The sequence below is a fragment of the Leptosomus discolor genome, chromosome 1, assembly GCF_034619465.1.
Source record: "Leptosomus discolor isolate bLepDis1 chromosome 1, bLepDis1.hap2, whole genome shotgun sequence".
NCBI lineage: Eukaryota > Metazoa > Chordata > Aves > Leptosomiformes > Leptosomidae > Leptosomus > Leptosomus discolor.
Window position 1 is genome coordinate 116,056,363 of NC_141391.1, and position 72,089 is coordinate 116,128,451.

General features: G+C 41.1%; 1 protein-coding gene across 1 annotated transcript; it reads right to left on the bottom strand.

The window, feature by feature from the left end:
• Positions 1–14,940: 14,940 nt before the first annotated feature.
• On the bottom strand, positions 14,941–37,092 carry VGLL3 (vestigial like family member 3). Its single transcript, XM_086462928.1, has 4 exons — positions 36,991–37,092; positions 27,448–27,703; positions 21,519–22,019; positions 14,941–14,984 (listed from the first exon to the last, which is right to left on the bottom strand). The coding sequence occupies exons 1-4, from the start codon at positions 37,090–37,092 to the stop codon at positions 14,941–14,943; spliced, it is 903 nt and encodes a 300-aa protein (XP_086319054.1).
• Positions 37,093–72,089: the final 34,997 nt, after the last annotated feature.

Below are 72,089 nucleotides of genomic sequence, written 5' to 3' on the forward strand. Positions count from 1 at the left end.
GTCACAGACTACTTTCCCCTAGTAAGTCAGCTTGTAAGCAGAGGGGAAAAACCATAATCTGAAAACTGTTTTCTTCTTTCAGAGACCATGGCTAGGGTAGTAGTGTGGAGGTAAACATATATTGCTAAGGAGCAGAGCTGCACCACTGACAGAACTGCACACCTCTACATCTGGCTGTTTGCAGGGCTGTCTGTTTCATGAGAGGCAGAGGCTGAGCACTGTTTGTAGCAGCTACGAGTTGCATTGTATCCCACAATGCCTTCTCTACTAGGTGCTTTTGAATGGCCGCGGGTTTTTCCTTTCCTTAAGATGTCCATTCAGAGCTCAGTAAGTTAGCATCTCTTACACCACGTTCTTAATTTATTTCAGGTTGTCTTGTTATTTGAGCCTGTTGTTCTTCTTCTCTCAAGGAGGGACAGGGATTGCTAAAGATGCACCTGCTCAGAGATCACAGTGAGGCACTTGCAACTGGATCTGCCATACGGGAATTAATGTCATAAACTTACAGACAGCAGAAAACCACATGAAAATGGATGGCTCTGAGACCAGGACAGCCTCAGCTCCTTGAGTGCATTTTCTATCCTTTCTCTTTTCCATTTACAAAGATAACAATGTGCAGCAAAGGAATAAACCTTCAAAGAAAACAACGTAGGAAACAGATCTCCTGCATCGGTACGGCTGCCGGGAGAGCAGAGGTGGGTGGTTGGACGCGGCTCTTTCGCCTTGCTCTCACACTGCTCGCCGTGGGAGGTGGCAGAGATCCGACCGGCAGTAAAGGCGCAGCTTGTCCTGAGGAATCTGGTTGAGCCAGGGACAGCAAGATGTTGGGGATCTTTTTCCGCTGTTCGGCCACTTCTATGCTCCTTGACATCAGCGTTAAGTGGGTGTGAATGAGTGTAACCACTGCTGAGGGGGAACATTTCACACCCACTTCGTACAGGTGTAAATAACTATGCAAAATACATAGTCAGGAACATGGCCACTTACATCATCCTGCTAAGGCTGTAAACTGTGTGTGCCCAAGCACTGTATACCAAGCACAGAGGCAGGAGAAAATATTCCCTTTGTGAAAGTCAGTTTTGATGCACTTAATGCTAAATCCTGTTACTCTTTCCAACAGGTTTATACTCGCTGGATTAATGAGAGTGGCATGAATAGGATTTGGTCTCTAGTTTGTGTGATCTACCTTTTCTGGGCTCCCTGTGATGATATTACCAATAGATCTCCAATTTCTTGGTGAAATAAAAGAACTAAAACATCTTCAGGGCTTTCTCTTCCTGCAGCAGCTTTCCCAACTGCAGCAGCACGGTCCCAAATTACCTTGATCCAAGATCAGTGTGAAGCTGGGTCTTCTGAGCTATTTCAAAAGACCAGCTATCTGATTAATTTTTTCCAAAATTTCTTTCAGTTTGAGCTGTTGTACAACACATTCAGTAACCACAGAACAAAAAGAATGCCGTTCAAAACTAGTGCACTGCAAGGGTTCAGATGATTTAATGATAGATAATAACCCACAGTTCATGAATGTCTTATTCTCTCAGTTTTAGCTTAGCTCAAGCACATTCTGATTACAGATGTATACCAACAAATTATTTGGGGGAAAAAAACCCAACATGAATAAATGCCAACACAACAGTGTCAGCCCTGGGAGATGGAAATGATACATAGTTGTCACTTCAGAGCAGAAAAATACACCTCCCAATGACTTCATAGGATTATCACTCTCAAAACTTATGATGAAAAGGACAAAAATGTTAGTGTTAGCTGTCTTAGCCCACATTGCTGGCGTTAATATGAAGTAGTTAAATGAAACCTCAAAACACATAAAGCCACAGCAGAAGTCTGCCATTAAATAGAAAAAAAAAATTATATCAGGAAGGCCTTGCAATTATAAACTTCACATTGCCAATGAAAAATCACACATCTACAGGCAAAGCCACCTACAAGTGCATAGGAAGATTTGTGTTTTAGTCCATTTTGGAAAATCATTTACGTTCCTTGAAGATGCCTAGCTTGGTACAAGTAGAAGGAACAGTTACTCTTACAAACTCTAACAAGAACACTCTCTGCAGGATGCACGAGCTCCCAGTGGTGGATCTGGCTTTCACACAGACTAAGCTCCTGCAGAAAGGCCTGCTTTGAAAAGGAGTAGCGTTGGTATCACCAAGGAGCCACTAGTGTTTGGACATGAAGCAGTGAGGTAATCTTCTAGTCCACTCTGGGAGTGTTTGGGTCATAGCAACCAGTGTCCCTCCTCGAAAGCTCTACTTTAAGCCCTTTCTTATTGGCTGCAGTTGTTAATGGCAGGGCTATAAAGTAGCCTGAATTATAAAAGCCATACATTGTGACAGGTACTGGAAGTGACCACTGCAGCCTCTGCCGTGTAGTAGGACAGTCACGAAGCAGTGGTCTATATGATATATTGTGACTAGCACTCAAAGAGTCACTCCCCTTGTGCTGAAACCTACAGGTCTGACTGAGGCCCAGGAAAAGCAGTACATAATTCAGCGAAGAATTCTCTTGGAAAAGCCCTTGTGTATGGCTAAGTAATGATCTTGTTTACCTCATTTAGCCCCAAGTTCTCCGAGTAGGAGCTGGCCATGATGAGTTCTTATGCTGTCTGATATCCAGCCGGGACAACGTGTCCTGTCTTTGTTTTCAGCCATCAGGCTTGTGTCAAACACACCCTGACAGCTGCAAAACTTTTTGGTGAAAACAATAATTCCACTTTTCCTTTCCATCTGCCTGCAGATGGTTTAAATCTGACCCATCAAAAGGAGAAGTAAAAAAAAAAAAAAAAAAAAAAAGGAAAAATAATATTCCAGCCGAGATGAAACTATAACGATTGCTGATTTCACATGAAGAAAATAACAGGTTTGAGATTTGCAGAAGAGTCCTTGCAATGATGAATTAAACTGTGCGTGGGAGAACTGGAGGTTTTACCAGTTGATCTGGATTCTCTATACTTCCTCTCAGACCTCTTCAAATCAGAAAACAGATTATGAAAAGACTATGAAAAATAGTCATGCAATGTCTGTCATAGATGGCAGCTACTTTTTCTCCTTTACTAAGGAGAACCTTTATTAAGAATCACTGAAATACAGTCCAAAGTATTAGAAGGCAATAATTTCTGAAAGGGCAGATATGAAGCTTGAGGATCCTTCTTAGTTTCAGTGTTCCTCTAAGCTTCTCTATGTTTCAAATCCAAATAAAAAAAGTGATGTCATTCCCTGTTTCTTACCAACCCCCTGCATTGCAAATGCTGCTTTCAAGTGCACATTTTGGATGATGAGTTTCTTCAAGGAGAACGTCAGCTATTGCAAGTAAATCACTAGCCAACTGGCTTTGGTGCTTTCTGTTGAGACCAGCACTTGCTGCAAAGTATCATAAATACAAAGCAACAAAAATAAGTTGCTTTCTGCCTAGGCATCTCTTGTTGTGCTGGTCTCTTCAGGACAGCATGCAGAGATTGCAGTGAGGGGGAAAGTGAGAAGTTCAGTGTCCCATTCTTGAGTTTTTTCTGCCTCTGAGTCTCAGCTTGGCTTACCCGTGTCTGGGGCTCTGCACAAGTAGGGTGTTCTGGTGTTTTGATATCTACTTTTATACAACAAGCAACTATTTCTCCATCACAGAAAACAACAGAAAATTAACCAGGCCATATATGAGCCAGAAAACAGTAAATTTTTTTGAAGTCATGGGCTTTAACAGTGGCCTCGAAGACTTTATTGCATCATCCAGGCTGGTAGAAATTTCCAGTCACTGCAAGGGGAAACTGGTGGTAGAACATATGCCATCACTGGAGCATGTCATGTGGGACAAGAGCTGAGGAAACAAGAGTTAAGGAACCTGTCGCTTTAAACCAGGAGAACATAGCATTAAGGCATTCTAAAATGCTATAGATTGCCCGTGTCCTGTCCCCATGGTGGTGCTTTTTGCATTAGGACACAGGTAAGGTGGGGATGAGGTTCCTAACAGTACTAGATCTCATAAAGACCCCCTCAAGCCTATTCACACAGAAATGTCATTGACAGCACAGCAAAAAGACCAACTAGGCTCACGAGGAGCAAGGAGAATAAGCAGCAGCAGGTCTCTGTAGGATGCACTTAAGTTATTTCCCTTGCCAGAGTAAATGCGGATTTTTCTGAGAGAGACAGAATGTCTCCTGGGATCCTGCTGAATGATGCTCCACTTCCCCTTTGCCCTTTACCCAGGGCTGTTTTCCCTGCCAAGCACTTCCACTTGTTGTGACTGAAACCACTGAACAAACAAATAGAGCTTGTATTTATATTGCACCTTCTGACATCCACGAGACCAAGCATCACAACTTATGGACAGGTCAAACTCACTGTGCACACAGATGCTATCTGTGTGACATGGAGTCGCTGTGCCATGTCCCCAGACATCCGCATTGCCAGATAGCCAGAAGTTTGGAAGACTGCCCTTAAAGCAGTGGAACTGGAAAACGAGAGCAAGGATAAGGGTGGAAAAAAACATTAAAAACAACAGGTGGCTGTCACACAAAATGTCCTGTAGAATTCAGAAGCAGTGCAGAGGCTTATTGTGCATAAAGGTTGAATTACCCTCTCTGAAAGGATGTCTACAAAGCAGCACACTGTTTAACGAAAAAAAAAAAAAAAAGTGAGGAGCTTAGCAGTACTATGGACTGAGCTTGTTCTGGGTGACTTTCTTTTCTTCTTACTGCAGTTCTCCCAAAGTCTTCAGTAGGATCACATGTGTATGTAGACTTCTGCTCTCTCTGTCTAAATACACAACTTGAGGCTGCAAAACTGTCACCCTTTCCTAAGCAACAGATTCAATTTGGGAAATTAAGACTCACACACCAGTGACTAATGCTTTTGTCAGGCTAGTTACGAAGCACCCCAGGATGGCCCCGAACACTGCGTGCTACGTGTTGTGTCTTGCATTATCATTCTTGAAAGGCCAAGTTCAGTCAGATCCGGGCACCATCCCACTCTAATGAAAAGTGGTGGCTGTGTGCTGCCCTCAGTGCGTGTGCTCCTGCGCTCTGTGGAAAGCAGGTTTCACCATACAGTAAGAGGTTCTTCACAGAAGTTCAGGCAGACTTTAGGGCATCGCATAAGTCCATCCAGCCTCCTCCTTCTTTGTCCAGTTGGAATCACAGAGAAGTGATTATCTTGGAACAGACACAGCTGCTTAAAAAAGAAAGGGGATGATGGAAAAAAAAAATTACACAAGCCTCCTCACGTGAGCAATGAGTACACCCTACAGCTGTTAGCTTTGTTTTGCATATTTTACATATTTACATACAGAAAATATTTCCAAACATCCCTGTGTTTATTTAAAACTCCATCAGTAACGCGGCTGGCAGAACAGATCCAGTGCAAATATATTCACTGGATGACACTTCCCTGCATTGATTTTAAAATGCATCAGGGGTCCAAGGCTGTTTCTACTGAAGTCAACAAAAAAAATCCCAAGTTTCCAAAGGAGGAAATGCTAACTCTATAATCCTGAAGTATCCACCTTACAGCAAACATCTTCAGCCAAACAGTCTGAAAATGAATGAGGCAACACTTCTGAAACAAGGACAACTGGTACATTACAGAAAGGGATTATCTTGCTCACACATCACAGATACCAGTTGCTTACAGGTGGGTGGTGGGGGTGGGTTGGAATAAATCCTTCGAAGGAAAGTCTGAATAGCTTTCCTCAGATGGTGTAGAGAAGTCAAAGGAATTGCTCAAGATCAGAAAGAGGTAGAGGGGTGGGGGGTGTTGCCTTCTCCTAGAAGTATATTCCAGCTTAAAAACAGACAGAGTGACACCCATGTACATGCTCATCTTCAAGAGGCATTAGCTCCAATTCAGGAAAGGTCAAATGATTACCTGAGGAAGCATTTGGCCATGAACATTCCTGGTTTTTATTTGTAAGACACACCTTCTTTTCCAGCCCAACCAGCCAGGCAGGGAACTGGGCAGCCCCACCGTCCCTGGTCACTCTCTGTGGGCACCACACAACTTAAAAGTCTGTCCATGGGAAAGAGCATAGGGCTGGCCTCCCGCATACTCCATGAGAAAGCCAAGGAAGAAGGGGGCATAGGGTGATGCTGCTGCTCCATGCTGCCTCATCAAGCTTACCTGCTGGGTGGAGCAGTGGTCTGTGCCTCAGAGTCAGTAACTTCTCCGCAAAAGCAAACCAGAAAGAAAAGGGTGAAGAAAAAGCGGGGGTAGTTGTGCAACTCATGGAGTTCCTGGTCAACATTGGCTCTGTTGCTCAGAAGACAGTCAAAGCAGGGCAGAAAAAGCACACCAGTGAGTGGGGAAGATTTATCCAGACTGCAACCCCAAAAGTGCTTTCCTGATGAGGGTCTACAGAATTCTCCCCGTCAGCTTCTACACAGATGCCAAAAAACAAGTTCATACCTTTTACACTGGGCATTCAAGAGAGATGAGGGAGTTTCCCACTGAGAAACTGGCTTCCTTAAAGTTGAATTTTCCCTTTATCTATCTCCATCAGAAAAGAATAGAGTGTTATTCTTAAAAGGGAACAGATTTTTTGGTTTTGGCCAGATATAGAAATCTTTGTTGCTATATTTGGCTTCCAATGTAGGACTCGCTGCTTGCTGGTGGGAGGAGGAAATTAGAGCTGGTGTTATTTGTAACTAAATGGGCACGAAAAACAAACCACCTCCCTTTGAACCTAGGTGCTACTATGGGCATTCACGTAACAAATCATTTTCAAAGCCTGTGATACCTCTGTACATGCAACAACCAACATCAAAACTTTATTACCCACTCATTTTCCCATAGTGATAAACAGTTGCAGATGTATAATTATTGTCAAGGCAAAGACATTGGTGTAGTCCTGGTGTTGGTTTGCTGTTTTGTTTTGTTTAAATGCCATTTCTCACTTGTCTTCAAAGAAAGCAAAAGTGATATTCTGAAGGAGAGACAATTACTGGAAGGCTGCGGCATCCACCCCCCTCCTCCTCCCAACAACCCCAAAAAAGAAATCAGCTAAATTAATTGGCATCCCAGCCCAACGCACAGCTCAGCCATGAGGAATTCTCACCAGATGTCTTGGTCCCCACCCGGCCTCCCAAATCATGCAGGCAGCATAACCCCTCAGAGTTCAAGGTCCTTCCAGGATGACTGGCCTCACCACGCCTGGGGTCTCCATGGATGGCTGGTGGCACCCTTGTCCCACCAGGGCCAGCCATTCCCAGCCCCAGCATCTGGTCCCTGGCCATGCTTGCCTCCCTGGCCAGCATGGAGGTTGCGAGCCCTGCTCCTCACATTTTCCATGGCATTTTCCCCACGCCAGATGTGCTGAGCACCTCTGAGGTCACCTGGCTGAATCCTGGCTCTGAAGGAAGCACCTCCCCCAGGCACCAGGCTGGGACCCAGTTTCCAGCTGATAACACCTGAAATAAGATTTATCCAGATGTAACCAATGAGATTCTTGGTGGGCATTAAGGTCCCTAAAGCCAACCAAGGGACGCTGATTTATATTAATGGAGGATGTGGATTGTCACGAATAAAATCAGACACAAAATAAAGATTACTCTTGAGCATCACTTCCCCTGTTCTCATTTCTTGATGCAATGAGAGCACATAGAAATAACCCCTGTGAGCACCTTGAAACCTAGGTGTGGGGCAACACAGCTGGAGCCCTACTCTGGTGACAGCAGTAGAAGTTACAGGGAGAATAAAAAGCCCTTCAGCTAGGTCATCCCCTAGCTTAACGCACTCCTGCTTCCTAAAGTACATTTGCTTCACTGGGGATAATTATGATTGTCTTAAAGCAACAGGGCTCCCACGTCTTTTCTCAGAGACTAAACTGCAGTGTACATAGCTCGCTTCAAAGAAAGAAATTCCCTGCAATGTTTATCCTAGATTTTCCTTGACACATAGTTTATACCAAATTTTGAAGTAATCACACTATTCTAGTATTTTTTGATGGCTGTCACATCCCATTTTACATCTTTCATGTATTAGCCAAGCAATTGTTAGGCATTATTTGCTTGTATTTCAGCAGTCTGTATCCCATCCTCATCCCCACTGTCCACAGAGACTGTTTCTCTCCCAGTAGCACCCAACCCCATTTTCTCCTAGAGGAAACTTTTGAACCCAGTCTCCTCCTTTCCTGGCCTTCCTCTCCTTGAGTTTCTGTCTGGCAGCTCTCTCCAACTCTTCCTCACAGCCTAAGAAAGAAGTTGGTGATTTTGCACAGAGAAAGAGGGCCCTGCTTGCTGTCTGTTCCTGGAAACAGGGCCTGGAGCAGAACGTGTGGGGAAAATCCTGCTCATCTCCTGATGCTCTGAAACAGAGTACATCCCATATGGTCAGGATCTTCAGAGGATTTTGCAACTAAACTCTTAACAGCTCCCTGCTGATTGCGTGCAAGTGGCAATTTTTCAAAAGCTGAGTGCTTGGCCAAAGTTTGGAGGTTTTTTTGTTTTTTTCCCCTCTGTTGGAACAGTAAATGATGTATCTGTGACCAAAACACCAAACCTTCAGCCCTTGAGCCAGACTATTGACATGCAAACATTTCTTAATTAAATAGTTGTAAAATCATTTCAGCAAGGGCAAAGCCACCTCTTTAGTGGGAATCTCTGAACTTTGCCAAAAAAGTCAATTTGAGATAAATAACTTGCATTAAAAGTCTCTACTTGATGACAGTCAAAACTGCCAGAAAATGATAAAATTAAAAAAAGGTCTTACACTAAGAAGAGCAGGGTTGTGAATCTACTAGATCTGATTGTAAAATACTCTCTAGTGTTAACACTTTAAAAAAAAAAATAAAATAAGAGAAGCAATTGACAGTATCTGAAATGGAAAGCTAGTGCCTTCACGAGCCCTGTTTGAAATCCCTTTGATGCTAGGCTTTCACTCCATCCAACTGTAGCAGAGAACCAGTTCTGAACACTCACTTTACAAAGGATTCAACAGAAGACAAACCCTTGGCTCTAAAAATTAATCTTATGAAAAAAAATGAAAACTCAGGATGCTGTAATTTACAAAGAGATTTATGAGTTCTTCAGCTGCATAAGAACAAAAAGAAAGCATTAGCTAATTGTTGAGAAATACAGCCAAAACGAACAATGCTACATAAAAAATATAACAATAAAATTCACATTAAATTATTTATTCAGTAATGAAAACAGTGAGACTTTTCTTTCTACAAAGCCCCCCATCAGTTTTGATGAGAGGGGCAAAAAAGTTCAATAGAGTTTTGAGGGAAGCAGGGTTGGAAAACAGGTGGGGGGAGGAGAGGGACCCTGATTTTACTGACGGTTTTAAACAACAGCTACAAACAGCTAGCAGGGAAAGTGCAGCATAGTTCTGCAGATACTTTACTAGATTACTGTAAACCTCAATTGCTATAAATATCAGTTGTCTATATGTACTAGTTACCTGAGCCCAAGCTCACTGGAATCAATGCTGATTCCAGTTGATGTTCACCAATGTTGGACCAGACCCCAGGCCATTATGCAGCACCAGCCAACACTGGACTGCAATTTAGGCATTAGAGGCTAGCCCAAATGATCTCAAGGTCACTGAGGATTTCCAAAGACACTGCAGAGAAGAAGCAGTATTTGGGCTCTTGTACGCAAACGGCCATCATCAATGATGCACAGCTGATCCATCTTGAAAGTCTGAGCCTTTGAGCAGGAGCAAGAGATAACTGCAATATTTTAATTACCCACCATCCCTAAACTATCTTTACTGGGAGCTAAAAACATCCTGCATTTCACAGGGAATTCCAGCCCAGTTTTCACAGGTCCTACCATGGTGCCATGGGTAGACTGGAGAGCAAGAACAGGCAGAGGGTTGTGGACACTGTGCAGACCAAGGGCAGCTAAAACACAAGTTTCCAGGGACAGCTCTAATTGCCCTTGGCAATCAGTTCACCCCATAAGATAAGGCAAGGATAAACCTGCCGACATAGTCTAATTTTAATTTTTAATTTTTAATTTTAATGTGCTGAGCACTGGCTGCCCAACCATCTGCATATAATGCTGGAGAGGATCATCTCTGCTCACAGCTCTACCAGATCAACCTTTGCAAGACTGCTCCTGCCTCTCCTGTCACAGGGACTGGATTTTGATCTTCCTTAGGCAAGAGTCCCTCAGTCTTTAAAGGGACGCCTTCCTGCATCACAACTGTCAGATTGTGCCCATAGGGCTAATATGTAAAAGCAGTATTTACTTTTATATATCTGTCTGCTTTACATGATATTTCAGTTCCAAACAACATGCATCAACTTTTTTAAAAAATCCACATACAAACAATATTTATCTTCCAAATACCCTTTAAAAGCTCAAAGGCTGACATACTAAAGCCAAGAAATCAACTTTTAAAATATATATATTTCTAAATCATTTATAAGAAATAGATGTTGCTGGTCCATTAATACAGAGAAAAAGCTCGTACCTGAAATTAATTAAAAGAATCATATTCAAAATTATATGCTTGTCTGCTGAAAGGCAATATATTGCACCTCTCTACATAACTTTGCTGACCCCACGGTCATCCTTATAGATACAATAAATTAGGCATTTCAAAAGGTGAGGGTTTTTTTGTTGTTGGGTTTTTGTTGTTTGGTTTTGTATTTTACAAGCATGGAAAAATTCCATTCACTCCTGAGTTAACAGAGAATGCAATAAAATGCCTACATTTTCTCATTCTCATGAGATTTAGTGACATCATTCACTTCATTTCCAAAGGACGTGCATTAGAAGCATGAGGCTGGAATGGAGGAAACTGGGTATAGCTACACATGTATGTGTACATATATGTACATACAGATATGGAATTGTGGAAGGAGGAGCACAAGCCATACACAGTAGCCTGGAAGCAGGAAGGCCGGGTACAGGCAAGTCAATCCTAAGTGCAGGTGGGGGGAAATGGGACACTCCCCTCCCGCGACCTCTGCGCGCTCTGAAAGCCGTGATGAGAGATTCATCCTTGAAAGTGTCTTTTGAGGCAGAGGTAGATGGAAGGAAGGTAGAGAGGAAATTGCCATTCACTGAAGATCTTCACACTATGAAAGAGGTACCAGGTAAACTGATGGCTGAATTTGTGTGTCTGGTGAGGAGAGGAATCGGAACAAAGTGCATTTTACTATTGCCAAGTGTAGCTTATTCAGCTCTCCAGAAATCAAATCTGCTGGGCAGTCAGTAGCTGCACTGTTCCATCATCTTGTTGGGATGGAAACTTCCAGTTGAAACAAACTGGTATCTGCTTTTCAAAAACTGGTGGACAGCTTGAACCTTCCCAGTCTTCAAATGAAGACACAAAAATTGACAGCAGATTTCACAACATTAATAGGAATAAAATCATATCCTTGACAACTTTAAGGAGTTTAGTATGCAGATTTTCTTGAAATAAAACAATAATTTCCCTATGTTCTCCCAGAAATAGTGACAGAGTACAGCACGTTTTATAAGTCCTCACAAAATGAATCACCCACGTTCTTGGGACAACATCAGAACTCGCCACACATGTAAAGAATGAAACAATTCCTTTAGTAATGCGTTAAGACACATAACTTCTCTGTGACCTGATTTTAAGAGCCTTTTTTTCCTATCTGTGGAAACACGAGCAGTTCTAACATGTCTCCTTCTTTCTCACTGCCATCAATTCTCCATAACTGCAACATTGCGAGCAAGCACTCGCCTCCTCTTTCAAGAACAAAACCATCACAGCATCTGCTTCTCATAAGCACATTTGTGCGTGTGTATGTGTGCATGTACGAGAGAGAGAGAAGTAAATCTGCTGAATTTAACTTGAAAGTTTGTCACAGGGAAGGATTTTTTCTTTCCCATCCTTCAAATTGTAGAACATAGAAGTAGGGCTACTGCTATGCACTTGTGCTTTTACATTCAACTCACTTGTTAGTACAGGGGATGGTTAGTGACTGACAAAAAAAAAATTTATTTGACTTTCAAAATCGATTTATGGTGCATGAATGGCTATAGGCGATAGCAGGTTTTTCTTGGCACTTGTCTCTCAGAGCCTGCAGAGCAACAGAAGTTCCTTCAGCACACTCACAGGTTCAGCAGTGGAAACTGGGCACGTAACAGTAGTCCTTGAGGTGGAAAAGGCAATGGCTTCACCACATATTCATCCCCACTACCCATCAACTCAATAAAACAATCCAGAAAGAGATTCCAGTGCAAATTGTGGGCCTGTTTTTCCTGTCCCATTCTTCTTTGACATCTGTAGGGAACAGGAGGAGGTCCCTCATCATCTAAACTTGCAAAGAAAAACAGCAAGGAACTGACTGCTGTTGCTAGACTTTAAACTATTTCAGGAAGTCACACACATTACACCTCAAAATGAATGTTGCCTTTTCTCTTGCTTCCCCCCACCCAACTCTCCAGCCCTGAAGTTCAAAGAGGATACATTGCCTCTTTGCCTTCCAGCTTTGCCAAGTCCAGAAAAAAATTGAAAAAAAAATTTAAAAAGCGTACATTTTTTTCCCTCCCAGTATTTGTAATACTGTCAGAATTTCTAAGACAGAACTCTTGAGATATTTCCTGAACTATACTGTCCTGATAAGAAAGTGAACAGTGGCAGCTATTACTGTGTTCCCTCCCATGCAGTTTTCCTATTGCATTACAAATTCATTGACAAATTGAGGAGCTAGCTCCACAAGAGCAGCAATAATACATAGAACTGTCACAAGAGTGAAATTTATTAAGAGAAAGAAATGCTGCTGGACTATAAAGATGAGGAAAAAAACCCATCACATTTAATTCAGCATCCCAGCACAGAAACTACAACCCTACTATTTTAAAGCAATATGTAAGCACAGTCCATTCAGCACTTTTACGGTGTCTCAAACTTCAAATCAGCAAGGTACACACTTAAAGGTCTTGCCAAATTGTGACATAATCCTAATGTCTCCAGTGCCAGCATGTTAAGCCCTCTCACATGGCAAGGAAGAACACTCAACACCTCAGGATCAAGTTCAAAAAGTCTGGAGAGAAGCAGCAGCGCAGGGAGGGAGGCCTGAACTTCAGAGTGGCATGCACATCCCAGCACTCCCCCTCCCCTTTCACACGCAGATCCATGTGGTCTCCACCTGACAAACCTACATTTACAATGGTCGTTGCCTGAAAATTAAACTGTTTCTTAGTCATGTGTTTATGTCTTTGTTTCCATTTAGCTGGTTTGTCTTTCAGACAGGGATGTCTGAAAACAGGGGTAACAGAAATAGGTTATAAGAGCCTTAGGAAATATTACAGAGGGATTCTGGGTGCACAGAGCAGAAAGGCAACATCTCCAGGCAACATCTCCAAGCAATAGCTGGGATCTGGCAACCCAGGCCCCAATCCTGCACTCAGTCCCACCTAAGTACGTACTGACGCTCGCTGGAGTCACCAAAGGCTGGGCATGGGGCCTGACCCAGCTCTAGCCCATCGCAGGACTGAGGCTGTCAAGGGTAATCTTGCAGCCCTTATTCAGGATTGGATCGTGCTCACCTTTGCTTCAACTAAAGTCCTTATTATGCAAGTCAGACCCAAGCCCCAGGCCAGAAATGGGGTTTCCCAAACACCTTGCAGAGCGCTACGGCTAGACACGTCCATGTCATTTCCGAGTTCAGATTCTTACCCAGGGAGCAGCCAAGCCTGAATTCGCGCATGCTGAGCACGTGCAACTTCTTACAGAATTCAAGAGCTGCAGCTGGAGTCTGGTAATGCCCACAGCAAATCTTAGGTTAGACAAACAGATTTTGATGTCAACAGGAGTTGAAAATTTTAGCGCTTTCCTTTAGGTGCTCAGCAGACAGATCAGGCCAGGTGAGAACATTTTGTTTCCACGAGTCACACATTTTTATGAAACTGACATTTCTTTCCTGAATGTTGATGCTATAAGTTACCACCCTTGAAAGGGCTTAGCTGAAAGTCCTGTCTCATGAGTTAAAATAAAAGTATACTCATATTTATGAGCACTATGAGGGCCTGAAACACAACCCATAGGGGGCTGTGTTCAATAGCTTCAATGGATCACAGATGAGGCCCAAACTCATGTCTGATTTAAATCCGTAAAGAGTATTCGGTCCATTTTGAAAGAATGGATGGGTTGGACGTGCAATTCCTGTAACCCCAAGCTTTGCTCCATGCTAAAGGTGTTTGCAAGTTTCTGACAACCAGCACAGCACAAAGTCAACTTTAGAAGCAAGGAAATGAAAACACCCCTACTACAATCTAACACCAGGAAAAATATTTGGCTGAAACTTTAGGTGTGAATTATACTTACTTAAGCTAGAACAGAAGGCCAAAAACATCAAAATCTAGTAATGTGAAAACAATGAAGGTTTAGCTCTTTAAAAAGAAAGGAAAGATAGACACTTGAGGTAACAAACAAAAAACCCAAAATGCACAAACACATCACAGACATCTAAAAATAGCATTTTATACATTTTTTTTGCCAGTGCTTCTCTGAGAGCAAGTTCTTTAAACAGAACTTAACAATTTTACAATTTTTTTTTAAAAAAATATGTCATCCTAAAATAGCCCATCAATCCTTACCCAAACTTTCTGTATTTCTACAAAAATAGATGCACAAAGAGCTACAAAATACTGTATTCCTGAAAGGAGGCGCACTGTAGTCAAGGGAGAGTCTTTTTCCTGACACTTGAGACTGTTCATAAAAATATCAAGCTGAACAAAACAAAACACTGTTAAAGAAGCAGAAAGGAGTTAGGTTGCCCAGCTGCAGCAGGCTCAGATGAGGAAAGAAAGAAAAGTTAGGGTTTTGGTTTTTTTCCAACACTGTGGGACCCATAAACAGCCTTACAAACAAAAGGCTCAATAGCAAATCCAGAATGGCTGGCTCTTCATCTTCATGTGTGTCCTTTGCCCCATGTAGAAGGAGCCAACAACTGTTATATCGCCTGCCCAGCTGCGCAGACTCCAGCTCTAGTTGGTTTTAACGTATCCGAACTTCAGAACCAAGAAGTTTCCTTGCTCTTGTCCTGATGCTGCAGACCTACATTTCAGAAAAGAAAAAAACAATTTAAAATTTGATACAGCTTTTTCCTCCCCCTCCTCAAGCAACTAAAGTAAGGATAAAGAGTTTTCAACTAAAAAAAAAAAAAAAAAAAAAAAAAGAAGAAAAAACCCAACAACTTGCCAGCCTAGTGGACTTGTTAGTAACATTGCTATTACTCCCAATTTTTTAGTTTATGTGGGATAACCTTAAGCCACGCTTAAGTTTTAGATTGGTTCAAGCAGTTCAGGAATGCTGATAGAATCCTGTGTGCACTTCCTTGTTTTGACCTCATTTGGAGCATGGCATGGTGTGATAAAATCCTCCAGCAAGGTCTGCATAGATATTCAGTACAGAACAAAATCATTTTTCCTGATAGGGGCCAGCCACAGACCCCTACCTCTTTTAGAAAGGGCCTGTGACACTTTAGGATCTCACAGGTTCTGGCATTTCACCTTACAGAGGAGAGAGAGAAAATGTTCCCGCAGCATGTAAAAAACCCAAATAATTTCACCTACAAAGTGTCAGATTTTTAGCCAAGTATGGCTAGTACTTCCACATGGGAAAAATCAATGATTTTCAGCTTGCATTTGTTATGAGTTCCTTTAACATTTTCCTTTATAAAAAGCGAGGACTGTCTAATAAATGTGGTGCTATGTTGTGTGGCTTTAGCATTATAGACTTGGAACCTGTGTTATAATCTGGGATTTCTCTGCTCCAGAGGGATTCAATCTTTGATAAGACAATAGAGGGAGAGGTGTGGATGAAACTTCCAGAAGAAGATACATTCTTGCTTATTTATAGGGAAAGTAAAAAGGAGAGAAGTGCAGGCACACATTTTCAGAGGTAGTGCAGCACTTGGAACTTACTGATTAAAACCTGCCCCTTGATGTTTTGAGCCAAGTAAATCACGTTTTGTGAAATGAAGGTGCACTTCCCACTGTAAATCACCATTGCTATATAGACAGGAATGTTCCACTCTGTTTCATACTATATACTGCCCTGCTATACACTGAACCAAGACCAATGGATCAACTACTTGATCTGCTAAGAATTTAGAGCCAATTTCACTACTAATGTAAGTAGATGCAACTCCAGACTTCAATGATGTTGCAACCATTGAAGCTGCATGTTCATTTGATCTTTAATCTATGAAAACTGACAGGTCCATGTGCTAAGCATGGATCTCCCATTTCCATATCCAATCACATAGGAAACACAATGGAAGACCTGTAAGTTTTCAGAAAGCCTAATAGGCATGATGGGTTCAGATCTGATCACTATCTCCTTGTTTTAAGAGTACAGTTAAATATTTAATGATGATCAACATAATTTCAGAGTTGAGCTACAATGCAATTAACAGCCACATAAAAGATGACAGCATATGGCTCTACCCATATGAGGATTCCTAAGCAGTGATCAAACACTTTTGTGTCCATCAGTAACAGGGGAAGCAGAGCACACAGGTATAGCATGACAAACCCATGGCTTTCTCCTCCATTTCATAGGCATTTGCACCTATTTCTTTAGATTGGAAAAACCGGGACATCACTCAGCTAAAGCATGCCTATAAAAACATGTTCAGAGGCTCTTTACCCAATTAAGATGTTTCCTTGTTTCTTAAGAGTTACTTATTTTCCTGGTAGCATCATTCACAGGCACAGCAATCATAAAGCATTTCCTTCAAAGCTCTCTCAAAGTTAGTGATGACAATTTTGTGTTATTTTTCCCCTGCTGATTACAATTTTTTTTAAAATGAAGATGACAAAAAGGGAAAAAAAAAAAAAAAAGAGGGAGTCAAACAGCAGAAACTTTTCAGATTGTAAGGAAGTCATTTAAGTTCAGTGGAGCACTACAGGCCATCAGAGGCAATGGAAGCCTATGAGAAAAGAAACAGGTTATATGGCTCCTAGCATCTTAAAAAAAATGCACACCTGTTTAAGAGGATGTCCACCTGATAGTAGCAACTATTAGAAGTAGAATAACCAGCTGAACAGACACCTTCCTAGTTAGGTGTCTTTGCAAAAAATAGAAATAACTGTAACAAGAAGATTTAAGGTATAGCTATTAAGTCTAAACAGCCAGAGAAAACAATCCAAAAAAACAAAGTTGTCTTAGTACAGAACTGAATGTGGAACACTTCCCATGCCTTTTCCTCATTACGTTCCCATCTCCATCATGGCAAGGCTATCTGCAGTCATAATATGACATCCAAGTACAACCCTGCTACTAATCAAGAGCTTTCACGCGCAGCCTGCTGCAAGAACATTTTTCTCTTAGCAAGGACATCCTACCTCACTTGTGTTGCATGAGGCAGTATTGTCACACCAGCACAACTCCCAACCTATGGGATACCGACATTATAGCTAATTGCCACACAAGCAGAATGCAGGTTCTGTGGGAACATCTAAGCAAACTTAATGAATTGTGACAAACTCGTGGGGAGTTTGTGAACAGAGACAACTCTACAGAAGGCAGCAGACTGACTGCTCAAATTCTGTATTCAACGTGACAAGCTGACATACAGGTATTTCCAAAAGTGGACTTTCCATAGTTAGCCAGGAGTAGAGGATGCTGATTAATTCACCTAAATTTGCATGATAAATGATGTGCAGCTCAATTTTAAGGTAGACGTACAGTCCTCAGATATGCCAAAAGCCTGCCCTGGTTTTAGTGTGCTGGGGCTGCAGGAAGCCTCCTCTAGCACATCTGTCCAACAGCAGGACAGGATATTCTCCTGGGCTCTGCAGTAGCAGGGCAAGTTGCTCTGCTCTCCTCCCCACGGGGCTGCCCACAGACCTGGCAACTGGTAGTGCAGCCAGATCCGACTTATCACCTGAAATGCCCAGTGTTCAGGGCAGCCTCCCACCCTGCTCCTGAGGAAAACATGATGGCCATAACCATCAGCTCCACTGCAAGACAGCAATTTCCCTCCCCACCCCACTCAACTTGGCTTGTGCACCCTTAAGGTAAATACAAGGACTTAGCCCTGACACTGTGGGATTATGGCTGCAGCAACACTTTCTGTACACATGCTGTGAACCACAGTCAATGCTGTTAGAAGCTGAACTTGCTTTGCTTGACATCAGTGGGGCAGGGAATTGCAACCTAAAGCACAAACATGCTGTGCTTATATCAATGTGTTTATATTAATGCTTGATATAAAACATAATTTTATATTAAGCATTATAGTTTAGGCACTTCAGCTTTGGAAAGACACTGCATACCAGCAGCCACAAACAAAAAAGGTTTTAATAGGTTTTGATGTAGACAAGCATTTTCTTTAATCCCACTTGTACCAATAAAGCAGCTTCTAAAAGGGTTAATTTGCAGCACACAGTATGAGGATTAAGCCACATTTAATGGGAATCAGGTAGCTAAATCCCTCTTCATCCTCTAAAACAGGACCATGTAAGTTCAAACAGATGTGCAAGACAGATCAATACTTTGTTAGGTCTATGAACAGTGATACATTGATGTCCCATACAATCTGTTCTGAAACATAAATTCCCAAACTATACTGTGCATGCAAGGGGAACCCCCTCTTAAGCTTTGAAATGATTCAGCATCATCCATTCATGAGATTGAATATTTGGCTTAGTATGGCAGAGATGCAACAATGTAGCTGGAAGAGGGTAAGATTACAGCCAGCCTGTCCTGATCCTAACACTATCATTCCATATAATTCAGCGTGAGGAATTTTGCAAATGTTTCTATAATCTCATCTGACAGTAGCACAAGAAATGTGACCCAGAGCAAGACGGGGGTGGGGGGGTGGGGGGGAGGGTAAGGAATCATTTTCGTATCTGAAGGGCTCTGAAAAATAATGTCTAGATATATACCAAATGAGCTTTTTTATATAAATCATCCGAAGATCATGGAATCTGATATATTGACAGCTCAATAGGTTGATGTCTTTTATTCTCCAGGGACATAAGAGCAAAGACTTCCAAAACTGAAATTTTCTTGCCATCATGTCCTTAACCTACTCTGGAGAAACCACTTCTACACCGCAGAAAGCCAGTACACTCTACCAGGCCCTTCAGTTTTTTAGCCTCTCTGTTGAGATTGCTGTCTCACATTAGAGTTAAATGTAATGAAATTCCGTCTGATGTGGAGACTTATCCAGTGTAATCCTCCCCTGGAGCAGACATGGAGCAAGAAAACCTTCACCTGTGCTGGTGAGTGCTGGATGCAACTCAGTGAGGTGTTTCAGGAGCTCCCTCCTTCCTCTCCCCATGCATTTGACATGCACGCAAAACACCACAGAATTAAACTCCCTCTTTTCACCACAGTTACACCTTGAATGCCTGTCACCAAAGCATCTGTCTCAAATGCACAAACTGCAGGCAAGGCTGGAAAGGGAGCTCAGACCCTTCCTGCCCTTCCCTACAAGCCTCTGCTTGGAGACTACAGGAGAGATGAGTGTGCAGGGTAAGGGAGCAAGCAATTGTAATGTTGCATGCTACCACTACTTGCTGTGTTTTGTTGCTTGCTCCCTTGTTTCCAAAGCTTTACGTGTCAAACTGGGGCTGCCTGATAAGGTTTTGCTGTTGCATTTCAGTACATAGTCATTTGAATAGTCACAAACAAGTGAGACATTAGCCTGCTGAGATCTTCTGTTCCTGCAAACCAGTCACACTTTTCCCCTCTTTCTCTTTCCCCACAGGAACTCATGGACTAAAACCCACACATAGGGCATACGCCAGAAACTAACAGTTCAGGCCTTTTCCGCTGCCTCCCACGCTGAGTAGACAGCTATGTGACATGGAAGCCACTGTTAAGCACTGCCAAATCAGGATCCTGACAAAATTAGCATCCTGACAAAATTAGCATCCAACTGTACCCCTTAACAGAGTTTTTCACAAGGAGGAGGCAGTACCAAACAAAGCCTGTATTAGTCCTGTAAGGCAGTGCTAGGACCCATAGTCCTTTTTGAGGTACTGTGCTCTTACAGGAAAGAGAAAAAGCACCTGGTTTATTAGGCATGCTACTGCCAACAAAGTAGCAAACCAACTTGCCCAGCACTGAAACAACTCACAGCCTAGGCTGGACTTATACCTAAGCCAGGTAGTGGTTTCTCCTAACAATCCCTTACGCAGTTCTTGGCTTCATCCCCAAAAAGGTAAGTGAAATACCAGAGCTCTGGAGTTGGACTGCTGAGGCTACTGTCAGACCAGGGTGCTCGGCCTCTTTACTGGTGGCAGTGACAATTTGCTCATGCTTCAGAGAAGAAAGCTCACTCTCGTTAAGGAATTTGTCAGAGGGTCAAAATTTGAGACCCCAGCCTTGCCAGATTGTAATTTTATACTCAAAATCATAAAATTTAATTCCTCTTGTATTACTGGCATGGCGGGAAATGTTATTAATAGACATAAAATTGTCCACTGTTAAGAATCCTATTATGCTTTTTCTTAATTTCTTGAGGCAGCAAGTGGCACGGTATTTAGAAGAGATTATTTGTTCCCAGTGGCTATTAAGGGAAGAGAGAGAGATTTGTATTAGGTTAGCTCAGTTATATTGGGTTTTGGGTTCACAATATTTCATCTTTAAGAAACAGTGAGGTTTTCTCCACCAATTCTTTGTTCCTCTGCGCATTAATCAAAACAAGGAAGTGCTTCTCACACACTGAACCAGTTAGCTAGACTTATCAAAAAGAGAGGCAAAGAGACACTTTAAGGAAAAGGGACCAGAGATGCAAACCTAGTATTTCCTTAACAAATCCTTAACGAAGCGTCCAAGAAGTACTAATCTGCAAGGATCGCTGCTGGTGAGATAAATACCAAGCCAAAACCAGGAGACTTCAATAGTACATATGCATTCCAGGGTGGATGCACTGGAAACTGCCAGCCACCCATCACCTGACTGCAAGCAACTATGAACACTGAGGGCTGCTAGACTGCTCCTAATACAGAGATGAGAGCCTGCCAATCAAAGCTCGCAGATGCAGATGCAATTCATGGAGGCTGGTTTATAGCTACAGACACTGCAGTAAAATTAATTTAATTCACAGACACTACAGAAAGAAGTTTAGTTTGATGGCAAGCAGAGCCCAACCAGCATCTCTGCTCTCTATGTGACACCTGGATACTACACAGGAAGGAAATGTTTATCTGTTCCAATTTAGAAGAGTAAGATGCAATCCTCATGTACTGACAAGTTATTAGTTCAGTCCTCATTGGAGCTGTATTTTGGTGAATGCACACAAGAACTTGCTGAACAAGCTGGAAGCTTCCACATGGAAGTTTAATTAACAATTTCCCACAAGATTTAAACCAAAAAAATGCATATCATGTCACAACTCATTTGGCTTAAATGAGACCAAGGCAGACAAAGGTCTCTCAGCAAAAGGCAGTGCGAGCTGGATGTGTCACAGCTCATCTGCCCTGACAGCAATTTCAGGAGGGATTCCCACCTGGAAATATATTTGGAGAAGGCTCTGAGAACAAGCTCTGCTTCAGCTGAAGGGAGTCCACTTCTTTGCTCAAATTCTTCCTGCTAAAACAAGTCACAGCCACAATCAAACTTTCTTACCTGTGTCAAACCCAAAACTTGGCACAATGTCCACGGTTCCGTGAAAGGCTCCAGCCCAAGCTGAGGTAGCGCTGGTGACAGCAGCAGGATCTGTCTTTGTCACGTCACACTGGGGAGCAGGAATCCTGGCTGCACGGACTGAAGGCATCAGCAGGGACCCATACCGGGGGTCGCGGTGCGAGCTGGGATGGTGATGGTGCATGTGTGGATGAGGGTGATGGCGATGCATGTACATGTCATGCATGTGTGCATACGAAGGGCTCACCTGAGATGCTAAAGGATAATGCCAAGATTCAGATGCAGCAGGGGGAGGAGGTGGGGCAGTCTGATGAAGGCCATGTCCTGGCCAGCTGCTGGGATCTGGTGTTGGGAAGGTGCCTGGTGCAGTAACAGGAAAATCGGGGTGTACTCCACTTAAGCATGGTGGAGGGGGAGGCTGATAAGAGCTGGTCCAAAATGAAGTTGGGAAACTGCTCCTTTGGCTTGAAATTGTTGAGCTTTCTGGCAGAGAGGAGAAAAATTAAGTATGACTGAAGCTGAACAACAAATTTAGTGACAAAAACCCTGCAGTGTTTTTCTGCTCTCTGAAATTTGTAACACTGAACTCAAGCTTCCTCAGTAATTACAGAATCACAGGACAGCTGAGGTAGGAGGGGACCTCTTTGTGATCATCTAGTCCAACCCCCCTGCTAGAGAGGGGTCACCGGAGCAGGCTGTCCAGGACCACGTCCATTCAGATTTTGCCTGAGATCAGAACTCCACAACCTCTCTGGACAATCTGTTCCAGTGCTTATCCACCCTCAACAACTTAAAAAAAAAAAGACAAGAAAGAAGAAAAAGAAATGTTTTCTTGTGTTCAGATGGAATTTTCTGTTTTCTAATTCATGCTTATTGCCTCTTGTCCTGTCAGCAGGCATTGCTGAGGAAAGCCTAGCTCCCCCATCTTCATTCCCTCCCATCAAGTATTTACACACATTGGTAAGATCCTCCCCAAGATGACTTTTCTTCGGGCTGAAGAGTTGCAGCTCTCTCAGGATCTTGATACAGGAATTATGAGGAGAGGCTAATTCCTGACTGAACCAGAACACATCATCTAGAAAGGCAGCTGTTGTGGTTGTAAATGCTTCCGAGGAGAGAGAACCAGGTCACACTGCAGAACAGGAGACATTTGGCTAAAGGAAGAATACCAGATCTTCTCAAACTAATTGCACACTTTGATGGGATAAAGATCGTAGCTAATGCATCTTATGTTACCCCCTTATAGAATATATCATATTGCTCTGTACACAATAGGATCAGATGAGGAGAAACATCCATGTAACAGAAAGAAGTTTCTGTCAGAAATAAAATTGCTTGTTACAGCTAGGGCTCAACTTATATTTAAGGATTCCAATATCTCCACATTATGAAATCACATTCTAAAAATTCCTCTTTTGAAGGAGCGGTTAGTGGTTTTTGATGTGTTGGAAAGTATTGGCATCTCCATTCTCACAATCCTCTTGCCAGATCATGTTTGAAAGTACTGCTTCATGCAATACATCTCAGTTAAAATAGGTGGTTTTTTTGGTCAAATATCGAAACATAAAAATACAGGACTTCACCTCTGATGAAAGAACAGTCATAAAAAGCCTACAGAGAAACAAAGCCAGTGAAGTTTAATATTTGACAAGGCGAAGAATCCTCTGTTCCTCACATAGCATTAAAAAAATTTTTATTTTTTTTTTTTTAAATGACCTTTTGTTACGCTTTGTTTAATAAGCAACTGGAACAATACTTGGGTGAAGACACCATTGAGAATGAACAGATTGTTTAAACGCTCCTGCCTCTAAACTTTGCTTACACAAAAATATTTTGGAAACAAAAACTGTGAAAGTGATTTCTGACTGCATCACTAGGACACTCATGTACCTGTTTTAAAATCCACTAAAATCACAGATATTTTTCCACATATCAGCTGGCTTTGGTTTAAGCAGTTTGTTGAGCCTGATTAACTTCCGATATTGGAAATAAACTTTGCAAACGCACTATGGGCAAAGACAGAGAATTCTCTTTGTGCCAAACTGCTTCAGAGGCTGCAAGCTTATCTAGCAAACTGTACTCCAACATGGCTTTCTTCAAAAGGTTGCTTTTCTTTTTAGCAATGTATTTCTATTGTAATTCATGCTAGAAGACTGGAGAGAAGCTTCAGCACCCCTCTGAAATTAGTATTGTTCCTTGTTTGTAAATTGTTCCTTGTTACAAGCGATTAGTCTGAGATGGAGACTACACATGGCTTACAATGTTGTCAGCAGAGCTGACAAAAAAAAAAAAGCAAAACCAAGCTTCTTCATGTCCAGTCTGTTGTTTTCCTCACTGCTTAACAGAGAGGTACATCTTGACAATGCATCGCTAGTATTCTGGAAAATTAACCACTGTAATTGAGAGGTTTTGGAAACTATCTGGTTGTTATCTGCACAGAAAAGCCCTAAATCCATACCATCTCACTTCAAAAAAAGCGCAGAAACCCACAAAGTATCTGCAGGACAACTTTAATACCAGGAGAGAGCACTGGATTTGCTATGAATTCATCCCAGATTGCATACTACCTTGGCTTCACCAATCATGCAGAAGGTCTAGGCCACGGAAAACACGTTTGCTCATCTCCATTTTTCAAACCTGTGCACATTTCCCAAAGCCATTACCACTGTCAGAAACTGTCATGGGCCAGCCCCTACTGAGACACCATGGAGTATAACTGCAGAGGCCAACCTCACTGGTCAAGGTCAAGTGATGTCACTGGAGATACAGGGTCCATCCAGGTTATATGAACATGCAAGAAAATGTCATCCACCCTGAGTTCTCACAGAGGATGCTACTAAGTATTAAGTGTGCAGCAAGCACATTAACAAGAACCATGTCAGTGCTGAACCACAACCCCTGACCACCACACATTTTCAGGGTTTTTGAAGACTGTCCTTTCTTTCCCACCTTTAAAACAGTGAGCACAACCAATCATCTTTGCAGATGCCATCATGTCAGATACCTGGCCTCTGTGGGACATGGCAATGGAGAAATAGCCATTTCAGCACTGTATTTGAGAAAGAAAAATTAATAATCTGAGTAGCTTCCATGGGCTTTCAGGAGGAGGGAAGGAGGTATTTAACAAAAATTGTCTGCCAAGAAAGATACTACAGTTACCACAATTTCCTACTCTAAGTACAGGGAGGCAGGGAGATGGCAACATCTCAGATACCACAAAGTGGTGACTAATGCAAATGTTCATGGTGGCTGGCCGACACGCACTGAAAACATGCCAAAGTGCACATGCTGTAAAGAAGACAATGTATGGAATTTTCTATAGTACAACATTACTTCTCAGTTGTAGTACAACATTACTTCTCAGTTAAGGCAGGAGGAAAAAAAAAAAAAAAAAGAAAAAAAACCCCAACACTCTCAGTTAGGAACACACGCTGATAAAAATACCATTAAGGTAACATTACTTTCAAGGTATCATTAGTTTCACTACTAGCCCCTGCAAAAGATTTCAGGTAGCTACACCTACAATTGAATATTCAAAGTCCATGTTACCAGAGCCTGTTGTAGGGAAATATGTTTTATAAAAAGTCAGTCTTGAAGTTAATTTTAGCCTAAATGGATCAGTATTTTCAACATACAAAAGACAAAAACCTGCTCTTTTCAGGAAAACAGGTTCTATTTTAGATACATAAGCAAAATCCCTCCTCAAAACAAAACAAAAAAAAAAGCCACAGTATCACTTAATGATGAAATTACAGTTTGCTCTTCGATCAGGATACTGAAAAAAACCCACAACAAGATATTAAAAAAAAAAAAAAAGCAGCAAACATTACTGATTCCCTATTTCAGGTAAAGGAGAAATAACACAGTGAGCTGAGCAGCTAGTTCACGCTCACACTTTCCGTTTAAATCTGTGCCTTGAAAACCAGGGTTTTTTTTAATTTCTCTTTGAGTAATTTATTGACAGAAATTCCAACTACCCATGAAGGTTGTTTCTAAAATATCTTCAACATTTTAACTTCTTTAGGTAATGGGACATAAATTCACATCCATTTGCTGTAACTGAGCATCTTCAACACCTGTACAAGAACCAGAAGACCAAGGTGTTAGCATCATTCCTTCCCCACTTTTTTCAAGTAGGTGTGTTTCAGAAACTCATTTGGGCCTAATAAAATCCTTGTCGGCTTCTCTTCTCTGGAGAAGTAAATACCCTCAGCTTTCTTAGCATCCACAGCACAGAACCAAGACACCCTGCCCAGCAGCCTCCCCAGGGATTTTCATACCACTTCAGCAGGTGCAGTGACAGCAGAGGGCATATCCCCTTACTCTATTCCAGGAAGACTTTCAGGACACACAGTCCTCTGTTCCCCGTGGACGGCAGAGGGCATGCAGGGTCAGGAGGCGGCATGGCTGAAGAACCCTTACGTCAGACCGCCCTGTCCCCTGCAGAGACCTCTGGGGAGGGTTGTGCAACCACGGGGGGGGATCCAGGGAAAAACAGCAGGGTATGCCTGAGGCCAAAGAGAAGACACACAACCCCACCCATGGTATGTCTCCAAGCTCAGTGAAGAGGGCTTGCTGCAGGCATAGGGTCTCTGGGGACTACCTTGATCCCATCTCAAACTTTTCTAGCCTGTCTGGGCCATTTATAAATGCTCTAGTCTCCTTTTTAACAAGCACAGATTCAATCCTGCTCTCAGTCGAGTCAACGGAAAATTTCCCATTAACATTAACGGTCCCGGCTCAAGCCATAAATTCCTCTAGCTCCCTAGCCACTTGTGTTGACCTTTGCTTAAACTTCCTTGGATTTGTCATCATCTTTCTGGAAAGCAAGTCATTCCGTGCTATTTTTCTCTTCACGGTGATTTCCAAAAATCCCATCTCTCCGTATTAACTGTGACTTTCATCAATACACTCTCACCTCAACATCACTGATTATGAACACCACCACTCCTACAAGGATACTCACAGTATCTCTCCCACTCAACCCAATGCAAGGCCATTGCTCACAATACTTAGTTCATGTCCCTTTGCCAGTCCACATAAGGACACGATCAGAAACAATGCAGCTGTGGATCTGAAAAACTACCCAGACTGCCACATTCAACAAAATAGAAATAGCATCTTACTGGCACACTTTCTCTCTTGAACTCTTATCTGCGAGGTCTACCTAGGATATCTGGCAAGATCTACTCTTTGTTATGTTGCTCATGCTTATATGCATAATAAGACATAAGTGTTATGGCAGTATGCAAATACCTCACACTACTTACTATGTTTCTACTCCCTGCTTGGAAGCAGAATAACGTCATTCCCATTTTATCCATGGGAAGTCAGTAATGATGGCCGTATCTCTCCAGTAAGCTCTGCCTTTGGGCAGGCTACAATGCACCACACGGCTGCAGCCACGAGGGCCAGGGCTTGCACCCAAGCCTGTTCCAACCTGTGCTGGCTCCTCCCTACCTGGAAAGCAGCCATAGACGAATCTTAATTCCCTGGCAAAGTCACGCAAGAAGGCTGCAAGGGTCTCCTCACATCCAAGGCAGGATCCTAAACAGCTTTGCTCTTGCCTCACAGGCCAAGTTTCACACTTGGAGCTTAAAAATAAGCCTCCAACCTTGCAGCAGACGTCTGTGAAGCCACGTGAACTCGGCCCTGTTCCTTTCAGGTCTCGGCAGACCTGCGGGCTATGGCAAGAGAGGGAGACACCTGCTTCTTCTACGCCTTCAGTGTCTCTTTCCCCCTTTAACACTTCAGATGACTCAATCTCAAGAAGTTCCCCTGTTCTTTCAAATTTGAGAGGGATTTTTCCACCTCCACAGAGGAGCAAAATTTCAGCTGCAATGAAATACGCGTAACTGTGACACAGACCGAGTAAGCCACACCACAGAGAGCAAGTTACTACTCTTCTTACCTCTCCACAGAGGACTTAGCCCCGCCTTACTCTTGGTAAGGGCAGTTTCTGGATTGAAGCTACTGGCTTGGCTCAAAGCTCTTGAGAAGTGTTCATCCACTACTGAACCAATGTCTCCCTGGAAGTAAGTGAAAAGGACGCAGCGAGAGTTAAGGTACTCCATCTCAGCAGGCTGGTCTTTCTCATCCTCCTCTTGCTTGCTGGGAGGGGTCACTTCCAGAGACTCCTGCATCTTGTTGTATACAGCTAACTTCTTCTGGGATTAAAAACAAAACAAACAAGAAATGTATCACTGATGGCATTCAGCGCAAGCTCAACATCTGGTTTTCTTAAAGAAAAATAACTGAATACACTGAATATTCATTTCATAAATACAGTTGGAATACAGGGATATTTCGCACCGACATTTCACAAAGAAGAGATTACCAGCGCCACTTAGAGTTTTTATTCCTCACACACAGATGGACCTGCTTCTCAGGCATGTTTCACAACCACAATTTATCGGTAACAGCTTTCACTCAATACCTTCAAAAGAAAACAGAGAGGCTCTAACAATGCACTCCTGACTTCCACCTGGAAAGGATATTCCCATCAGTAAAGGCTACAGAGGTTGAGTCCAGCCCTGCGGAAAGGTGGCCAGATATGCAACGCCTGCATTTCACCCATCTAGCTGAACATGCACCGAGTTTCACCGGCCACACTCCCCCAGTTGAGAGCACATGGCCTTCTGGACTCCCCACATCTACTCATTGCTGAAGGCGTAAAGATTGGAGAATTTGGTGCTTTGTGAAAAATTTTCCACTGTATTATCAAACTCAACAAAATACATACATTCTCACTCACTGCCAAGAAAATTTTTTTATCATAGGAAGCTAAGGAAGCTATACCTTAGGGTGGTGATTGCAGGTGGGAGGGGGGTGGGTTTGATGGTTGGTTTGTTTGAGGTGTTTTTTGGTTATTGTTTTGGGGTTGGAGTGGGGGGGGGGGTCGTTCCCCCCCCCCCCCTTTTTTTTTCTTTTTCAAATTTCAGCTTCTGGAAAAAAGGCCAAAAAATTCAAGTCATAAAAAATTAAACATGTCGTCTGGGGGAAAAACGGGGATTGACAAGTCTGCAAACACATGCAAAAAAATCCACCCCAAACCAAAAACACAGAGAAGCATATAAAAAAAATAAAACCCACACAAGACATCTGTGAATGGCTATTTCAGAATCTTCTCTCTCTCTCTCTCTCTCAAATCAAATGTAAATGTCAAAATAAATGTGTGTGAAGATCCATTTTGCATGGAACATATTTTTCAGATGTTCCACTTTACAACTGTTTTCTCAGAAAAAAAATCTCCCTGCAACAGTCAAGCTGCAGGAATCATAGCTTTTAGCTAGCTAGCCATTTCCACAGCTGACTTTACACACAAGCAGCTTCAGGAACCCAAAAACAACTACAGCACATATGTAGAAGTATTTCATAGCTTTTCTATAGAATTAGAGTTTGACTTATCTTTTATGGTTTGCTTGGCAACACTTGAGTGCCATCAGAATCTCTTTAAGTTTATGGCTTTTTTCCCTTTTTCCAAAGTTGTTCTAAAGAAAAAGTTAAACAGCTACACAGTCTATAAAGTTCCATTTATACAATAAATAGGCTTGTCTGATTTAGAAATAATTGAAAGTCGTTTCTCGATCTTGTATCCTATCAATATATTTACATTTGGTGCTTTTTAAAATCAATATAAACCAATACAAATTCTCTCACTGTGATACAAAAGAAATACTCTGGGGCTAATTCTTAATTATGAATGGCTATGAAAAAATTAATTGTAAGAAAGAGCTATTGACAAGTGGAACTGAAACCTATAATACTAAAAGCTCATTGAAATTAAGCAATATATCTGGCATTCCAGTAGGTTAACTGATAAATGTAACAGCTCAGTAATATCTTTAATTGTGATGCTGTTGCACAAACTGCAATGAGGGATGCAAGTAATTTTATTTTACAGTTTGGGATATCTAAACAATAGTCTAGAATTCAAGTAAATCTGTGCTTCACAAACTGTGCTGCTTAGCCCAATATTACTTATTTAGACATATATTTTTACCCCCAAATCCCGTGATATATAACAAAAAACTGTAGAATTCACTTTAAAAAATGAAAGAACCGAAGATGGAAACAGCAAATTAAAACAGTTTTACTAGAAACTAATCGCTAAAAGGAAACGTACTCTCAGGCTCTGAAACTAATTTTTGCAAATGCAGAATTTGGGGCGACCTATACTTTTTTGTAATGCTTTGTGCCCTCTGTAAACAAATAAAGTCTCCTAATATCTGTTCCTGAAGTGCTTACTAAGATATCACTCATACTGAGCTTCATGGTTTTGCCTAAGTAATCACAGAACGATGAGACGTTAGTGAGACAAAAATGGTTATAACAATACTGCGTATATAGGAGATGCATGCATTAGAAATCTGTAACACATCTACCTCAGTGACCTGATCATTCTTAAAGGTGCGCCATAACCCAGATCCTCTTAAAAATGCAAGACAAGTGGTTGGGGAGAGTGTTTTTATCATTTTTGTCTTTGGTTGGTTTGGTTTTTACATAAAGACAAAATATGAAAGAGATCCTTTATAGAAGTCTAAACAGATATTGATACATTACGATATCTCAGGCACAGCATATGTGCCAGACCCTGGATACATGCAACAAATTGAAAAGTTGACTTGTATCATTGTAGATACACTATTTGTATTTATACGGTGATACATATACAAGCATGCAATTATATACAGAAACACTTTGTTTAATATAGCCTCTGGCTTGACTTGGTTATCAGGAAGGAAGTCTTTCAGTGTTCCTATATAGAGACTGGATCTCAGGAAATTAAAACTTATCTCCAGAGTTGCTTCTTTGTGCAGGAATGTTCCCCCTTCCACAGCCTAAGAATCTAAGTCATTTTCCATTTCAACTCTTCCCTCCCCTCCAGTCCATGGGCAGTAATTACAAGATATTCTGAGCAGTTCGTTTTGAAAACACCAAATCTGAGTACTTCTTTACTTTCCATGTAAGAAAAAAGATGGTAGTACTGACGGACAAATACAAGGCCTCATGTATGGACTGAAGTTATTTACAGTGAAAAGTTGTGGTTTGTGGTGAGGTTTTTTGTAAAGGATAAGTGTTCTAAATTAAAAGATTTTTCAAAACTGCATCAAGCCTGTGATCAGATACAGATCTACTATCAGCCTGTAATTATAGGACTCTCTAAGTAAGTGACTACAGTGAGATAAATGACTTGAGAAGGGTTCCTTGTATGCATCATATATACATCCTTTCCATTGTATTCTTTAATAAGGTTTTTTCTCTCCCTAACTCCCTTATAATACCCTGCCTGCACTCAAATTCTGTCTTACTTCAAAAGTAATCTTTTCATAGCATTTCTGACTGCACTTGTGTGAGTGGAAAAGCATGCAAGATCATCAACTGCTAAATTAATTTATCCCACCAACATGGGGTGGGGGTGGGGGAATAAAGCAAAACAAAACAAAAAAAACAAACAGGTTAGGTTTCTGATAACTAATCCGGGCTAGCCCAGTTTCACTTGTGCTTTTTTCATATGAACAGTTCTGGCATATATTTAAGCAGCCAACAGTATCTGTAAGATCTTTACAAAGAGTATTTTCCGACCAAACACAATGTTATTTCTTCCCTATGTTCAGATCTCCAGTACTTTCATATATTCATGAATTCCACCGCTCTCTTACTTAAAAACTAGGGACTGAGATTAAGCAGCTTCTGAAAAACAAAACAAAACAAACACACAAAATCTCATCTTGGCCAAGACCCAGAATACAGAATTAAAAGTCAGTTTAGCCTACTGGGAAATAGGGAAATCCAATGTCTATATCACCTGATGCCAGCTTAGATAACAGACCCAAGTCCGTGGCTGAAGGATGAATGCTACAACCTCTGGGTAAATTATGCTGTACACCATGGGCTGAATTCACCTTAAACCGACATTATTTTGTTATTTCATATATTCACAAACAGAGTCTTCCAAAGAGAATTTAAACTCTTGCTTCAAGCTGTCTAAGAAAAGGAAACTAAAGATCAATAGCAAATCACCACTAATATGGCAATATTAAAGAGAAGGTTTATGCTGGATAAGCATCGTCCTGTCTTCTGGACGAAGAATGACCACTTTTAGACTAAGAAAGCATGTGGTCCAAAATTTCACAAAAAAAATCCACCCATCTTGAAGATGCCTGTTATTTTCTGACATAACCTATCCAGAACCAAGCAAAGCAGTTCTCATGCAGTGAAATTCTGGCCACATTAAAGCCAATGGCAAAAGTCGAACTGACTTCAAGGGTCCCGGATCTCACCCAGCGTGTCTGGTAAAAATGTCAGAACATTCCTCTTCGCAAATTGAAAAAAATCCACTTCCAGCTGAAACCAGCTAGTAGGCAGCAAAACAGACAAACAACCAAGCACGGCTGAGAATGGAGAGTTTTAGTTTAGCCAAGTTTGAATTGAAAATTCAGGCCAGCTCTTGTTTTACATATAAGCCGGTCGCCTGTTCCTACAACTTATTATCTCCATACATGCCGTCATATGGCATATGGTCCTTTATGTTCCCAAGCATGAAAGTCTGGTGTGCCTGTGGCCACCTGTTACAGATTTTCCATTATGAGAGAAAGAACAGGAACCAAAAATAAAGAATAGCTATACTGAGGAAACAGTATATGACCCTATCCTGAGAAAAAGGCTGTCATTTGACATAAGCTTCTGAGAAGGAATTTCAGCAACAAACTCGAGGCAAATAACGGACAGTCCTCCGTTTGTGGAGCGGTCTGCCAAGCAGGCTCCTATTGATAACACAGAAAGTATTCAAGGAAGAAGACAATTTCAAGCAATCAGAGGATGGAATGCTGGGCCTAAAAGCAGTATTTACAGCATGCTCTGAAAACATGAAATGCTATCTTCTACCCTTGCAAATGAGCAAGGCAAGAGCAAAGTCACACACTTGCTTTCAGGTGAGCCACTGGATTTGCAGCAGTAGAGCCTGGAGCTCCTGCTATGCTCTGCTGATGGAGGGAAGCTGCGGTAAAAGAATTCATTTATACCTCTTTTACTGTACATCTAAACAGAGGTATACCATTAAAATCTAAAGCTCTATTTTTATGTAGATAGAGGAAGGTCATATAGAATTTGGTCCCTATCAGAACGACAAAGTAAAGCAGTGTCTGATGGGATTAAATAAGACAAAACAAACTAACAAAAGCCCACACACAGGGCAAGACTTAATCCAGGTTTTATACCCTGTAATTCTGAGAGCGGCCTTTAAGAGTGAGTTACATAGGTCCCATCCAGTTTCCAGCGAAGTCAGGAGCAGGGCAACAACCAGGCTTCAGAATAAGCCTTGAGAAAGCAGCTGAACAACAAAAAATTAACTGTGAAGCTATCTTCTGCTGTTATCTGCTGTGTTAGATACTGCAGACTGCCACACAGTATAAGCAGTATAACAAGCCCATCCTCAAAGTTGTGAGCATGTGATACAAAGAGCTTTACAGAAAAACTAAGTTACAGCACAGGAATTAGGGTTTAGCTACAGCCATCTGACACAACATTAAATGAGACTTGTCCTTGTCTGCAATGTTGTTAGTTTGGAAGGAAGAGTTGAGTTAGTGACCTAATTTGCTAATGGAGACAAGCCCTTATCTGGAAAAAAGTCTGTTTACAGCACTGCCAGCAGCAAGTCTGACTTGAGCATATCACAACTCTTTATGCAAGACTTGATTTAGCAAGGATGGTGTTGGCTTAGCTCACTACATCTACATACCATGGAGAAATTCCAAAACTACCATTTACTGTAACTTCCCATTTCAAAGGTCTTAAGCTCAGCTGTTAGTCAGCCAGGGTGAATCCTACCTTAGCCTCAGCTCTGCAGCTTGCTATACCTAGATTGACAGGGCATGGCAAGGCATCACGGCATTTCTTATGCGCCAAGAATACAATGGGATTCTTCACCGATTATGTGTTTCCAGAGACTCTTTGAACGAGCAGCTCTGTTACACCCATTCCTCACTCAACCCATAGGAAAGCCAAAACTTACTAATACAGCTGCACAGCCCCTCAGGAAAGCCTACAATGAGGAGAGTTTTAATTTTGTCATTCTGCAGGGCTTTACACTTGCACAGTCATGGCTCCTCACCATGCACAGGAACACCTTCTTACTGTAACACTGGCACACGCTCGCTCTGCCTTTTGGCAAAGGAATATGGAAACCCTGATTTATCTGTAGAATTAGGGCCACACCCCACTTTCATCAGTTCTGTCTGGCACCATGTGAGTGTGTACATATCCATACTCCACTTACTTCAGCAAACATCCTGGACTTCAGCAATCTGAAAGATCTAAGGTGCTAAGCCTCCACTGCCATTAACATTCAGTAGGAATTCAGGCTTCAGTCCACTAAGCACTTTTTTAAAAAAAAATCCTATCTAAATTAATTTGCCAGCACGTCCTGTCTTGGCTACAGATTGGTGAAAGCTAAGCTTCCAGAAATTCTGCATTGCTGTGCAAGGCAAAAATCAGTTTTGTGCTTATTTTAAGGGAGTGAAAACTACAGATACAGAAATGTGGGAATAACCTTAGAGTGGGGTAACTTTAAAAAGGCATGGTGGCCCATCTCTTACAAAAAAAAAAAAAAAAAAAAAAAAAAATTCACTTCTGCACAACATGGGTGCATCATTTAAAAGCAATCCAAGATCTATTTAAAAAAAAAAAAAAAAAAAAAAAAAGGAGAGACATCCATTCAAACCCCTTTCAGTGCAGGGCAGTGACACGATGCCAGCTTGTTTCTGGAGTGGAGACACTTCTCCTGACCCACATATGCAGCACATGACCTATAGAAACGGGATGGTTACCTCTCTGGAGAGACACTGTGGCCCAGAATTTATGCCTGTAGATCTGCAACAGCAGCTCCACACCGAAGGCGCTTGCTTTGCTTTTTAAGGGATACAAAACTGATACTGCAAGCTGGCATAACCGATTACATGTTTGTGACAGATTTATTACAAATACCTGCAAAGATGCACAAGCTTAGTTAGAATAACACACCTACATCTCCTCACACTGAGGAAGAAAGGGAAGCCAACAGGAGCACAGCAAGAGGAGCTTTCTCTCTCAGGAAACAAATTGTTTTACTGGGTACCGAAAGACAACATAGTACAACAACACTGAAAAATGCTTCAATGGAGTCCTCGGATATTTTAAGAGTGAGCTCCACTTTATCAGCTCCAATGCAGAGCTTTATTTTTAAGATATCCCACTAATTCATCTTCCCTCGCTGTTATTTTTAAGCCACAGTTTTAAGTCCAGCAAAGAACATTCTTTAAAACGGTCATCATCCTCACGAAGAGTGCAGAAGCATTTTACATGTTGAACACATGTGCAAGAAACAAAAACCTGGTAACAGATTCTTCATCATTCTTTCTTCTGCTTTTTACCAGTTGATTAAATGTCCCTGACAGGACAATTCTGAAGAAAGAGAGATTTGCAAAATGTCATACGTTACCTGAACAATAAATCTTTCCACTATGGCTACGGATGCATAAGGAGTCCATTCTATGCTTACTTTTTTTTTTTTTTTTTTGTATTTAAAAAGCATTGGATCAGAGAAAATACATAAAATGCTCTAAAGTTCACAGCTACTAGAATTAGAGGGTGCCACATTCTTAGTTCAGCAACAACAGCTTGATTTTCCAGCCTAACATTCGACTAGTTTGTGAAGACCCTCCAACTCCAAATATCTCAGGAAAATTGGCACAAGCAGCATTAACTAAAACAAATTGTCAATAACATGTAGGAAAGCAAGGTTTAGAAAGTTTTTTGGTGGTAATGGGATACATTGTGCTGGCCACAACTCATAAGCTGTATTGGCTCAACAGAGCTATCTGTTTCTTGCCTTGTATATCTACCTCCACTTTTCTTAAGTAGCATAACCCACAAGAACTTAGTTGGTTTAAAATGAAATTTCAAGAAACTTTGGCATTCATCAGGGTGCCTCTGGGACATTTCATACACGGTGCTCCTTCCAGCTGACAGAGAAACTTCATGATTCTGTTTAAAAATAAGAAACAACTGCGCTTGAGCGTGACACAGCTGCTAATGATCGTTTAATAGATTTTCATGTACTACGTATTCTACACTCCAGATATGGAAGAGAAATACTGCTGATCACCTACAGAGTTAAATGCCAAAAAGTTCACCAAAGTTTCAATTGCAGTTTTCTACTTCTAGGTCTCTTAGTCAAAGAGTCAAGTTATTTGAGATTATTTATTTATTTTCCCTCCAGATCACAGAGGCTAACAACTGGAACTCCAGATATTCAAATACAAAGTTCATAACTAGAATTACTGAATAGATGGAAGGTTTCGAAAGCTGTGACCTAGATTAGAGAAGAAATAATAGCGAAGGCACACTGCAACAGACAAAATTCACAAGTTTTCCAGGGCCTGCATTTACGGTGAATAATGTGAGCAACCTGGAAAAGTTTGCTGGAGTATCATTTCTGCAAACGCGCTCACTCTCCCAACAGTAAAAAAAAAAACCAACCAGTAACACACGATAGGAATTTTAATGTTTTAGCCCATATTCGTGTCTCCCAGGCAAGTTGATATTAGGGGTCACTTCCCATGTACGGAGAAAACAATCTTCATGGATAATAATGATAAAACCTTATGGAATGCAGCAACAACCAAAAAATGTATTCTCAGATGACTACATTAGGGCCAAGTCAATATTAGTCCCACTTCACCCACGCACTGCATAGTCTAAAAATGCTGTCAGCCTGATAAGAATTTCCTGATTCACTTTTTTTTTTCCCTAAATAAAAAAAAAAAAAAAAAAAAAAAAACACCCATCTGATCACCAAATTCAGCTGGAAACTCGCCGGAGCCCATCCTCCAGGACAGCCGGGCTGAGCGCCGCGGCGCGCCCTGTCCGCGGGGAGCAGCACGGGTCCCCTCCCGCCGGCGGGCGGAGGTTCCGCCCGTGTGCGCGCCCGCGGATCGCACCGCACCGCACGGCCGAACGGCAAAGGCGCAACTCTGCTCCGGTAAAGCGTGCGAGCGGGGAGGCTCGTCAAGTAAGGAGCGACGGCGGAGAGTAAAGGAGGGAAAAAGACAAGAAACCACTTTCTCCCCCTTCCCCGCTCCAGCCGAGCAAGCCAACACCCACCCCCGCCAAAGACAAGAATTTGGGGGGAAATTCGTCTTCTTTTAAAAAGAAAGATCTTACCAGGCTCCGCTGCTCTGGGGCACCCTCACCAGCTTCCCGCATCGCCAAATCAAGCCGGGGGCTGCAGAGCGCATCGCTGGCTGGCCGGGGCGGAGACCTCCGCCCCGGCCAGCCAGCGATGCGCTCTGCAGCCCGCTAACGGGGGGGGGGGAGGCCTCCCCCAAACCCACCCCCCCCCAGTTCGCCCCACTGCCACGACTTGCGCGGTACCCCGCTCACCCTTTCCCACCTCACCACCTCCTCCCCGGCTCACCTGCGGGCAGCCCCCCGCAGGCGCGGCGCCGGGCAGATAACGGGGTGCCCCGCACGCCGCCGGGGCGGGCTGATGCATGGCCACCACGTCCGAGCAGCTCATGGCCGCGGCCGCCCCGAGCCGCCGCCGCCGCCGCCACGGCCGCCACCGCCACCGCCGCCTCCCGCTTCTTCCTCCTTCTCCTCCGCGCAAGGCGGCCGCGGCGGGGCGCCGCGCAGCCCCGGCCGCCAGCGCATCTTCGGCGGCCGCCGCGCCCCGCGCCCGCACTTATAGCGCGGCGGCGGCAGCGCGGGGCGCCCCGGCGGCGGCAGCGGCTGCGGCGGGGCCGCGGGGGCGGGGACCGCGCCCCGCCCGCCCTCACCCCACATCTCCCCACCCCCCCCCTAACCCGCACCTCCCCCCCCATCCACCGCGCCAGCACCTGCCCTCATGCTGTCCGGCGGAACGGCCGTGGCGGGGTCCCGCGGCTGCCCTTCGCTGTGGGGCGGGTTTGGTCCCCACGGGTGTTTAGTTGTTCGCCGTCGGTGCGAGTCCCCGTCGCTGCTGGCTGGTAGAGGGAAGCGCCCCGGTGCCGTGGTTCGGGCCGTGAGAAGCTCGGCCAAGCAGCGAGCGGTCCCCATAGTCCGGTGTCACCTGCATCAGCCACGCTTCACCTGCCGAGGGCTACATCCTGGAAATTCATCTGGAAATAAGGAGGAACCCATTTGTCCCATGGGAGGTGGCAGGTTGGATGCGTTTTCCACTAGCCTGGCAATTCTCTCGTCCCTCCCCACTTTTGGTCCACAATATTTAAACAAAAAAAATAAATAAATCAAGTGTACTGCTCTACTTGAAAAATATGTGGAAAACCAGGATCTGGTTGTGATGGCTCCAGTCCTATTCAAATATATTCATGGCCTACCTCTGTATGCACATTTTTGCCTGCAAGCTGCCCTACTGCAGTCCCGCGCCTGCAGGCTTTCGATGCCATTCCTGACATGGAAAGGACTACACGTATGGCTTGTTAGCATTATCCCAGCCTACGAGCCTGGGAACGACTACTCGTTTGCTCTTGTTCTCTTCTCATTTGGCCTAAAATGAGTAATTTCAAGCTTCTTTTTCACAAAGTTTGTTTTGAAGTTTACCTACATTTAATAGTGGCCAAAAATTGAAGGCTTCAATCAAAAATTCTAAATTTATACTCCTTTTCTGTCTGTATGTATATATATATACACACACACATATCTGCTTGTCCAGAACAGTTAGATGAATACACAAGGTTAAAATAGCTCTGTCTGACCCCAGTAGGAGTCCCTGTTTATAGAAAGCATTTCTCCAAAACATTCAACTGCAATACTTTGAAAAAAGTTCCAAGTTGCCGCAGGCATGTTTAATTTTTTTTTTCTAAAATTTTTTTTTAAAGTTTCAGGCATACAGATTTTAAGGTAGCTATACACTTTTTTAATAGCACTCCGGTAATTTGTTCCTGTTACATTCTGTATATCTACCTAAACAGATTCAATCTTAAGCATTAACCTTTGCAGCCACTTGGAAGTTTCTGCAAGGGTACAATACACATAGAGCATACACTTCACTGTACCAAATATATGGGCTTCTGAATGGTTTCTTTGGGGAAACAGACAATCCAAGTGCTGACTGCTATCTACAAATCTCTGGTCTATCTGGGCTCTATTAATTTCAGAAATCTCTTTCCCCTTGTTTCCTACTGCAACAACAAGCCCAAGGCAGAACATTATCCCCACAGCAACGTTTGCAGGAGCCGGAGGCCGTCAATCAGCAATAACAAGTACCACCTTCTGAAGTTAGCTATTCCTGGACAAGTGCCTGATCCTGACCTGGAGGTTCTTAGCACGAGTGTACAGCCGGGCTGCCTTCAGGCATTCCTCCGGCCGGCCTGTTTCCTGGCACTCGGCCTCCTCGCATTTGGATGACTGGCTGCTATCCACCCTCACAGATCCTCTCAGGGAAGCTCTGCCGCTTGCCACAGAAGATTGTGAAACACGTTTCCTGTTTCAGGGAAGATGTTATTTAGCACCATTCCGTCTGAGGTAAAATGCTTTCAGATGCAATGGCAATAAGGTCCAATGCTAGTTTATCAAAAAAAATAAACCAACAAAAACAAACCAACCCCAAACCACCACCCTCCTATGCTTAACAACAGTAACAAGTCTGTAAAATCCTGAAAAGGAACTTAAAACAGAACCAGACCAAAATAGAAAATTATTTATTGTCTATTATGCTAATGCAGTACATTGAGGTGGGAGTGCATTAGTGATAATTTTGCACCCAAGTACACGACACACTCACAAGAGATCTATAGATATACCAACATAGATATCACTGTTTCCACAGGATGCCAAAACGTTCCAATATTCATTTAGTACACATTCCTTATTATCAGATCCTGACACAATTCCTATCAGATGCCTTCGGGCACAATACAGTGGCATGACACATCACGTCAAAAAAGCAGAACGGGACCATTATCAGACAGATGTTTAACATGATGCATCATGTCAGTCAGCCAGTGGCACACAGCCATTGCTGAAAAGGATTTTAAAATGATACAGTGTGCCAATGCTGTAGCACAAAACTAGCATATTCCTAAAATAGGGACAAATTCACCTCTGGCATAAGCAGAAGTTAACTGCAGTGACTTCATTAGATTTGCATCTGCTTATGTCAACAGTGAGTTTGGACCGTAATCTGGAATTTATATAAAAGAGTGGTAAGTGGCTGCATTTTCAGATATTTGTTATATTGCTTTCTACTCCCAGCATTCAAGCATCGTGAGACAGTTGGGGTAAACCCACTGCCCTTCTCAACTCTTTCCTCTCCATCCCACAAGAAGCAGCATCAAATTTCCATTTTTAGCAGCGTAACAATACCTTGGGGTACATAGAGGGTCACTCTTTTCAGAAGCATGGGAAGTTGTGAATTTGGGGATTTCATAAGGAATAGGAATTCACAAAAAGGAAGCAAGATGATCTCCGTTTTCTGCCTCCATACACTTCACAACAGTAGCTTCAAGCACTAGGTGCCCAAGAACAGCAGCAAACTGTAAATTTTCAGTGGCAATTAGAGTAATAGTAAAAGAATGGCATGAAAGAGCAGCCAGGATGAAATGTGAGATCTGATAAGATTTGGAGATTTCTTAAAAGGCATTGTAATTTATTGTTGCCCCCTTTCATCACTTTAGAATGAAAAGCACAGCTTGCTAATGCAGAGGCATCACACTGACAAAAGGAGAGAAGGGGAACAGGCTAAGGCATGACTGGTGCAAGATTTTCTTTACAGAAGAGAAACATCCTAGCTTTCTACCACAGTCTGTTTCTTTAATGAGGAAAAGAACCAACCAGTTGTATTTTAAGTAAAGTTCATTCGTCTTTGCTGTGTATCCTAGCTTTTTTAATCCATCAGGCAACACCGCTTCTAGGACTAGCTGAACCTCAGCGATGCTAAGGGCAACCATAGACCAGAAAATCCTCACGGAGCACTAGGTGAGCACCACAGCCAAATGTGACCTGGTACAGCAGCTGTGTGGGTTGTAACATCAAGGGAACATGACTTCTCTGGTACACTGTACTTCTGGAGGTGAGAGGAAGAGCATAACAACATGGTGGAAACAGTTTGCACAGGCTCTTCAAGAATTAATCTGTTGGTCTGTTTCAAGATGAGCTTTACCTGCTGGAGTTGGGAGTGCTTGCTTTTTCCATGGATCAGAAAGTTTACACAGAGGTCTGAATAAAAGCTGGAAAACAGTTGCAAGCCTTTCAAACCTTTTGAACAACAACAACAACTAGTAAGAGTCCTCCCGCTCTCTCCTCACCACTATGCAATTATTTCCAACTATTTCTTTGAGGAGACAGCTCTGCACAGTTAGCAGTTCCACAGAGACTAAAACAAACAAGTCCTCTCTTTTATCCACACCCCCCACCCTTGTTTCACCCTCTGCTGGCATTTTCTATAAGTATTTAAATCATTGGACACCACACCCTAGCTAGCTGTGGCTAACATTTACAGGCAAAGCCCCTTGGCTTTGCTGTTACAGTCCACTTAACAGCCAAAACTGTAACACATTATTTTTTCCTAAACAAGGAGACCAAACCTGAAGATACACACGGCATCCCAAGGAAATAAACACAAGGCATTACCTATGCCTTGTATGCAAAGAAATAGGAAGGGTAAAACCAATGTTTGTTCACAACTGGCTGGGAATTCTCTGATGAGAGGGACAAAAAATATTTTTTTTAAAAAATTCAAGTTTGATGAAACAGCATTTTTGTGGAGACAACCCAAGTTTGACAAACACCCTCTAAAGCAAGTTAGGTTTCTTGTGGAATTTGCCACACAAATTTCTAAAGGTTTCACACCAACTTACATGACACTGGGTAGGCCAGCTAGGGAGTTTAGCTTGACCTAGGGACTCAAGGGTTGCTAGGCACGTCCTGTAAAGCTGCAGTGCCGTCACGACCACGACCTAACACTTTCAGCTGATACAGTGCAAGTCCCAGAAGTGCAGGAGGCAACAGAGAGCTCAAAATTTCCTGTCTGGTTTGAGCTCAGGCTCTCCTCATTCCCCAGAGAAGATGTGCAAGACGGAGGCAGCCAGGCACTGCCTTTCATTCCTGAAGAAAGGGAATGGAAACACACCTAAACTGCCCCAAACATTTGAGGGAGAGAAGGATGAGAGTTATTTCCTTTCCAGAGGACAAAGTTTCTCTCTATGCATACTTGTATTGCTCTAGTTTGAAACAACATGAAAACTGAAGGGCTGGGTGTTCGGGGAGAAAAGAAGAATGACATTGTCATTCATACAGCACCTTGGGAGTACAGGAAACAGGCTTAACATTTCCCTTATATGTATTGCAAACTCACCACTGAATTTTTGACCTCTCTGGAATGGGAGGCAGCAGCTCCTGTGTCGCAAGTACATTACCCTGAAATTTTAGTATCTCTTGATTCAAAAGGCAATGAAATACAGCAAACCACTGGCCAAAGTTATGATGATGAGATGCACAGCAATCTCTCCATACAATGTGAGGATGTGAACATCTCTCTAGTCATCTCCTTCATATTTTGTAACACAAGCAAAGCTGCAGTGCCGATTACAGCAAATATCTTTCTTCAAGCCACTAACAGCTTTCACATCTCCTGCCTGTAATCTTCAGCAAATAGATCAAGGACTGTTATTCATTTTAATGCCTAAAGGCATTATATTTATTCTTGTTATAATATTTTCTGTTACCACAGAAAATGTTTGGCTCCCAAAGAAAAAGAGGGAATTGTGTCAAAAGTCCAAATTCTTCCTTGAAATGCAAACATTTTTAACAGCTTTAATGGAAGATATGCACTGGAATCCCAGGGCACAATCTGGCACTAAAATCCTCCATCTATAGTGGATTTTTTCACTATGTCTTTTTCATAATAGATTATTAAACATGTTTCCATCTCAGCAGTTAAATTTTGGGGCCCTGTTGCATCTGTGAGGGAAGTGCAAAGCAGCTGGGTAGTAACTGTAAAGGAGAAGCAGAAAACTGGTCAAAACCTTCAGATGCTGGAGGATGCCTTTCTCTTCCATCCTCCTCCTCATAGAAGAAAAAAAAAAAAAGCAACAAACCATGTTGAGGTGCTCCTTCAAACTTCGAGCTGGTACAGCAGCAGCAGCTGGCCCTATGCAGTGTAGCTTCAGTGCTGTTCCCAGTTACCCTGAAAGTTTCTTTGGTCCCTAACTGGCCACAGATTGAGCATAGACACACTCCCCGTTCCCCCTGTGAAAATCTGGGGCTGCGGCAAAAGCAGTGAATAAGGAGCAATCGAGGACGAAGCCCAGCAACTCCTGGCAACTGAAAAGCCTGGGAGAATGTGGTGGGGACTGGGGACCAGTGACCGGTTCATGAGCACTGACTGACACTTTGCTCTGAAATCAGTCCTGTTGTCATCAGCACAGATGCTCACAGAATATTACAGTGGTCCTCCAGTCTTTGATACACCACCTGTAACTGCTGAACGGCATGCATACAAACAATTTTTTTGATGAATTAGCCAGAATATGATATAGAATGTCTGCCAGTTTTATGCAGCTGGGGGCAAGCTGACAATGCCTGGTCTGGCAGGAAGCTCGTAGCAAAACATTAGCCCAGCAGCACATTTAGAAGAAATCTGAACCAGCAACGTGAGTTTGTAGCAGAGCATGTTCGCATCAGCTAACTACAAAGGGTTTGATCCAGTCCAACAGGCCCTAAGGTAAGGCTGAGGCTTTTGATGACACTTAAGCCATAATTGCTATTTAAAAAAAAAATTTAAAAAACCCTGTCTCCTTGCTTACTTTTGCTTCCCCTCGTGTCCGTGCAGATATGTGTGTCTATAAGGTTAATAGGACAGAGAAACCAGTCCAAGCTAGGGCTAACTCAGTAAAACAATCATCAGATTTATCTTGCATTAATTCTTAGTTTGAAAGAACACCAAATTTTACAATCTGACTTCCCCACACCCAAATGTTGCCTAGACTTTCTACAGCCATCCCTGCTGGCACAGCTAACACTCTTCCCCTGCCAGTCTTGCATTCAGATATTGCAATCTGCAGGAAAACAGGAATGGTCTTACACTCCTGCTTCACCCTCAGACCTCTATCAGAATCGTAGAGTTTTGTCACCAAACATGGCAAGTCCATCCTTCCCAAGCAGGCTACTTCAGATAACTTCTCATGAAGCTCAGTAGTGGCGGTACTGCATCCAGTTGAGGTGCACTCATTTTACTTCCTCCTCCTTTCCCTCTGCTTGCCATGAGTGGTTTCTATATTAATTCAGCTAGTAACACTCCTTATGTTTTATTGGGTGTGATTAGTGACTATAGGAGCATTTGATAAACGCTCCCGTTTGCAAAATGGGGCAATGCAAATCCTTTCTTTGGCTTAAATGACAGAAAGCATCTACTACAAGAAACACTGCCGTGTTTTTAATATCACATACCACTCCCCAACTCTAAATATACATGTTAAATGCAAGTGAAAAGTTGTTTTGCTGCTGCAATACAGTTTCATAAATACATTTGACAACTCAACAACGGCTTGGAGGCTTATTTTTTTAATGCCTTTTACCAAGAGGGTGTATTAGAGTAGTAACGTAATTTGCTCCTATACTAGATTATTATAATATAATGAAGACCGTGAGCATTTCCCAGTTTCTTTTTGTGTTGCTCTTGTGATCTCATTATCATAGGCTTTTCATTAGCTTTTCTTTGCTCGTCAAAAGAACGGGTGCATATGAAGGAAAAGGCTAGAAAAATACTTCTAGAGTATTACTAGTCTCTTGGTAAATTAAATGCAGCTATCAATAACACTTAGCCAGCTCTTCTCAGTTGCCTATGGCATCACTCCTTTCCCATCACAAAAATCAGAACACACTGCATGAGTGGGAAGGCAAGCAGTTAATTCTTAGTGAATTAATACGTTGTATAGTAAAATGTATAAAATATTTATCTATAAATGCACTAATTTCCACAATGACCGTGTGAGCTATTACCACTATTTCTTCTAGAGTCAGAGATATAGAGGCCGTGGGCTTAATCAGCTCAAGATCATGGCCAGAATTTTTGCCTTTCATACATGGGCTTAAGTCATGTAGCTTGTTAACGTCTCCTGTAGGGAGCAAGATTCATTGACAAGATTGTTCCCTACTCCATGGGCATCTCTGTGCTATAGGATGTGATTGCCTTAACAAAAAAGGAGGTCTTTAAGTGAGCAAAACCAGCATCCTGAAACTGTCTGGAAAAAACAACTTAAAAAGGAAGTATATTGCGCACAGTGATGATTCTTCACTTCCCAGGAAGCCAGAGGATGGGGGAAATACAGCGGAATGTTTTTTGTTTGCACCAAAGCTAAAGTAAACTACTGAAGAGAGATAACATTCCCAAAGTCAGGGATAAGAGAGCTGAAGATTGAGCTCCATCTTTTTTCCCTCATAATGGAATTTTCTCATCTGTTAAACAGTTCTTAGCCCTATACACATGCATGCATTATCCTCAGCATCTAGAAGAAATATTGTGCTTTATTTTTAATGAAAGTACATATAACGCACTTCAGTTTTTTGGAGGAGGTGGGTCCAAGACAGCAGTACTCAGCGTTTTATGTCATTAATGTTAACTTTTCTAAAAATAAATAAATAAATAAATAAATTAAATGCTTTCTTCTAAACTCATCTTTCATATTTCAAAGCAAGACAGAATTGCCACCTCTGGCAAAGTACATTTGAGGCAAACAAACCAGACGGACTAACAGCACTGGCATAGCTACTAGAGCTCAGTATGAATAAAAAACCATAATTCTCCAAGTGTATCAGTACCACAGTTCCCATGAACACCGTCAGTTTTGGTGAAGGTTTGAGGTTTTGGGTTTTTTTTTTTTTTTTTAAAGCTCGCAGCAATAAGTTAGAAAGACAGGAAGTAGTTAACAACACTAAGACTAAACCAGGGCACTTGGATGGCACACTGCAGTTCATTTGAAAGGTATCTTTACAATTTCAGCAGAGCATCCTGGGGACTCTGCAGAAATGCAGTCTCAAAGCCTTTAATTTTGTGAAGAGGTAGTAATTGCCTTCCAAATAAGATAAGGCTGCACCATCTGAGAACAAGTCATGCTTTTACTGTAACCAGTTTATTCTTTACAGGCCTCTCTCAGAGGTATTAAACACCAACATTTTCGACTGCTATTGCCCTCACATCCCTGCCTAAACAAGCAAGCAGCAAAGAGAAGTTGCTCACCTGTTCTGGAAATTCTCACAGAGAAACCCCAAGAAGCAACACAAGCAGGATACACAGGCAGCGATGGAGAAAAAACTCCTCTCCTGGGCTAGGGAGCACAGCAACACCCTTCGCTGACAACACTTTCTTTGGAAGGAGAATAGAAGCCTGTTTGTCTCCTCTGTCCTTACACCTAACCCCTGGGGTCCAAGCCTGCTGCCATAACTCCAAGTTAGAGGTGGTGACGTCCTTTCACTCTGACTAAAGGCAACTATTTCTTCCACCAACAGCATCTGCCTATTCCCAATCAGGGAACACTTTAATAAGCAGCAGCATCTGAGAAAGGTAGGCTGCAGAGTCCTAATTAAACAGCAACTGACATATCGCTTTTCAAACCAAACATCCAACTGGGATGCTCAATCTAGCACACATGGTTTGTAAACAACTGAACAGAGCGCTCCATAGAGCAGCTCTACGCACTTCTACCATGAAATGCTGCAGAGACTCCCTTTGCCCTTGTAACAAATGATCTAATGATTCTCAGGAGAAGGAAACGAGGCTGATTTGTAGCCCTCTTCAAGAGGCTAACACAGTTAGGCAAGACTTCTTAATTGCCTGCTCTTTATTATTTAATGCATAAGAAAGTTAAAAAAATCCTTAGGGCCAGGTCCCCAAAAGGTATTTCAGTACCTAAGCAGGCACCTAGGCAGAATTTAGCTGCAATTACAAACAGTGATACTAAAAACCTCTGCTCAGTTGCTGCCCAACTCTGAAGGCTCTTAAACCTAAGTAGGTACTTATTTCAATTTTGAAGTTCTCCAGGTGCCTAGCTTTCAGCTTCTGCACGTGGCAAGACACATTTCATTCCTAACAGTGCGGAGGAAGCTCGTGCCAGTGCAGTGCTGAGCCTCTTGAGAGCCAGTAGAAACCTCAGAGGTTTCAGCCACGATCAATATTTGTGTGGTGGACAGAAGCATCTGAAAGCCTACCTGTTTATCTTGAATGGGTTATAAACAAAGTCAGCCTAATTATAATCTATAATGTGGCAAGAAAACAGGCCTGCTCAAAGACATGTCACAGATCCAGCACCTACACGATGGGAAGCAACACAGCAGAGAGGCAGTCCTGATGCTCTCAGAAACAGTCAGACCTGCAAGTTATAAAGCCAGGTACCTCGCCCATAGCAAGGCAAGAAACATGCTGTTTAAAATCCTGCATTTTCTCCCTTCAGATCAAAGTGAGAAAATTAATCCTTTAAATGAGTGGGACCCAGGTCAGACTAATGTTTGAAGCTCATGAGCTGAGGCGTCTCAAAACAGGGAGACAGCCCCTGTAGCCTTGCCCCACTTAGACTCTGGCCAGGAACAAGGAGGAAGAGACAGGAATGAGGGCAGGAGCACTTCGTCCACTCTACTCACATATGCCATCGGTAGCTTTATACACAGATCATTTGAAAAATCTCGCTTTCCCAAAGAATGGCATTTGTGCCATGCAATTTAGATATCACCATTTTGAAAAAGTTTGTTGTTCTCTTTTGCCACATATAATCTTACTGTCATTGGTATCTGCTTGAGAGGGATGGGGCTCTCTCAGGAGAGTGTTTAGGACTGAGCTATGTTCCACATAAAACATCTAATAAGATTTATTGCCATATTTCATTAGTTTGCTGTGAATTCAGGTAGTGCACTAATGGAACAATGAGATAGACCCTTGACTTGGTAAATACAGAGTCAGAAGAGAAAAGGCTTATGTAAGAGCCTATAAAAACAAGACGGTTCAGAAATCAGGCAGCTGCTCTATTCTTGATTCCCTCCATTGTGCCTCAGGATGGACAGACATCAGACTGCCAGATCTCTTACATGCGTTACTGCACTTTGTAAAGTTTGGGCATAACAGAGAAAACGGCAGAGATGAAATGGTAGTGAAACTCTTCTGTTTGTCTTCTGACACTTTAAAACACTTCATGCAACATCGCACTCCTCGGAGATTTGATTACTTTTAAATTAATGCTGTGTAAGAAAAAAAGTATCCCTTAGACCTATTGCAATATTTATAAAGGTAATTGCTCTTTTCTCAGAATATTTAACCTTGGCAGAGATATTACCCTTGTTCTGAATTGCATCTGTAGAGCAAAACAATATCAAAATAGGTCTTAAGGTCCAGCAATAGTTTTGATCTATGTTTCACTTGCTGTCACAGTCAGTGCCTGGAGATCCCTCCAGGACTTCGGAAAGACTGCCTGATGCTCCATACTGAAAACTTGTTGGAAACAAAGCCTGTTTGTCATGAGGTTTCTGCTGCTCCAGAGTGTGGGTAGAGCTCCCAGAGCTCTAGAGCGAAGATGGCACAAACCTCTAGAAGACAGAACTTTCTGCAGACAAAAAGGGGACAGCCTCCCCCAGAGTCCTTGCAAACTTCAATATTGCTTCCATCAGGTACAAGGACCTGCTTTCTCTAAAACACACAGAGCAACATGTACAGCTTTTTCAGTAATTGAACCAACTCTTTCCCTGCACACCTGCACCTCTCTGAAGAGAATGTAAACATTACCATGCACAGCTGGAAGCTGCTCAGATATTATAGCCATTTTTTCTATTGCTATACAGAAGGAATAGAATAGGTGTTCTATGAATACTAGTATTAACAACAATAACTAACATTTTGATGTACAAAAGAGAATAAATTTGCTACATTCATTCATGGCTTTCCCTCTCAAAAAAAAAGCAAGCCAAGTGCACGTAGTGAATGTTAAGTCAGTCAAATCAGAAAGTTAAGCCATTGCATATAGCTGAGCACCAACACACACCAACATGTCACCTACCGATTGCCTCACTATTTATTATGTTTTTGAATTGTCCAAATGACAGCTTGAGTAGGGTTTTGATGGCTTTCTCTGATCAAAGCAGCCTTAAAAAGCTGTTAGAATTAAAACCTGTTGAGAACACATATTTTTCATACAGAGTGGCTGAGCTGGTAAACCTGAAGCTTCTCACTAGAGGTATTCCATTTCAGTGGAACTTCTTTGCTGTAGTAAGTGTACAAAACACATCACAAGAAGAAAATGTCAAATGCAAAGATCAGTTTTTAAGAGAAGTTAATGATCGGGAATGCTGCCCTACTCATTCTGCAAAGTGTTAGGGACAACACAGCTCACTGAGTAATTAATTAGGGCGAGACGGGTACTTGAAGGAGAAAAAGAGCATGCACAGCAGGACACTCAATGCTCAGAGGCCATCAAAGCAAGACTTGCCACCACTTTCCAGTTACCCCGTGGTTATGGCCCTTCCATTAAACAACTGAAGTAAATGATCACTGTGTTGGCTGGGATTCAGAGATATGGATCTATCAGTTAGTCACTTCACTCAGGCAGCACGGGTAAAAAGAGGCTCAAGGGAGAGTAGATGACAGCAGCATATAGGCAGCCATAGTGCTACCCTTCTGTGTTGACATGAGGGGAGGATGTGGAATGCAGCAGGATTCCCATTTCTGGCAGTCCAACACTTTGGTTTGGTGCTGCAAAACACTTAACTTTCGAATAACTTTGATTAGGTGGTCTCAAAATTACATATTTTCAAAAGGGTTTTGTGATTTGTTTCTTGTTCTCTGAGCTGTGATTACTTTGGGTTATTGTAGTCAAGATGACGAGGGACTTGGGATACTCCCAGTTATTCTTCATAAATAAAACTGTTACGAAAACCTGTTTGTTAATCATGCTAATTCCAGATTTTACCTTTCTGTTTCAGCAGGTTCCTATTTTTAAACATAGTTCAGGTACACTGTGCTATTAAATGTGCCAGTTGTACATCTCCTAGGCAGCAAGATCTAGTGCACAAAAGAGGACTTATTGAAGTCTCTCAGGAGTATTCCTGGTGTAATATCTGCTGAAGCAAATGGAGAGGGATTGCAGAACTACGCCTTTAATTCATTTACACAGTTTAGATCTCTCAGACAGTGATCGATCATTCTTCTCCAAAATTTCCACTTGTTCTCTGGTAGTAAGCTTGTCAGCAGGGAACTAGCCAAACTCCAGATTTTGAACTTGAAGAAAACACCAGCAGCCTCATCAGGATGTAGATAAGAATCTGGGGGGGAAAGAAAAAAAAAAAAAAAGTGAGAATGTATCTCCATCAAGAAAGCTAGGCTTACTTAGGAAAGTAGTCCATCAGAGAAATTCTCTCGAAGGCTTCGAGAATTTGCAAATAAAACCTATATCTCCTTTAAAAAAAGTAAACCACGTTTATACATACAGACAGTGCTAACGTACCGTTTAAGAGGCCGTTGGGTTGGTTTTGCTGCTGTAATATCGAGCTGTATCCACCAGATGGACGCCAGCTTCAAGGAGTCGAAAGGTTTTGGTCTGCACTGGGCTCCAGGGCTAATTTTCACAGCCCTGTACAGAGCTCTCGCTTTTCTATTTAACACTTAACAGAGACTTGAGTAGAGATAGCTGAATATAATCTCCACTGACGATCAAATATGTCCATTCCCACGTTGCCGTTGTGTTAGCAAACACAAGCAGTGACTGTGACTGTGGAAGGTTGCCCACGAGGTAAGAACTGCTGGGGTTTTTCAGCATTTTAATAACCCCACTATAATAAGGCCCTATTTTTGCAATCAAAACTCACTAGTGGTTGTGCCCCTAAAATCGTAACTTAAAATCAACTTTTAACAAATTGACTTTAAGAATGAGCCCATCTGGATTTCTTGTTAAGACTTTGGGCTTCTGAGATTTGGGGTTTACTCTGCCTTGGGTTTTATTTGGTTTAGACTGTTTGGAAAACACCAGTCTGTTGTTTTCTTTGTAGTTGTGAGAACAAAATTTGTTTTGCATTTTAAATGAGAGGTAAGGACTGTAAAAAATAATAATCAAATGACTCAAAGAATAGTTATGTAAAGCCAGCAAATATTGTGTGGTTTGTAACAAGAATAACAAGTTTTGGCAAAACTGGAAGAAACAAATTTCCTTTTCTTACTGTTTTAGGCTCATATTTGGCATTATACATTCAAGCACTTTGGTAAACACACGGCTGCGCTTGAAACCTTACTTATTTTCAAAGTAAGATTTGAGCTATAAAAGCCACTTTTGAATAATCCGGAAAAAAAAAAAAAAAAAAGCCTAGCTTCTTCTGGATCTGAATGACACCTGGCTTCAAAACAGAACTAAACTCATCAATGGATTTCTCCAAGAAATCCTGGAACATACTGAGCCTCTGAAAGAGGCACTTTGCAACAGCAGCATGGAAATGTGGACAGGCTTGAAATAAGAATGAGGTAGTATAAAAAACTGCAGGACCAGAGATGTGACAAATTCCACTTATGAGATCACCCAGAAGTTTCTTACACAACTACTACTTACACTTTAAGGATTAGGTTCTGGTTTAAATCAACAGAGTGCTTGGTTTAGCCAGAGTACACAAGATTTTGTCAATCAAAGATTTGGCTCTCAGTATGAGCCACCACTGTGTATGAATTAGATTAATACCCTGTTAATTAACACCATAGAGCACTACTTATTTGAGAAGTTATTGTTTCTAGCAAGGCAGTCTGGTGCTAGCCAGCCTGCCAGCCTGTCAGCCTGTGGGTATTTCTGCCTCTGGTTCAGCCAGCAAGCCAGAGAAGGAAGGTAAGGCCTGTAGTGAGACCTGTTGGTTTTGAGGCACAGGAGAGGGAAGTAAGAGCACACTGGAGCGAGCAATCTGAGGGCATTACATGGGAGGGGACCGGAAAGATCCTAGTGGGAAAGGTAAAGGACACAGAGCACAGACTCATATAAATAAATTTCATTATTCTAAGGATCATGGAATGATTGAGTAGTGGCTCAATCTGCATTTAGCATAGTTTTCCAAAAAAACAACCGAGTGAAAGAAGCTTTTATAAAAGCCATTTGTGTAGCTTGCAGAGGAAATATAGATATAGTGCATGTAAATTAATATTCCTAGACCACTGCCATACAAACTGGTGCTTAAATCAATAAGCTTCTGAAAGATGAACATACATTTAAAAATGAATTAACCTCCAGGCTGCAAAATTTTAATAAAAATGTATCTTAAATAGGTGAAGAGCAATGATGCCAAACTCTGTGAAATTAAATTGCTTTTATATATCCTTGTCCTTCCTATAGCCTTACCTCTCAATATTACTTTCATTTTAATTGCATCAGCAGTTTTGTATTGTTCTTCAAAGCAAATATTTCATAACTCAGGCTAGCCATGAATAATTTTGTTTCTCAAATGAAAAATCAAAACCTAGACTATTTTAACTCGGTAATATGACATCTGTTCCTCAAGGGAAATAAAAATACTGCTCCTGACTGTAGTCCAGAGTCATACTGAATGATGCCTTTCCATGCTTGATGAGAGGAAGTTGCTCATCACCGGAGAAGAAATTCAGATGATGACACCAATTCATGGAGTTCAGTAGAGCTGTGGAGTAATTGATACTGACTCCTCAGGCATCACACCAGCAGTCTCCTAAGTCAAACCTGCATTTTTCTGGGAGCACAGGAACTACAAGCATCACAGAAAGGGAAGATAATAAAGTATCCCTCTCTGAATAACTACAGGAAACAGTGAAAATTGTTTGATTTCAGTCTTGATGGGACAGCCTGAAGAAGCCAGACTTCAAGAATGAGGCTGTGCCTTCTTGGGTGTAGGTAGATAAACCACTTCAAGTGAAACATTTAACTTCCTGATAAAACCTATCAAACGTGATCATAAAACAGTCCCTTGAAGTATCAAAACTGTAAGTTTTATTCTACTTTTTTTTTTTTTTTTTTTAATGGGGATACCTTTATTACCAAACTGGGCTTAAATCAGTTCTTAGTAACATTCATGTAGGTTTAAAAAAAGCCTACTGAGGATGAGAGCAGGTGCTGAAGAAAATATCTTATCTGATTAAAAGTAAGTAATACGGATGTGCCAAATTGCTGGGGAGTAGTTGCCACAGGATAGTCAGTGGTATGATATCAATCAGTGGTACGGCAGATTATAAACATAGCGATCACTTACTGATGGAAAGCCAGGGGGAAATACCAAGTCTCTGCTAGGCATCTATAACATGGATTTATAAGTACAAAATGAAATGCAAACTACCCAAGTTAGCTGAATTTTACTCAATCATGCCTTCTGTCTATTTATCTACTTTTCTTTTAAGCATATTAATCTATCATTTTCATATTCATTCTGTAACTTGAAGCAAGGTTTCCTTTGAATGATGATTTCATTAGGATTTGTTGCGCCAGATAGCAATGCCTCCAGAGTTATGTACTATATTAATTCTCTCACATCTTTTACATTACTTCTATTTCTATTTCACACAAATTATGAACAAAAATCTACATGCTGATAAATAGAGGATGCTATTTTCATGTATTTCTCATAATTTAGATGAAAGTTGATCCTTCAAAATAAAACACAGTTCAAAAGTAGCACTGTTTACCATACTGACTGAATGAGACTGTAGCTTATTAGAAAATTATTATAAAATACAATAATTACACTGTTTAGAGTCAAAGTCAAGTAAGCCCTCAGTACCTTTAGAAGCTCTTGGAAAAGTCAACACTTTCAAAATACCCTTTGGTGCACACTCTACATGCTCCTTACGACAATCCAGTCATTCCTGCAGTTATATTAAGCTGTTCTCTCCATAAGAGAAAAATTGTGAGAGTAAGGTCATGATAAATCATGTAATCACTAGAAAGCTAAGTAATAGTAACAAACTTAGGTTATCTGCCCTGGTATAGGGTCCTCCTATTTGAAAGGGAGTTGGAAGGGGAGTCACTCACTATAAGGACTATGCGGTCAAAACACACGGGAACATCTGCATTGCCCCAGTGTGAAGAGGCACTCACTGTCCAAAAATAAAAGTGAATTAGACCCCGCAAGCATCTCTACTCCAGCAAAGAAATCCTGCCGGTTCAGTTAGAGCATGAATATCTTGTTAGTTTTCAAGTAGGGACCCTTTGGACCTTGTCAACAGAGGCTGTTGAAAAAAATGTGATGAATTAGCCTATTCCCTCCTACACTACAGCCTTTCCCCCACTAAAAGAGTTCGGGGAAAAAAGCATAATATGGGAGGGAGCAGAATGGGCAACTCATCATGTTTCTCAACCCTTTCAGGCTTTCACCAGCATCATCTGCTGTCATAAGTCTCCTGCAGAGAAGAGGGTCCTGGCCACCTGGCTAAAGGAGCAGCCATCAGTATACTACAGTGCTAAGATAAACCCATCTGTTAAAAAAAAATAAAAAGTTTCACACCCCTTCATCAAGGACACTGAAGAGAACTCTACACAGAAAAAAGATTGGTCTTATTATGAAGAAAAACGAGTTTCTTTTAAATAAGTACTTCTGGTATATTAGCTCCAATTTGAAGTAGGAAACAGAGATGGTGTAATAACTAAAAGTTTGTTGAAGGTAGGTAAAGAGTTTGTAATTTTCCTAGCAGTAGCCAAGATAGCTTAGCTACCCCTCACTCAGGCTTAAATTTTGGGCTGTGCTAAGTAGTGATTAATACCTTTTCATCTTCGCTAGTATGAAGGGTTGATTTTGTTCTAAGCACACAACACATTGAGGAAATAAGAGAAGTGGAAGCGCATAGCACACCCTGCAACTAACTGTTCCCAACCTCTGCATCATCCCCAGATGACTGACACATTCAATTCAAGCCCAAATTCAGTCGCCAAATGAGTGACATATTCAGTCCAATGGGTAGGCCTGTGTTGATGACACAGCAGAAGAAGATTTTGGCCCCGCACTACATGGAAGCAGTTCCGTATATTAAAAATGTAAAGCTTCAGTGGGCTACAGAGGTTCATTCTGAGTTTGTGCCATGAAGTCTGCAGGGCAGCTTTCACCCTGGTGTGTTGCTCCCTCTGATGTATGGGCATGGAGTAGGACCCAGTAATCTGTGAAGAACCACATACAATAGCCTCACACCAACACACACTAACAAAGTGGTTCAAGACTCTGTGTGCAGAAAGACTCTGGAGGAATTTCTGTGGGCACCTTACTTGCTTAAAAATACTGCAGAAACAGGCCCCAGCTTGTTGTTTTTCTCATGTTCCGTCACATGAAGTTTTGTTGCTAGCTAGGGACAGCTATTTGATTCTTCTGCTTTTACTTCCCTGAATCTGGGGTGTTTAAGAGAAAGCAGTGCATTGTACAGTTGATCAAATATGGAAGGTGAAAAAGTTGCCTAGGAAATTGGCATTTAATGAAGTGTTTCCTCACACTTGTGGAAACAAGACTTGTATTCCTGGTGTACTTTTCATGTTCTCTGGCAAAATAAGGTAAGACAATATGACTACTGATTGATGATTTATAATAAATTCAAATCAGCCTCTGATGTGTCCTCTCATATTTTAGAATATTACACTGTTCAATGAGTACAATATGAAAAACAAACAGTTAGTGGAACAATCAGACACCTCATTAATAAAAATATTGTGTCAAGCCTTACTGATCAAGCCTTGGTAGGAAAAAAACCCTATTAAAATGCTCTTATAGTGCTCCAGTGGGGACCAGTCAGCCATTATAGACAGCTCTCAGCAGAAGTTTTTTACCAGTAGACAGGTTTTTTCGAGGTTGTCTAGTATCTGTTTTAGAAGTTGTTTAGTATCTGTTTTAGTGAGGCAGAGGTAAGGTAAGGGAAATACTGAGGTGTGAGATAGAGAGATGTGACACCCTGACTAACTTTTGTCTTTTTGCTATAGTCACACGAAAACACTGCGGTAAAGTCATTAGCATACATGGGTACAGATCAGCGTACTGATGATAAATGACAGAAAGAGTCAAAAAGGGTGAAGGAAAAGCCAGTGAGAAATACAAAGCAAAAAAGGTCAGACAGTGCTCAGCTAAGTCCTGACTGTGCCAAAACCTTCCAGGCAGTCTGAAGGTGGTCTAAGCAGACAGGAATCATCAAAGCTGAAGGGTCTTGTGCATGATAATGAGAGACTTTATGATGCAGCAGAGGCACATTGAGCCTTGCAATGAATATCAGGTGAAGACCTTTGTCCTACAGCATTCAGAACCAGAAGTACTCCGCTTCTAAGTAGGCCCAGCACTGTGAGATTTGAGGAGATGGCAGCTTGGATTTGAAGGGATGGCAGAGCTACAACCTTCTTTTTTACCTTCTATGAAAAGGCTGCATTAAGTAAAGCTAGTTAACTAAATTGATGACAGAGACTGTGTGAGTCCATGTTAATGATAGTTCACTGTGGTTTAGATTCTTAACCAAACGAAAGCACTAGTCTCAACCAAAATAAGAACACACAGAGCAGTGCTGGTCCTTTTAAACCACTCCTCAGGATCAAAACAACCTTCTATTTAAAAAGACTGGAGGTTTTAAATTCCGTCATTTAGAGACCGTAAAACAAGTAGCAGTGCTGTTATACCCCCATAACATGGTAGAAAATAAAAAGAATACCCTGCCAAATACAGGTGCCACGTGCAAGAACCCTGACCTCACAGTCACTAGAAACACTAAATTTGCAGAACTTCATAGGAAAATTTTAGAAATGTTGAAAATTTAAAACCAGTTTACTTCTTGTGAGATTCTTTAAACAGCTTCAGTACAAGAGTTAATGTTTGAGCTCACAGTCTTGACACTTCAGAGGAGGGGAGAAATGGGTCTTTATAGGATGCAGCTTATCACACACCATGGTAAGCGGCTGAAATAGATGAGATGCAATTGAATGCTGCTGGGACACAAAGCTTCAGGTACGAACAGAAAATACCAAACTTCTGTTAGTTTCAAAATAAACCCTTCTTTCGTTCAAAGTCCTCAACCTTAGCCCAGGTGGAAAAAAGCCTCAAACTTTGCACTCAATATAGCATTTCTTTAAGAACAAAAAAAGGCACTAAATTGATGCAGGTTTACAAATTGCTGCATTAGGTCTGCCATACACAACCCACGCACAATAACATAAGCGTAATGTAAAAACATGCATTAGGGATGAAGAAGAATATTAGATCCATCTCTCCCCCTATGAAAGGATGAGCTGAGAGCTGATAGTGGGTGAGTACTGCTAGCAAAGCAAACACTTCACTATCTGTGGGTGAACATTTCATGCATGCTCTTCATAATAAAGCCCACTGAAAACTTAAAGCCGCTTTTCTGAAGGAGCTGTTGTGTAACTGTCATCTGGGGTTTTCAGTCACTGCCCTGTTTGAACTGGTTATGGAACACATTAAACCCAGAAGGCTCCACTTCAGCTGTTTACAAACCTTCCCTATACTCCTCCACCATCTCAGCTTTGTCAACAGGCTCCAGTTCAGTTCTGGGGCTAAGGGCTAAAGCCTAGCTTTCTTGGATAAGCACTACCATGGGCTGCAGCAGGAAGGAACCCTTGTTTAAAACACAACGTATTCTCAAGGGTCTGGCAGCATCAGGACTGTTGTTTTCAGAACTTCAATCTGCTACTCTGCCTTTGGACCAAAACAAGCTGCTGTGCCTATAGAAAGAACCTTTGATTCCACATATATATAAAGCTCTGTATGCCTATAGCTGCATAACTGATGTAACTTGCATACGTCATAGAATCGCAGAGTGGTTTGGGTTGGAAGGGACCTTAAAGCTCATCCAGTTCCAAGCCCCCTGCCATGGGCAGGGACACCTTCCACTAGACCAGGTTGCTTAAAGCCCCATCCAGCCTGGCCTTGAACACTGCCAGGGAGGGGGCAGCCACAGCTTCTCTGGGCAACCTGTGCCAGTCTCTCGCCACCCTCACAGTGAAGAACTTCTTCCTAATATCTAACCTATATCTCCCCTCTTTCAGTCTGAAACCGTTATGCTTCACCCTGTAACTACATTCTGTTTAAGCACTGGAAGGCCGCTGTAAGGTCTCCCCGGAGCCTTCTCTTCTCCAGGCTGAACAACCCCAACTCTCTCAGCCTGTCCTCACAGGGAAGGTGCTCCAGCCCCCTCATCATCTTTGTGGCCTTCTCTGGACCCACTCGAGCAGGTCCATGTCTTTCTTACGCTGGGGGCCCCAGAGCTGGACACAATCCTGCAGGTGGGGTCCCACAAGAGTGGAGTAGAGTTGGGGAATCTCCTCCCTCAACATGCTGGCCACATTACTCTTGATGCAGACCAGGATGTGATTGGCTTTCTGGCTGCGTGCGCACATTGCTGGCTCATATTAATATATGCTTAGAACCATACGCCATACTTTCTTCTGTTTACGATTCGTTATTATTATAGTCAGGAATCAAGCAGTAGGTCCTTGCATGTCATGTCAATAGCATTACTAAAAAATTCAAATGAATAAATCAAAACAAATCATTCCTTCCTTCTGTTCACTGCTTGTAAACACACTTTGAATTTTTTATTCAAAATAATCATGGGTTTATCTATAAAATTATACACACACACATAAGGCACTCACAAAAACTCAATGCAAATACTAGAGCTTCAGAATTCCTATGGAGGGAACAGGCTACCAAAGTGTTTTGGATGCCCAGGCTGTAGGGATTCAAAAAGCAACTTGATAATTTCGTGAAAGAAAAATCCAGCAAGCTGCTATTATATCCAAAGACCACCACTTTCAGATTGAGTGGTCTTTGAGTTGCACATCGTTGGAAGCTTGGGAAAAGCTCTGGGAAAGTAATATTATAGGTATTCCTTCTGCTTACGATATACTTTAAGCATCAAGGCTAGTGTTGGAAAGAGGAGACTGGATGAAACCCATGACTGGCCATACTTTCATCTGACCCACCACTGCCTTTCTTGTGTTTCAGTGTCTTATGACACAGATCAAAAGTATCACCCTGCTTTGCTGATTTAACGGTTTGTGCAGCTATATGCTACAGTAAAATGCCAAAGTATTGACAGACAATATTTACGGTAGAAATTTCATTTCATAAAACTCTCAAAAAAGCATGCTTATCTTTGTGTAACTGGTATTTTAAGCCGAATTTTTCCCTTCCAGACTCACCATGGGAGTTTGTGGATGTAGAGAGTATCAATAGGTTCACAAAGCAGCTGCACACAGTCATGGACAACAGGTCCATAAATGGATACTAAGAGGAACAGACAAGAACATTCCCATTGATATCCCTAATCCAAAAATTTTGACTTCAGGGCAGGAGGAAGGGAATGAACAGCAGGATGTGGACAAGCTCATGTGTTCTCCCCAAACAGCCACTTCGATTGCCCCAGCCAGAGGCGAGGAGAGGCAATCTTCTCCAACACTTCAAAACCCTTATGGCTGCATTATTTGTTCATTCTGGTGAGGACAGAGCCATGATCACTGGAGCTTCAAGGAGAAGGGTAGATTGGTAAGTGAACACAGCCAGCAGGAAACTCATTAAACTGGCAGTGCTTCCATTTAAGGATAATCATGGAAGTCATTTTCTAGACATCCAGTGCAGAAACAGCAGTTGAAAAAAAGCACAGCACAAATACAGTACCACAGTTTCGTGATACGGGACAGCAAAGATTTGCAACTGTAGAAAAAGGAAAAAAAGAGATCTAAAGCTGGGTGTGCAGAGTAGTGCCAGGGATGAATCTTTCAGATGAATCTTTTTTACTCTAACTTTCTGAGAATGATCTGCATATTGTAATTTGGGTTGGCTATAATACTCCACGAAGCGTAAAATGGACACCCATATTGGATAATACAGTCTCAGCCACCACAAAGGAAGAACAGTATATCAAAACTTATTACATCAGACTTCAACAATCTTTACACAATAAAAAACTTTCTTTAGGGAAGCAAACTTTTATATTTCTAAAAAATTAATACCTGTGAATGGCCGCCAGCACATAAACAGCTCATTAACTAAGACATTAGTGGTAATACAGACAGGAAATAATACAGATAATTGTATAGAAATGTATGAGCAGAGGGATAATATTGTGCTTTGCACAGCAATGATAGACACTTGGACCCGAGACTTCATCTCTTGTTGACTGCAAATTGAGTAACTCTGCTTAAACTGACTTTAATTTAAGCGGGTCAGGTACCAACAGTTGTGTAGCTACAACAACATGGATCTCAGCACAGACTGATGGGCTGGATAGGTACCAGACCTCTCTGGCAGCTGCACTATATTCTATGCAGTTGCAGCTATTTTCTTAGAGAGAGTCAAGCAGCTAGTTTAAAGCTACTTTGGGAAAAGCTACACAAGCAGCAGTAACATCATAAAGGCAGTAGAGTCCCACTATGAGTGATGCTTGGTACTGCTCTACTCATTACTCTCCTGGTGCTAGGTAAGAAGACACTTGGAATGATATAAAGCTGCCAGACAAAAGACTTGGGGCCTACAAGTGCCAAAACTGCAATACATTTATGGACAAGCCCAGAAAGATGAATTAAAATTTACCTAGAGAATTAAGAAAGTTTATAGCATCCAATAAAGTTGAAAGGCTTCTGTTTAGCCCATCAGCTGATCTGTGCAACCCTACTGGATCCGACTGATTTCACTTCTGCCCATTTGAGGCAATGGAGTTATGCTGGCACAAAGTCAGAGCAAAGTCAGAATGAGGTGCTTTTCACTGCAGTATCTACATGCTGATAAGATGTTATGAAACCACAATACCATTCCAAAATGGTATACAGCACATTTCTTGGTATATGAAATATGTTCCACAATAGGTTAATCATTGATAAAAGCCTCTAAGATGTTGCTTTTTTTACCTGTAGAAAAGCTACTAAGAAGAATAACAGCCCTGACTGTTAGATTCTTGGTTGATGTGAAGTATGTACAGGTTTCTGTGCTTTTATTACCTAAGCACTAATGGCAATTTCAGAAAAGGAATTCATGCAAAGTGGCACATTAGAGGAGATAAGTTATAAGAGTAATAAGTCATGTTAAAAGTCAGGCAAGTGACTAACATTAACAGGAATATAACCGGTCAGATGGCTGTGGTTTTAAAGAAATTAGCTAATACATTTACTGCATACAAAGAAGATATCAATGGATCTGGGGGAACAAATAGCATTTAAATCCTCAAGATCAAAGTCTATCACGTTATCACTCCCGGTTTTACAGAATCCAAGAAATGCAAAGAAGCTTCTGAAAAAGTCAACCAGAACATCAATTGCAGATTCAAGATTAACTCAGGAATCTTGTCTCACTGTGGTGTGCATGCGCCTTATTTAACCGATGACAGTGACATAGGTTGCCTGTTTGTGAGGAAGGGAGTGCAAAAGTCTACCTTGCTTGACTTACGCTATATAGCAAGCTGTACTTTGATACAGCTAATTATAACCTAACCAATGATAACCTAATCATAACACAACATTCCTATAAGAAATGCAGAGTTACCCACAATGGGACATTGAAGTCAGACAACAGAATTACTGACAAAATGCAACTCTGCTTCTAGTTACCTACGGCAGAAAAAAAGTGCTGGATTCAGTCTATCTTTACTATATAAGCATGCTTCTATTTTTGGCTTTGCAAAATTCAACTAAATTTTTCTTAGTCGTTTCACAGCTGATTTTTCCAATCCATAAGAGCTCAGCTGTCCTTTGGGAACACAACAACACAGCTGCCTTTTTATATGGGAAGAAGTATAAAGTAACCAATACCTCTCACATACAGCTCTCAATGGACTGGCTTTTGCAAACATAGGGCCACTTAGGGCCTTAAGTGGCTTCTTTCATGAAATATGTCCGTGCCTACCGTGCGGACATAGCAAATCCTGATTTACTGTGGATATACTCAGTGCATGTAATACTTCCATGAGTCTAATGGAATATGCCTGGCTTATGACTGAAGCAATGATTTGCTTCATAGGCACAGCAGTTCTGCTGCTAGCTTGCTCCCTGCCTGCATGAAGAGCACCTGAAAAGAAGCTGGGAAGGGGCTACTTTCACCAAACATTCCTCCAGCCAGAGGCCTCCTAGAGCATAGGTCCTGTATATACTTGTGTGTTTAATGCTCTCAGTGATAACATATTTAATGCTGCTCTGCTGTACATTAGCTGTTTGGCCATCAGCACATTTCCAAACAGTTACTGTCCAGCTAACTGCAATCCAGGGCTCGTGAACACCCTCCCTGTAGATTGCAGGATGTAAAGACAAAACATTCACACTATGTCCACTATCCTCTACTCTCTGCTGTACTTGCTAACCATAGTCTTATTATCAAAGTGAAATTATATTAATTTCATAATTAAGCATAAAATTAAGATGACACACTTTAAACCATGTGTAGTTTCCTATTCACTTTCACAAACACAAGAATCATAATAACTGTGTTTATACAGTTAAAACAAATTCCAATCAAAGCAACAGATTTCAGTCAATCCAAAACCAGAATGAGGTGATAATTCACAGAGGTTACCTAGTAGGATTTTTTTTGTCCTCCTTACCCCTGCCACTGCTCAGGTTGGGAAGCAGGGAATTCCATTACTGCAGGTAGTCTGGACTCCAGATTTCAAAGGGTGACCTGCAAGAAAAGGGCTCTGTAAATAAGTGCTATAGGATAAAGAAGATGCAGGACCATAACAAATGCAGATTTCTAGAAATATATTTTAAGCTGAGGTTTTTTCCCCCGAGTTTATTTTAGGACAAACAGTTAGACCCTCTGAGCAAATGGAAACCTTCTCCACTGAAGCTAAAGATGCCATTTCCCCACATGGATTGCATACAAATCATGAAAGAATTTTTGAGCCATTCAAATCATAGTTTGTCACATTATTTCAAGCATTCATTTATAATCCTGCTTATTTAGTAAGTCAGTCTTCATACTTTGCGAATAAAAAGCTTCTAATTAGCACAAATAAGGATGAGTAGGAATTACTTGACAAATTTAAGAGAGTCAAAACCTGTATGGCAACCACTGAAAAGCAGTTTGCAGAGTATGATCGATGATATGAGCACTCAGTCGGGGGCACAAGGAATTGCGATGGAAGCAGCAGCTCTCAGAGCTCTGTGAGAGCGTGGAGACCTGCAGGATGCCAGGCTATGTTACAGGGAGCAAGATGATTTTGGCAAGTGTCATCTGGTGTGTAATATCTATTGTGATAGTTGTACAGGTCTTAATGAGAAAGTCTGAAGTACTTAAAGGAAACTACAGTTATGAATATTAACCAGCTAATAAATCATGACAGAGACTCTGACTAGGTACTTGATCAAATCATAAAAACTTCTGAAATGGAAGTACAGTACATAATATATGTAGATTTCATTAAAGTACCTGGTACACAGATTCATACTTTTTATATATAAAAACATATTTTTCAGTTAATGACAAAGGCTAACATGAGGAAGCTTTATGGGTACAATTATTATTGCTAGATTGATCATTTTCAACTATAAATTAATTGCCCACAGCAGACAGGCCCTCTGGCAGAAAAATGAAAGGCAAAGTGCTAAGTTAGAAGATACAATTTCACTAGACAGCGAAATACAGCTCCAGTTTGCCTGGACAAAAGTGTACAATGTACATCTGGATAGCGCCACTGATAGCTCTACTCTTTCTTAACTGTCATGATGTGAAGCGATGTTGCACTCTTGAAAAGCTTGGCGTCATGAGGTGGGATGACAGTGAAAGATCTGGTCCACCATTTTTTTTAAGGTCGCAGTACATTAATTGAAAGATGAGTAATTCAGTTATGAAGTAGAAAGAAATGAAAATTGATGATCCTTTCAAGGCCAGGCCATGCAAGTAATGACTGAAAGCAATTTTCATCTGTAAGCTCTTTACATGTTTACGTGAAATAAATTGTCCTCTTTCCAATGATGGGATGTTGCCGTTCCAGAAATACTCACAGCTGGCAATTTCAGTAGAGATCAAGAATTGAATGTATACAGACCCCACCTTTATCTGTGTAGAGATACTTGTTTTGGGGTCAGGTCCCATGCACATCAGAAAGGTAGCATGTGGAAACATCTTGTAGTTGTATATTCTGTGCCTCTATGGATATAGAGAAAGTCATGGTTCAAAGCTGGTGTTTATTAAAGCTGCTATAATTAGAAGATACAGATGTTTTCTTTATGCGCCTAATGTAAACTCCACATAGAGTAAATGCAGTAACAGTGAAGTGAAAGTTTCCAGCACATAATTTTTGTATGTGAATTTTAAGTGTCTGGATACCATTTTGAACATTTAACTATTGTTTTCAAAAATCATCTATGAAGATAGCTTAGCAAAGCATCTACACGTAAAACTGTTTCACTACAGTGTATCTTACCCTTTTCATGCTGAAAAGATAAAAACTTCATTATCTCCACAGGTTTACTGAAAAAGTAATGTACAAATGCTAAGAGGCAGCCTGTATAATTTGTTTTCATAACTCAGTATGTTGACAGAGAATTCTTGATCTCAAAGGATATAGTTAATTGTGAGCTGGGGGAATGTTTTCTTGGTTTTATTGGTCCTGCAGAACATGTTAGAGCAGGTTTGGCCCCATAATAACCACAGCTTCATTGACTTCCCAAACAGAAGTGGCTTGCATCCAAGCTGCTCACACTGTATGCATCCATACAGGTGTGCTGTAAGGACTCAGCCACGGTACCAGAGGGAGCCAGTAGAAGAACAGGACACCCAATCTAATACAGCTAAGTTTGAAGCTGGTAATATAAACATCTGGATTTTGTTGTACTATTCCTGCCTCGATATGATTTGCATTCACAAAAGGACCATTGCTGCCTGTAGCCCCTGAAGTGTAGCACAGAGATGTCCAAATTAGCTTTAAGCATAGCAGCTTCGGCACTGTACTGTAGCTGTTCCAATGCAGAGACCCCAGCAGGGTGATTTAATCTGCAAGGGCTCTGTACTGCTGTCACTGTCAAGTAGTTATGCTCTAACTATTTCTCTTGAACTTAGCCTCTTTTATGTTAATAGATTTCACTGCTTGAGGTATTTTAATTGTGTTTATTGCCAAAGGCTTTCTAATACCTTGATGATGTTTCATGTAGAAACAGAAGTTTCTGGTTGCTTGAAGACTGAGATGACATCCTGAGTAATTGCACAGCTTACAAAGATGGTATCTGAGCATATGCCTGGCAATCTCACATTCGCATTTGGTAACCTCATAATTTATATGAATAATCTATAAGCACAACAGAAATGCCCCAGTGGCTCTGATGCATTTCTTTCAAAAGGTAATTAGCATACAGGTTTCCTGACAATTCCCAGCTATCTAGACAGCTTTTAATACAAATGAATTAGATGCTGATAAAGAATAAAACAGCTTGAAGTGGCTGCTTTCACCTGATTTGTCCTTAGTACGACTATTTTGCTAAGTCAGATTCCAATATCTGTTGAAGCGTGGTCAGTCTGAGGCACTGATAGTATTTAGTGAGGTGACAATTTCAAATCATAACTTTTGAACTATTTTAATTCAGACAGCACCCCAATCTAGTTCACAGGATTGTCCCACAAAGAGTTGTGCCAGCACAGCTTGGAAGAGAGGGACAAGGTCCGTGTCACAGCAGTGGAAACTAGCTGGGAAAGCCAGCTGCCTAATATTGCCTAACGCCGCCTAACATTTTGTACTGAAACATTGCAGCTACATTAGCACATAATTAGCACAATTCCTAAGAAAGGAATACATTCAAAAGAAAGATTCAGGGGAGAATGTATTTTGCTGGTTTTTTCCCAGTTTTCAGGGAAAGCTTGGTCTGCTACATTGCCATCTTAAAGTCTGAAATAGAAGATAAACCATGATTAAAGTTATGTGGAAAATATTTCTTATAGGTGAATGACGTGGCTTAATTCTCCCTTCCAGCCTTGCTAGCACCACTGAGTAAAATGCACTTTCCTCTCACATATGATGTGGTCACAGCTGCGCAGCTGAGCAGCATCCCCATTTAGATCAAGAATTCATCCAACCCTGGTACAACTACTGTTAATTCATGCAGTACAGATATTGCTGTCATTGAAGCCCATCTCCTATGCTCCTGATATTTATATACGTAAAAGCCAAAGGAATGCTATATGGCAGGCTTGAAATTTTATTATTTACAGAGGTTCTGCTGCGATATAATTTCAGTTTTCACCTGTCTTGATGGTTATTACATGAGGATATATATACAGATAAGACACTCGGAGAGTTGGAAAACTGACAGTCTGGCTCAAGTCAGAACTGTATCAGCTTACACCACGTCAAGATTTGATCCAGGTTTTGTGTTGCTCAAAAGCTTGCTTGTTTCTCACTTGAAGTTGGTGTTCACTATTTGCAATGTTACCATGTGCTGCTTTAAAGATAATCTGGTTGCCAGAAACAGTAAAGTATGTCTGCATGAAAGAAATAAACAGCAGGAGCAGAGGAACCCTTAACCCACAAAAGATTGTAATTTTCAGGAAAATGTACTTAGTAATTAAAAACAAATGGAAAGATATGATGAAAACAATGTATTAACAGAACTGGCTGTTCAGAAATAAAATGTTTTTCTGTTTTTTTTTTCCACTATTTGACAGAAATTTTAAACCAATATTATTTAATTTTAAAATTATTTATGTGACTATGTGAATTAATTGGCATGAAAACAGCTAACATAGTTGAGGTAAAAACATATGATTTGCTTAGTGAAGAGTAAATGTCAAAAGAATGGAAAAATAACAATATAAAAATTGACATGGCATTGTCAATTAACACTTGTAGAGTCTATTATTCTATATTCAGCTAAACACGACTTCACTTTTCTATCTCTTCCAGCATTCAAACAACATATTACACCGCTATGCATTTCTCTTTTTTTGGCACAAAAAAATAACAATATTAAAATGCACACACAAATAAGTCAAAGCTCCCATAGAGATTCACTTCATCAATACATTTTAAAGAATTCTCTTTAGTCTTGCATTTTAAATACAGGTGATGTTTTGCTCTGCTTAGAGATTGGTATGACTTTTCACATTACAAAACTTCTTACTTCTTTTTGAACTATTCGACCAGTATTAATCCTTCCTCTGTGGTTTTAAAATATTTCAGTATCTCAGCAGATTAAAAACTCTGATGATTTTTAAGCATCTGTGAAAACTATGGAAAACATTTCCCTTCATCTTTTCTAATTTGATATGGAAGTTACTTTTTTTTTAAAAAAAATACTGTGAAACCAGTAAATTATCCTGTACTCAATCAGAGAGCCATCCTGGTAAAGAGGGAGTACTTATATAAATTTGAGGTGGTAAAAAACTTGTGGCAAATTTCAGTCTACCAAATTATTTTTACAACTTCATTAATAAATGGAAGTACTGCCACTTTTAAAAACTAGAATTTCTCTAAATCACAGGCTAACTTCTGTGCTGATCTAAAGGAGAAAACTTCACATAAGTTCCTGTAGATTTATTCAGCCGTACTAAAAGCCATTTACTATTGTCAAAGCCTGTCAATATTTGTCAGCCAGCAGACTACATTCTATTTAAAACTGGGAGTGCCATCCCCAGCAGTAGAGGACTTTCCTGCTTTATCTTCTATGAAGTGGTCACCAAATGGTCTGCTGGTAACAAAAACCTTGTTATTTCAGAAGAGGGCTGGAGGGGATGAGCCAACATTGACCCATCTCTGCCCATCTCTTCTGAAACAAAGTCCACTTCTAAATAGTTACTCCAGTCATTTAACAAACAGATTCATTTTTCTAAGGAGAAGCAGGGGAACAAAAGGTAATCAGTAAATCAAAAAAAAAAATCTGGATTAGTAAATAAAAACGTAATTCTCCTTCATCTAAAGTGGTCATAATCCATACAGCTACCAATAAGCTTCAGGGTTTATAAATGCAAAGATACTAACTGACTAGTATTAAATGTTAAGGTCTGTGTATAGCAAGGAAGTGAACTATATTATAAGAGGCATTTGCATCAGACATATCCCCATACCAAATGTTTTGCTGTATTATAGAACTAGAGAAGGGGGAAAAAAATATTTTTTGTGTGGTTCTATGATTTGAAAAGAAACAGTTAGTGCTAAATATATGCAACAGACTGTTCATACTACTAGTTAGTTACCACAAAAATATGCAATTACAAAAAACTTTCATAACACATTGAGGTGCTTAAATTTACAGAATGTTCCTAATGAAAAAGTATTTTTCCATATGTGATCAGCCCTTTGAATTTCAGTAGTCTACAAACCACTTCTTACCTTGCCAAAGTATCAAAAAAGGAAAGAGAACTGTATCCTATCTCCTGTTTTAATTTACTGCGAGTTTATTTTTACATTTCTTGTCAGAATAAATGGCCTTCAGCAATATACATAACAGTTAAACAAATGCCAAATAAAATCAGACAATTTTGTCATAGGTCCTTAGCTTTGAGTTGTGTCCTTGGCTGAAAAGTTCTTCCATGTAACTTGGAAAGCAATAGTGTGGTTTTATTAGTCCCACTGAAAACTCGAAAATAATTTCCTCACATTAACAAGGACTTTCTTTGTATTTAAATAGACAGAATTAATACAATACTCACTGAAAAGTGTGTTTTAGAGAATACACAGGGCCCAGTCGAGTGCTATTTGAAATCTGTGGACATAATGATGTGCCAAAAGAGATAAATCAGCATTCCAAAATGTGTACAAATTCCTTTTTAAAAACCCTATGCTCTTTTATATGTCCCATAAAGCAAGCCTATTTTAAATTAAATTTAAAACAAGACAATGTACATTAAGCTCTAAATTTACTACAAATTATGAAAATTCTCAAAACATAATTTAACATTTAAGGTCTTAAGATGTTCATGTTTGTGCTGACGTTTTAAAGTAGGCCAAACCACAAGATCAACAGAAGTCATTAAGAGGACCAAAAGTTTATTGAAGTGATATTTCAGTTTTTGGCAGCACTAGCTCCGCTTGCAGGTGTAAAGAATATTCATTCATTGAAATTATTTCAGTACCCAGCTCATACAATGTTATGAACTAATTGGTATATTAGTTGAGCAGAACTTACTTTTCTTTTTTACTCTAAGATCTTGTAATTCCAAAAAACAGACAAATATGGTAACCACAACACGTGTGTTCACTAATCATACGTAACGTTTCCTGTGGCTTAAAAGCATAGTAAAAAAGTTGCAATTCAGAACACTTTTTAAAGTTTTACTGACTCGATACTGGTTTTTAATGTTTTTGCGTATTTTAATTGAATCTTATTTTGCATCAAGATCTAATTGGGTGGAAACTAAGTAAAATTCATACGTTTTCAATGATCAATGCTCTTTTCAGCGATTCTGTGATTCACCATGGTCTAACAAAATAAAATGAAACCAAATGTATTTACTGTATTATATGATTTCTTAAATATTCATATTTCCCATAGCATATTTCCATCAGGGAATACGAACTTTGTACTCACTTGCAATTGACATCTTTAATGGCTGCCAAAGAGAGGAAATCAACTTCCCTTTAAAGAATTGACTAAATCAGTGCAAATGCAAGGCAAGTTTAGAACTATTATTTGATTTAGTCTTCCTGGTTGTTGATTAGAAACATAAATAATATTGATGACTTAATCACTTGAGTTAAATTTAATGTTTGCAGGTTTCATTGCAATGAAAGCATTGTTAATTGATTCACAACTGAGATATTTCACTTTGAAGATGTCATATTTATAACCTATCTATCCCAAATCTCAATGCTCAGGAAACTGAAAGGGTCACGAGAAAGATGGACAGAAGGGCATTTTGGTTTTGGAGCTACACAGATGGCACAAGCAATGTCTGAGGATGCCAAAGATGCTCAGTCTTTGATGTGATCCTAATTTTCATGAGAATCAAAACCACTTGCTTGCTTTTTCAGGTGGTATCCACACAATGAAATGCCCAACGGATGAAACTGCTGCCAGTTATAAGAATGTATATCCATAAGGTCACCAATTTTAACATGCTGATGTATTAGAGGAAAACATTTTAGCCAGGAACTTTGTGAGGATAATCCCAGCAGGTGCAGAGCTGCATGCTTTAAACCAAGGTCACTGCTAGTCCTCTCCAAGTTAGAGTCTGCATTGGTGACATTTCCATGCTACAAACAATTTTAAAAATAAATACAGCTACATAAAAACATTTCTCTTCCATGCCCCCTCCTCAGCTCACCAGATCTGCTCCCTTTCCCACAGGCGATCTGGTTCCCATGGCAATGAAACCACCTTCATCTGCTGTTTTGTAGTGCCCCCCCTCTTACCACCCCCACCCTGGCATGCCCCAAACATGCTGAATGTGGAAACTCTGGCAAGTTTACTCATATTGTTAAAATTAACAGTCTGGGGGCTAGAGGGATGTAAGCTCAAACCTCCTTTCTCAGATACATATTACTGATAGCCCTCTTGGAGCTTGAACAAACAAACAAATGCAAGAAATGCCAACCATGTGTCATGAAGTTACTTCTTCACGTAACCATGGCAAAGTGTAGGCAGCTAAGCAAAACTATGATCATTTTGAATGGTTTAAAATATTCTTATTGTCATTAGAGAGGCCAACCGAAGGTTAAATAGGGTTCAGACCAACTATATGATCCAGGTTTAGAGACCAAACTGGGGTTGGTATTTCTGTTTGCTTCGGACCTTGTCAGAAAATTTCAATACAATGAGGAAATTCAAAATCATATTTAGTTTTCAGACATGACTCCTTTCCCTTTAATCCCCAAGGTCTAAAACTCCAGGCAGCCAGGACCATGAAATCAAAGCTAAAGGGACACAGTACAGGTCCCTTTGCCCCCTCTTTAAACATGGTGCCGTAGATAGCCATCACGGGCAGCCTGTTGGCTTCCTGGGCATTTCTACATAACTAAGCCAACGCTATGACACATTTGGGAAAATGTTCCTAGGAAGATTTTGCTGGTTAGCAGCTATTACTGTTATGAAGTGTAACAGTAAACTAACAATTAGCATAATATAAGTGTAAGTTTTTATGGCTGCTTGGAAATCTTTTACTAGCTTGTCTGAGCCATGATTTTTCTGTAGTATTATTATTTTAATAACAGCACCTCCACACCAGTAGACAACTCTCACATGACTTTTTCCCCTTTCTGTTGCAACCCGACTAAAGTTATTGCAAACTGCTATACTCTTATTTAAAAAAAAAAAAAAAAAAAAAAAAATCCATCTTATCTAACATTGCTCATACGTTACAGCTTCAAGGCAACATCAGTAAAGCAGATAGCTATGCAAATTTGCAGCCCAGTAGACAGAACTTAAATTGATGTACATAAGGGTTGTTTGGGGTTTTTGTTTTGGCAGGAAGATGACTAAAGCAAAGACACAGGGACCTGATACCACTTGAGAAAATCGTGGTCTTTCTCTCATCTTTGTTGTCACGCTCAATTGCAGAACACGTGGATATATGTCAACTGTATACTGAGAAGCAAAAATGGCTGAACGGCATGCATATGGTTGACAGCTTGACATGCCAAGTAACAAGGTAAATGTTTTGGCAGCAGTAGAGGGCAAGAAACATATTTTGAATATAATTATTTCAATTTATCCTTTTAGCACACATAGGTAGCTACCAGCACATTGTTCATCAGGGAGCGAATAACTACCAATACAGCCCTTTGTTTTTAGTATGTTCAATACCTAAATAGTTTGAGCCAGTTGTCATCATGATAAGACCAACAGCTGGAAACTGGAAAGAGTGATGTGACTTACAGAGTGTTAAGGTGTTAGTGAAAAAAATCATTAGATTGGACTTAGTGAATGATGTCATTGGAATGAAGATACTTAGTAAAAACAAGGATCCTTAAATTTTTCACCTTTTATTGCTATCAGGAGAATATTTTCATAATATATAGTGAAGCCCTGGTATGGACAGCAGGTTTATATGACTCATTATCAGCCTTGATGCCTCAAACCTCTTCATTCATGAAAAATCTTAGACACTCTAAGATCATCCCTGCCCTGCCTTCTCAATCATAAAGACACACACTCCATCTGAAAACTTTATCTGTCTGTATTTTCTCTCTTTCAGTCATCCCCTTGTATCTTTTCCTCTCAATTGTCTCTGAGCAAACTGGATGTATACAAAATGGTTAAACAAAATTAAGGTAACTTTTTACTCCCAAGAGGGTATAAAGCACAAAGCAATGGAATACCATACCATGTTACAGTTTTCAGGTTACAAAAGGTATGAATTTGCACATATGCAGTTTGCCAAGATCCAAAAGCCAGTGCAACCTGACCAGATGATCCTCACTTATCATTATCCTTACTTATCCTCACTGACCAGAGGATCCTTACTGGTTTTGGCTGACTATATTGTTTTCTATCTAATGCCAAAATAGCACAAATGAAAGTATAAAGGCATTTGCAGAAAGCATATTCTTAACTCTTGTTACTTGGAGGATTTACAAACTGTTTATACTTCTCGATATATGCAGTGAGTCTTATTAAAGAGTTCATACCACTTCATTCAATACAACATTCTGGAAAAAGGGCAAATAAGTGTGACTGGGAAATGAACCCTCAACCCAAAACCTAAGACAGAATCTAA

Coding starts and splice junctions, on each gene's coding strand:
- VGLL3 (XM_086462928.1), bottom strand. CDS start 37,092: ATGAGCTGCTCGGACGTGGTGGCCATGCATCAGCCCGCCCCGGCGGCG. Junction 27,704..36,990: donor CTGCGGGGGGCTGCCCGCAG/GTGAGCCGGGGA, acceptor TTTTAATCCCAG/AAGAAGTTAGCTGTATACAA. Junction 22,020..27,447: donor GCTAAGTCCTCTGTGGAGAG/GTAAGAAGAGTA, acceptor CCTCTCTGCCAG/AAAGCTCAACAATTTCAAGC.